General features: G+C 40.0%; 4 protein-coding genes and 1 long non-coding RNA gene across 7 annotated transcripts in view; 2 read left to right on the forward strand and 3 right to left on the reverse strand.

Moving 5' to 3' along the window:
- The window catches only part of LOC106633703, a 9,855-nt gene extending 8,325 nt beyond the window's left edge, over positions 1-1,530 (reverse strand). Inside the window, exon 1 of the long non-coding RNA XR_001337066.2 lies at positions 1,112-1,530. This is a non-coding gene — a long non-coding RNA (uncharacterized LOC106633703). The remainder of the gene's footprint in view (positions 1-1,111) is intronic.
- A 2,623-nt stretch (positions 1,531-4,153) lies between these two features.
- kif7 (kinesin family member 7) lies at positions 4,154-16,703 on the reverse strand. Of its 2 annotated transcripts, none has more exons than XM_005915192.3 (20): positions 16,561-16,703; positions 13,783-14,155; positions 13,388-13,585; positions 12,874-13,273; positions 12,437-12,784; positions 11,246-11,438; positions 10,968-11,132; positions 10,612-10,770; positions 10,353-10,492; positions 10,090-10,196; positions 9,410-9,550; positions 9,119-9,324; positions 8,764-8,961; positions 7,999-8,124; positions 7,704-7,880; positions 7,409-7,624; positions 6,985-7,191; positions 5,340-5,538; positions 5,034-5,195; positions 4,154-4,842 (listed from the first exon to the last, which is right to left on the reverse strand). In XM_005915192.3, exons 2-20 carry the CDS (start codon positions 14,111-14,113, stop codon positions 4,448-4,450), a joined length of 4,068 nt encoding a protein of 1,355 aa, XP_005915254.2. In that variant the 5' UTR covers positions 14,114-14,155; positions 16,561-16,703; the 3' UTR covers positions 4,154-4,447. The 2 variants fall into 2 exon arrangements, with proteins under 2 accessions (XP_005915254.2, XP_005915257.1); XM_005915195.3 differs by lacking the exon at positions 16,561-16,703 and adding an exon at positions 16,286-16,554.
- A 4,259-nt stretch (positions 16,704-20,962) lies between these two features.
- On the reverse strand, positions 20,963-27,164 carry LOC102308533 (fibulin-7). The gene is made up of 8 exons (XM_005915191.2): positions 26,965-27,164; positions 24,804-24,963; positions 24,552-24,722; positions 23,819-23,944; positions 22,355-22,543; positions 22,116-22,253; positions 21,710-21,845; positions 20,963-21,616 (listed from the first exon to the last, which is right to left on the reverse strand). The coding sequence occupies exons 1-8, from the start codon at positions 27,031-27,033 to the stop codon at positions 21,253-21,255; spliced, it is 1,353 nt and encodes a 450-aa protein (XP_005915253.1). The 5' UTR covers positions 27,034-27,164; the 3' UTR covers positions 20,963-21,252.
- Positions 27,165-29,540: 2,376 nt separating this feature from the next.
- Positions 29,541-44,210, forward strand: LOC102308215 (C-type lectin domain family 18 member A). 2 transcript variants are annotated; one of them, XM_005915190.3, is made up of 12 exons: positions 29,541-29,701; positions 30,538-30,629; positions 34,382-34,615; positions 34,734-34,831; positions 34,919-35,040; positions 35,174-35,281; positions 35,402-35,494; positions 40,616-40,722; positions 40,816-40,945; positions 41,112-41,208; positions 41,646-41,737; positions 43,346-44,210. In XM_005915190.3, exons 1-12 carry the CDS (start codon positions 29,578-29,580, stop codon positions 43,381-43,383), a joined length of 1,335 nt encoding a protein of 444 aa, XP_005915252.1. In that variant the 5' UTR covers positions 29,541-29,577; the 3' UTR covers positions 43,384-44,210. The 2 variants fall into 2 exon arrangements, with proteins under 2 accessions (XP_005915252.1, XP_042069402.1); XM_042213468.1 differs by lacking the exon at positions 43,346-44,210 and having other exon boundaries at positions 41,646-41,807.
- Positions 44,211-63,327: 19,117 nt separating this feature from the next.
- Positions 63,328-71,300, forward strand: part of si:dkey-234i14.2 (heterogeneous nuclear ribonucleoprotein C) — a 40,270-nt gene continuing 32,297 nt past the window's right edge. Inside the window, exons 1-2 of the mRNA XM_005915189.2 lie at positions 63,328-63,558; positions 67,813-67,888. Coding sequence (XP_005915251.1) covers positions 63,537-63,558; positions 67,813-67,888 — 98 coding nt within the window. The 5' untranslated portion in view covers positions 63,328-63,536. The remainder of the gene's footprint in view (positions 63,559-67,812; positions 67,889-71,300) is intronic.

Genomic DNA, 71,300 nt, shown 5'->3' on the forward strand with positions numbered 1-71,300 from the left:
AACCATTTTAATATCTCACCGGTCTGTCAGTCACCGAGATGATGATACTCCAATTCTAGAGCCTAAGCACCAAAATACACATGAAAAATAGATGTGGGGTGACAAACTGCACAGTAGCTGTTCCTGTTGTGCTTTAAGGTGCAACTTCACAGCTGTGTAGCCTGTGTGACTGTTTGTGGATTCTGTGCTCCTTCTCACACTTTGCAAACAAACCCAGATCATCAGAATTCATCAAACTCCACTGCTTTAATGTTTCATTAAAGCCCATCTTCCACAGCAACACCTTAGGAATCTATCAAACATGTATGCTAAACATTATTATTATTATTATTAGTAGTAGTAGTAGTAGTAGTATCTGCCTTTCGGTTATTTTTACAGCTATATATGATGAGTATTGTTATTATAGGTATTCTAATGGTGCCACTACATCTTTGGTCACAATGCAAGAGCACCCTGTCATATATTTATATCTATTTCAAAATTATTTTGCTAAATATTTGACTCAAATCAACCTCGTGATGACCTCACGTTTTTCCCCTGTACGTCTGACGTCAATATTTTTAATTGGGAAATAGATGCACCGACAAGACGTGCGTCATTTTCTAACGCACACAAATACTAACACTTGTATATATGTGTATATAATTTAAAATATTAAAAAGGCAATAGCAGGTTTCATAGTGTGGTTTTTTTTGGGGGGGGGGTTCATAAATTAAAAAATATATATCACTGTATGAGTCAAATTGCCTTCAGTGGCCTGGACGGTGTGTGAAAGGCTTCTGGTTGAAGAGTGCAGGCCTGCATAAACACTGCTTCTCTGTCACAACTAATGTTTTGCCCTTGTTATATGAGTTAAGGCACAGGTAACTGGGTTACTCATGTACCATTTTAATGTTGTTCTCTTGCAAACTAGTTATAGAAGCCAGTACACATCGTTATCTATTGGTCATGGGTTTGACGGTGAACTTGAGCATGTCACGTTAAATAAACGCCGACAATATAACCATAAATGTGTCAAATGTCAAGTCTGCGCCCTCAGATCGAGGCGCATTTGTTGAAGGTGGAATGATCTGTGGAAACTAGTCAAGCCTACCCTAACCACAATACTCACTTCTTGAGATGCCTCCTGCGTTCGTGGAGACCAAAACATCCACATGTGGCAAAGAGGGGCGGCCAGCGTCGCATCATCCGGGCTCCAGATGTTTAGAACATGGAAATGAGTTTCTGTACAGCCTCGCTTCGACAAACAGGTGAGCGCGTGGATCAGATCGATAAATCCCACGCCATCTGCCGAGCCTGCGCAGACGGCTGTGGATGAGACATCCTCGTCGTGCCGTGTGCTTGTATCCGAGATCAGGACGTTCCCGGGTCAGTGCCGTGATCTCCGTGGGACCGACAGAGGAGCGACACGCTTTTCATCAACCGCGTCCAAAAGCGCGCATCATCAGTCCGCGGTCCTGAAGCTGCGACGTGTCCCCTGACAGACACTTCAGTGCTCTCATCTCGCCTCCTCTCTTTTTTTCTCAATACTTCCTCCTCCTTTTGCTGACGTCACGCGGACAGCAAGTTGCCGATAACCAATCGCAAACTCTCTCTCTGTGCGTGTGCGTGTTTTTGGAGAACTCACGAAGACATCACGTCGCCGTTGCGCTCTTTTAACTGTGGAAGTGGAAACCGAACCAGCAAAACAAAACTTAAAAAAGAAGAAAAAGAAGCAGAGAGCACGTTGTTGCTGGCTAAAGTAAAAAAAAAAAAGAGTAGTTACAATGTTTTGTTATTATTATTACATAAGTTTAGTTTTCTTATCTCGTTCAGCTTGTTGTAGCCATATCGCTCCTGGGTGGTGTCGGTGTTGTTAGTCATCTATTATTGTTATTTTTTTTAAAGATGTGTTAGTAAAACAGGAAATCATCTGTGACACGTTTGAAGCCGGTGTTGGCACATGCTTTTCTTTTTTCTTTTCCCTATATTATCAACGGCTCCCCACTAATTAAAACCATCATACAGATCTAGTCAGTTTCTGACTTTAACGCCACCCAGCGGTAGCAAAATCAACTACAACGCTGTGGCAGACAAGCAATACCCCACGTCCATCATGTGATCTCTTACTCTCTTACTTACTTTTACTTACTTTTCCACTGCTTTTCAAAGGTGGGAAAAGGAAACACGTATTGTTTTCTTATCGCGTCACAAAAATACAAAAATGTAACACAAACTCATTCGGACCAACTCACATTTTCAGCTGAATATTTTTATTTATTTACTTATTTTTATGAGAAGAGGACACAAAATCCCCCCAGCTTTTCCTCAGATACACACCTTTTTGCTAATGGTGTCCTGAAACAAGGTTATTTATTTATTTATTTATTTATTTTTATTTTTTTTCCATATATAATATAGTTATTTTCAAGCCACCCCACTTGCCCCTTCTCTATCATGCCTGTTTTTGAAATTAGAATGAGTAAGAATCTGATGTTTGATTAAATATTTGAATTTGAATTATTAATAATTAGATGTAGATCAGATTTTCCATCAGATTTTCCGTTGGGCTCTTTTCCATTGATTGATTACTTGTTCCTTTTGGACTTGTGAAAGTCAGCAACACAACACAACACAAACACATACATGCTAATGTGTTTTTTCTTTTTGCTCTCTCTCAGAAGTCAATGACTTTACGAAGAACCAAAGTTTCTGAGCCCAGAGGGGAAAACAGTCCACAGAGATGAGACTTGAAAAAGTACAGAGATGTTCAGTCCACATTTCAGATTTGAGGTTATACTGCCTTCTAGTGTCCATCCAAACTCTCATGTCCCAGATAGTCTCCATTATCTTTCATGTGTTCCTCTGTATCTAACAGAAGAGAGAAAAAGATTGTGTTCATTAAAAAGTGTAGAGAAAGAGAGAAATGGGAGAATATTGTGAATGACAATATTTAACCACTGCCCTAAAGTGTGGTACCTTTTCTCTTACAGGTGGGATTTGGCACCTGAAGACACAGATCTTCAGACTTTTGTATTTAAGAGTAATTTTTCATTGTGAACAGATGTGCACTTTTAGGCTGTGTATAATAATAATAATGCAGTGTAATGCATCTTTGAAAACCATGAAGCAAAGTTTTCCCTGGAATCTGGCTTCTTTGTCCTCAGCAAATTATGCTAATTAAAACATAAAATGATTTTTCTTCTCTTATCAACATCAGCTTTGCTAAGATTCATCCATTAATTTAACATTCAGAACATGCAAACGTCACTCCAAAATGATTGTTTTACAAGTCCTTAAAGTACAGCTACACATATTCAATGTAATTTAGTTTAATTACTAAAAATTCATTTAAAAAAGCCCCATCAGTGTGCTTTATACTGCAAGGTCGAGATTTACAAGATTAGAGATAAATCTCAAACAATTAGACAATCCAGTATCTGCGAGCAGCCAATGCATTTTAAATTCATTTCTGGATTCAACACAGAAGTGAAGCTGATATACAACAAATATGTTGCAGGAGTGTTTAGAACAAATGGGATCAGTGACATTCAAGCCTAGAAGTTAAAAATACACAAACAAGTTTTTCTGCTTTACTGGTGATGGGACGTTTCTAATTTTAGGTATGCTGCACAGATGAAAGAATGTAGTTCTACTTTTTTGTTTAATGCACACCTTGAAGGACATGCTCTGGTCAAAAATGACTAAGATTCTTCATAATGCTACTGGAGAGCAGATACTGCATCTAAGTAAGACATATTTCTGAGACTTCTAGGTCAAAATATAAAAACCTCAGCTTTATCAGAATTTAGAAGTAAAAAAAATCACACATCACTGTATTTCCTAAGGGAAGCATCTATAATATAAAAAGCATGAGTCCCAGAACACAACTCTGTGGAACTCCATTACTTGTGCTGCAAATTTTTTCTTTAATCGTTCTTTAATAATAGTTCCTGTCTCTATAGTAATTGATGTAGTCAGTGTTATCAAATGTTTCACCTGTCAGAGGCTATAGGAGGATCAGTGATAACCTTCAGTAGTGCTGTTTCTGTGTTGTGATGGACTCTAAATCCTGACTGAAACTTAAAATGCAACATTTCTCTGAGGTAATTTATTCAAGGTTTGACATCTGTGGACTTGAATTCAGTACAAAAGAAAATAAGAAACATGAGCATAGAAGGCAAAAACCTTTTAATATAAAATATTCAAGAAAGTCAAAAGACTACATCATCAGAGAAAGACAGAATCTCGTTTTGTAGGGATGAAATGAGCCATATTGTTAGACCACATACCTACCATCTGTATGACATGAAAAACTTAGTGGAAAGTGCTTTGTATCAAAATCAGTGGGTGTTCATTATTTAAAGTACAAAATTCACATAAAAAAAGCTAAAAGACTGACAAAGCAATAAAACCTTTCAGCGACCACAGAGCAAAAATACATGCGAATTACATGTTACATTTACTTTCAGACAGGATTCTTTCGCACATCTATTAATGCATTGTTTGAGGTCAGTGGTCCAATGTTGAGGCTGGAGCGACGGGACTCCCGGCGAGATTTAACCACAGGCAGGGATGTTGGCCCACTCCAACACCCCACAGCAGTTTGACCTACACGTTTAACAGGGCCATCACTGGCCACCTGAAGCCACAGCTCCTCCATGATGGCAGGTTCCTCCGTTGGGAGAGAAGAGCGCCTCCACGTGGACGGGAGAGGGGTGTTCACCAGCTCCCGCATTTCCTCCCTAGACTTGGAAGGTCTGTCCAGCTGCCCTGCCCCACTGCCTCCTGAGCTGTCTTCGGGGCAACGGGGAAGCTTTTCCATGCTGCCAGCGTTCGCAGGTTTACCATCAGATGGCACGACTGAAAGACAGTATGTTATAAGGATATTTACTAATGCAGGAATACATTATTTTTAACGGTGAAAATCACTAAATTCGACTGGAAAACTCCAAAAGTTACAAAACAGAAGGAAAATTTGAACTAAAGGCATCTTGTTCCTAGTCCCGCAGAATGACATCGCAATCACACACTAAAAATAAACACTTTTGCACCTTTAGGATGCTCTTTTGGCTGCGTGGATGACCCACAGAGTTCCCTCAGTTTGCTGTTTAGTTCCACATTAGCCGCTTTGTAATGGTTCAGTTCCCTGCTGAGGTTGAGGATCCATCCCTCATACTGCCGCTGCCGCCCTAACAGACCCTCGTCCATTTGTTCTGTTGGGATGATAAAACGTACACAGTATATTAATGGAAACACCATCTGCCACTTTAACTTATACTCTACCTTTGAGCCTTACATATGTTCAGTGTGTGAGACTTAGTCTGCAGTATAGCGTGACTGGTTTATGTTAGTCTCACCTCGACACTGCTGCAGTAAGAGCTGCACACTCCTCTCATGTTCCTTCTGCTGTTGTGTAAGCCGGCGATCTGTGTCGAGTTGTGTGCGATCGAGTGCATTTTCCAGCCACTGCACCAGCCTCTGCTGCTCATCTAGTTGCATTTCCAGCTCAGCTAGGGCAAGTTGCAGCTTACGCTCTTCTTCACGCAGAGATACCACCTGCAGGAAATGTGCACACAAACACTCATAAGCCTACAACTGGTGAGTCCAGACGCAGTCCAGAGTCACATGTGCAAGGTGCACCTGCTCAAATGGTTGTTAACATAAATATATCTAAACATGGCAGCAACTCCAAGCATTGTGCATGTAGATATGGCCAAGACAACTTGCAGAAGTTCAAACTGAGCATCAGAAAAAAGGTGGGGGGGAAATGGTGATTTAAGTGACCTTGAATGGCTGTTGGTGGCAGCTGGGCTGGACTGAATGTTGCTGCTGATCTACACAACCAATTTTAGAGTTTACAGAAAATGGTCAGAAAAAGAATATATCCAGGGAGCGACAGTTCTCTGGATGAAAACACCTTGTGGATGTTGGTAAATGACCAGATTGTTTCAAGCTTATAGGAAGGAAGAGTGACTCAAAAAACCACTCATTACAATCAAGTTATGGGTACATACTGAACCCTGAAGCAGCCTGGGTGCCACTCCTCTCAGTGAACAACAGGAAACTGAGACTGCAATAAACACGGCTCACCAAAACTGGACAATAGATGACTGGAAAAACATTGCCTGGTGATGAGTCTTGATTTCTGCTGTCACATTAGGTAGGGTCAGATTTGACATAAACATCAGGAAAACATGGATCCATCCTGTCTTGTATCAACGGTTCAGGCTGGTGGTGGATGGTGCTGTAACGGTGTTACTAACCAACCCCTTTATGACCACAGTGTGCCCATCTTCTGATGGTTGCTTCCAGAAGGATGACACTCCATGTCACAAAATTCAAATCATCTCAAACTGCTTACTTGGACATGACAGTGAGTTCACAGTACTCAAATAGCCCCCACAGTCAACAGAGCACCTTTGGGATGTAGACACTCACAGATGTGGTGTGACCTGTGATGCTATCATGTCAATATGGACCAAAATCTTAGAGGAATGTTTCCAGCACCTTGTTGAAGAATTAACGCATTTCTGAAGGTAAAAAGGGGCCCAATCGAGTGCTAGCAAGGTATGCCTCGTAATGTTTCTGTTGAGTGTATGTCCTACAATCACCATCCTCATTGGCTACCTTTTCTTTGGCGCATAAAATCAACTCTCTGGAAACAGGCATCAATATTGGATATGTGTTGCTCTTAATTCTCTAAGAGTTTCTCTTAAAAATCTCAACACAAAGACACATTTCAGCTTTGTAACTGCTGATTTGTCGAAAGGGAAGTAGAATGCATCACCGGGCGTTTCTGTCAAGGCAGGCATGGGCACATTAAATGTGAGGGAGAGGGCATACTAAGGAAGAGCACAGCCACAAACTAATCAGACTGAGGTGCTTACATGGGCACAGTTCTATTTCTTTTTTATCATCTTAAGGTTTATTCTACCCCCTAAAAATGACTAAAATTTGTGTGGGTCTGTTTATTCAGAACATTTTTTATTCTGTTTCACATACCTTGTCGAAGTACTTGCACAGCAGAGCTCTGGTCTCAGAGGCAGACAGGTAACTGAGCTTGGCCATGAGATTCATCTCCCACTGGGAGAGCATACTGGCAGAAACCCGAAGCTGTCTCTGTCTTTGAGTGATGGCTTCATTCTTATACTCAATCGCTGCATCCAGAGCCTCAATTGCCTCGTCCAGCTGGAAAAGCGTTCGCTCCTCCTGGTAACATCAGAGTGAACAGATGTCCTTAATGAAGATTTGAATACGATGTAGAATTCATTTTCAGTTTGAAACTAGTGCTTTCCAGATTCTTGATAATTAGGCTGTTATTGTGACTGTATTCAGTACATGTGTTCTGTACAGCAAAATATTAATCTAAAGAGTGCTGATAATTGAAATCAGATAAAAGAGCTTGAACCTCAGAGTAATATCTGACCTCTGGTGAGAGCAGGCTACCCTGCCGCAGTTTATCGTCCAGCTCAACTCGCTGTTTAAGCAGTGAATCTTTCTCTTGACGTAGGTTGGAGATCTCTTGCCGGATCTGTTGGGAGTCTTGAGCACTACTACTGCGAAGGAGACCATTCCTCTCACTCAACTCTTCCTCGAGTAATTCAATGCGCCCGGTGAGTGTCATTAGATCTTTACTTAGGGCCTGGAGGAAAGATGAATAAAACAGGACTCAGTATCTGCAAGTCCTCTGTGCTAATAAGCTGAATTGTTTATGTTAATACCTGACTGGAGCGGAGCCTCTTGGTTTCCAATCCGCTGCGTTCCTGTAGCAATGCTTCTTTCTTGGCCAGGATTTCCTCTCTTTTCGTCAGCTCTCCCTCCAGATCTTCCAATCCTCTCCTCTGTTCTAGTATCCGTTCCATCTCCTCATCCAGCCAGCGCTTTTGATCCTCAATTTTCTGCTCACAGGCGAGTTGAGACACAAAAGGACACATAAAAGCACAATAACAGACAGTAGTAGTATTTCTAGGTGCTTTACGTGTATACACTACTACTGCATCTCAGCTCTTGCTGCACCTGCTGCTCTTCTAATGAGATGACAGAGCCGTTGCTGCCGCTGCGTCTCTGCCTCTGGAAAGCTGCAATCGCTTCGGTCTTTATCTTCAGGATCTTCTGCTGCTGCTCATTCTTTATTTCAAGTTCCTGGTATGGTGTAAATAACATGAAAGTCACATTTTCACACATCGCACTGCAAGAACAGGAAGAACTGCAAGAACTGCATTTGGCTCCAATTACCAGTTAAGCTAATTTGCTCATCATTGCCCCCCAAAAGACAGATTCTATACTCATTCTAAGGCTGCTGAGTAAAAAGTATTTAAATGGAGGTGACAGAGGACAGACGTTTGTCCTGTAGGAGAGTTAGACCCTAAGATGAGACGTTTTTGACTCTAAAGCCTTTCTCGCAAGGGCAACCACCAGTCCACGCCACCCTACCACCACTGTGGGATGTCTGCGAGTGTAGCCTGGGGGTAAAGTGAGCCCCATTTGCTCTCTCTTGGCTTGAGCTGTACTAAACACTGAGTGAGTTTAAGCTGCAAAGGAAAGAAGTGCTTGATTTATAACTCAAGAAACAAACGACAGCTTTTTAGTGAAAATGAATTCAAAGGCCGTTTAATCTAGATTTTTTTTGGTTTCGTGTTTGTTGAAAAAAAAATCATAACTGACATAAAATTGGATTAATTACCCAGCCTTAACTGAAACTGCAGTGCCATCTGTCGCACAGACTAATATTTTTCAATTAAACTTTGCTTAGTTACAAACAACAAAGCCACTCAGTGGTACCTTGACTCTGTGAGTTCTCTGCTGCATTTCGTTTTCCAGACGACGCTTCTGCTGACTTTCCTGACGCAGCCGCTTTTGCAGCTGCTCCTGCTGCTGTCTCATAGACTGGACGCTTCTCTCCAGCTCTAACACACGGCGCTCACTCTGGGCAGGGAGGTTGGCGAGACGGGCAGTATCCCTCTGACGCTGACTTAGTACCTAATGTTTAACCAGAAATATTTTCACTTTTAGAAGTTTACAGGTCATGTTTAAAAATCAGGAAAGGAAGTCATTAAGAACACAGTTTTAAAAAGCAGCATCTCACTGACACAAAACAACAACATCACTCTGAACTTGGCGTCACATGAACACAAACCTGAACTTTGCTCTGAGCAGCAGCTATCTTCCTGCGACATTCCTGTGCTCTGGTCTTGTCTGTGATGCTGATCTCTCTCTCTTGCCTCTCTAGGTCCTGCAGCTGCCGCTGGGCCTCCTGCAGCTCCTGCCGAGCTTGCACAGCTTCCCCCTCCAGAGCTGTGATCTTATGGCTGTACTGCTTGTTCAGAGCCTGAGCATCCTTACCTTAAAAGGCAAACAACTGATTCAGAAAAAACACACAAGAGAATATTTTCTGTGAAAAGGATAAAGCCAAAATTTTAATTGCTACCTGTTTTGACAAGTTCCTTAATGAGTTCTTCTTTCATGCGAATGGTGACAGAGAACTCCCTGATCTTCTGCTGTGCCTGAAGAAGTCCCCACTCTGAAACACCTTCAAAGCTTTTTAGACTTTCCCCACTGCTGGAGTTGGCTACAGAGAAATTTGAAAGTGAACACACAAGGTTGACAGGGTGGTGGTACAATTAGGAAGGAGACACAGCTTTGACTCAACTCAAGCACGAGTGGAGTGTAATATAGAAACAGAAAAGAGGCAACAGAAGCATAACAATCAGTTTTAGAAGTCTGCGGTAACCACTGGTTGAACATGTAACCACAATAAAGTACAGAATTAATCTTTCCACGTGATGTTAGTGTCCCTGCTATTTACTTAATTCATTTTCTGTGCATGCTGCACAGAGACTGGATACGCAGTCTGCAGAAAACACAGAAAAATAAGCAAAAGGACTTAAAACTGGATCATAACTGATCGTGTTTGTAACAGAGTGTTTCTGACTGTATGACACTGCACGACTTAAACTCGATTTCTGATTTAAGAAATGTTCCACTAGTGAAGGCAAATATAGTACAAAAAAGAAATCCTGACAATACTTTCAACATCCCGCTCAACGCTCCATTAAATTATTTCTGAGCATCTGGTAATCTTGGTAGTGAGCAAGTTGTTAGACTTACATGCTTTTCTAGCTAAACAGGGGTGCTGGTCTGGCTCCAGCCCTTTGCCAGCAGCTGGTAATCCCCCTGACTGCATGTCCCACTTGGTCCAGGTCAGATTCACCTGCCTGACAGAATAACGCACAAGTCACAAATACCATGAGCACAGGCGTAACACAATGACACTTTGAATGAATGGTTGATTGACATGATTGCCCAGACAGTTGTTTAGCAACTTTAAAAAAAAATTGAAACTCAATTTAGATTCAGAAGAAACAACATACTTCGACCTCTCTTGTCCAGAATGACTGCCCTCTTTTTCCCTGTAATGCGTTTCCGCTCCACCTGGGATCTCCTGCTCCTCATACAGTTTCCCATCCTGATCAGTGCAAGGCCCATTACCAATGTATCCCACTGGACTGACCTGCAATCACACAAAACACACAGATGTAGAGGTATGAAAACTATAAAACAAAAGAATAAATTGTACTCTTAATGCATCTTAATATGGATTTTCTATTTCTTTTTTTAATGGCTGGTTACCTGTCTGTGGGTGCCTCCATTCTGGCTGTGCTGCATGGAGCCCATGGGGGCAGTGTGCGGCCGCAGCCTCATGTTAAGACCCAGGCCCATCAGTCCTGCAGTAGAGAGCTGACACTGTAGATCTGCTATCAGGTCCTGCTGCTCCTGCAGCTTATCACTCTGAGACAATAAGAGGACAATAAAATCAGTATCACATCACTAAGATCAGATATGACCTGAAACATCAGTGTATTAAGTGTTGACACAGCTCGGGTGCGGGTCAGTAGGATTAACTTTGTGATGACAATTAAAAAAAATCAAAAGTGTGAGTCACTGCTCCAACAGAAAAACAATATAGGAGATAAACTTTGTCTAACCTGCTGCTTGTACTGCTCCATAGCATCTTCCAGAGCTGCTAGAAAGTCTGTGTTCTCCCTCTCTAATCGCTGGATCTGTGACTGAAGGTGTGCAATAGCATCTTCTTTCTCTCCATCTTTATCACTGTCATGGTCATGGCTCCACCTCTCCTCCACAGCGGTGTCCTAAGGAGTAATTCATAGTTAGTAATACGTGTCCTATGTTTTTGTTCAAAACGTTACTCTTTAAAAATAATTACTAGTGATTTAGTAATTATTTTAGAGTGAAAGGGACAGACCTGGTTTCTTACAGAAGGCCTGCCCCTCTTCAGGCCAGCACTGTCCTCAGTGGAGCTGTTCTCAATACCGCTGTCTGGACCGGAAGCCGTGGTCAGCCCACTTCTCTCTTCCTCCACAGAACAAAGCCACTCCTTCACTCTCAGACTTTGTTCAGCAGTCAGAGCCCCTTCACTCTGCAGCTCCCGCAGCAACCTGTGATCCACCAGCAGCACAGACATTCAAATGTTTGTATAGCCATTGATTTCACTTATCTCTTCTACATTTTTGTATCAGAGAAACATCAAAAATTATGATTTAGAATAAAATACGCTGATGACTGGGTTTTAAATAGTTTTAAACAAGTTACCTTATGTGAAAACCACGCTAAAGTCCCAAATTTTAACTTTTAATTTATTCTCTGTCATGCAACAAACAGTTTGCATGACAAATTTCTACAAATTTTACTTGCATTCTCAGAATTATTATTGTTTAGTTAAAACGCAAATGGAAAAATGCTTATTTTCAACACATTTATAAATCACAAAAAAAACTGTTTTAACCAACAAAATCCATACAGCATTATCACCACAGGCTAAAGACAACAGTCGCCAGCACTGGGTTGCAGTCCCTAGGAGTGTGAGACCGTTTTTTCTTATCATGGTTGAGTTTTGCTAGATGACAATACGGGGCAAAATAGTGCATAAGATACTGTTTATGCCTCAGAAACTGTTCAAACATGCATTTTCTGACACAGTTTTGAGAGATACCTGCAGAAAGTGAATGTAAGACAAACACTGGAAATACTAAAAAGTTCAGTTGTTCCTGATTCTGCTATTGCTTGTTTTTTTATGTTGGTAGCTGAGATTCTCAGTCTGCATCTTTGGCTGGCTATTCCCATCCTGCGTCACATATTAAGACTTTGGCTGATTGGACACTTTCATTGTTTTCCAATATTTAAAAAAAAAAAAAAATTTATTACGTAATTATAAAATAAACCAAACAGTGTTGTGTTTGCACTGGCTTTTTAAATTGTATGATATATACATATATCAAACTTTTCTCTCTCTAAAGATGTAGATGAGGATTAATTCACAAAGCAGCTGTCGACCAATGTGTACGTTTTTCTGGTAGGTTAAACTGAGTGTCCAAATCTTACAGCACAGGTTAAATAATGCAGACTAAATCAAACCCATCGATAAATGCTCTTTAACCTGTAAGCAGTGTCTGTGCAGGTCCTATAGTGAGCGCTCTGGACTTGCAGTTTGCTTATTTCTCCCTCTCCAAGTCGAGGTCTCCTATTGGGTTCGGCGTGAGAGATTATGCGGGTCTCTGAACGCTGGCGGTTTTCGAGGGCTCTGCGAAGCGCCTTGATTTGCTGCTCGAGCCCTTCCACGCGATCTGGCTCACGCTTGCAGTTGACTGTAGCACGGTTCTGAATGTTTCTTGCCCTTGTGGCATAGTTTAGTGTGTTCAGGCTCTCATCAAAATCAGAAGAAGATGGACTGATGCAAGCAATCATCAGCGTTTTTGAATTTCCCCCTAAAGAATCTTTGAGTATCCTAGTTGAAAGAAGGAAAATAAAATGATCAGGTATTAATGTTTAGTTAGATTGATATGCTTAAGTCCAGATCAACTTATTATAACTTACCTTGTAATTTTAGAATCTCTGTATGGTATGTGAGAGCCTTTCCTCTTGGGGTCCCCCAGTGCCCCGATAACATTTCCTAGAGCTAAAAGACCGCTGTTAATCTGGATACTCTCCTTTAGTCTCTCTCCAGTGTTTCCTGTCCTTAAAATGCGCTCTGATCCTGCCAGGTCAACAAAGTGAAACTTGGAAGACAACATTTGTGGTCCAGAACTTCCAGCAGTCCCATAAAGGCGAGAGCTTCCTCGTCGTTGGTCCATGTACACAGTAAAAATGGTGTGAGACCTGCTGGAGTTGGGATTCATCTGGGTTGCACCAGTGTGCCTGGCTGTGTTTCCAGACTCCAGTAAACTTAGCACTTCATCAAGACCCTCCACTTCACACTCCTTTACGCCGCACAAAACTACGAAGTCAAAATGCAATTAAATACATCAACAAATACTTTTTAAATGAAAACATTTCTGCATTGACTACTCAAAAACATGCTCAGAAACATTTAAGACTCTTTATTCCTCACCAATATTGCCCTTATCCTCCCGGATGTGGATGTCCTTGCTGGCAGTCTCAACTTCCAGCAAGTCCTTGAAATCCTCTTTGTAAATCTCCAGATAGGAGACTCGAACAGAGAAGTCTGTGAGGTCATTTTCATCGAGCAGCTTGAAGATATCTGCAACGGCCCTGGGGATGATGCCCTGCTCCTCATCACTAAAGGAACCTAAAATTACAGTTAATTTTTTAAAAATGGAAAATCTGATTCTGTTCAGCTAATTTTTTCAATCCAATAAAAAAAACTGCAAAATAGCATAGCTTGTATTTTTAAAGTGTGTGCCATGCATGCTTTGTTGAAACCAAAGTTTTTACTAATATTTTGAAGTAAAAATTTTTTCTAAAAGACAAAAAAGAAAAACTTACAAATATTAGCTTCCCCAATGGTGTAAGTCTTGCCTGATCCTGTCTGTCCATAGGCAAACACTGTAGCATTGAAACCTTGAAAGAAGGCATCTATGAGCGGCTGAACAGACGCAGAATAAATCTCCTCCTGACTGCAAGTTTCCTCAAATACAAAGTCGCAAAGAAAGTGTCGGTCATGACCCAGAGTAACCCTACACAGCTCAGGATCCACAGTGATACAGCTCTCATGGCAGTGCAGAAGCTCTTTAGGCAGCAGGGGACGTACTCGGACAGCCACCTGCACTGCAGAATACTCCCCTCTGCCCTGGCCAGCAGGTAGTTTGGGAGACATTTCTTCTCTCCTCTCTGTTATGTATTGATCATCTTTGGACGCCTAAAGAAAACAAAAATCATTTATTGACAAATATTTGATGAACATCTCATGTCACATTTATGAATATGGTACAAGGTAATAAATGAGGGTGCGATTGATGGCATGATAAGATGGGAAAAAATAAGTGCACCCATGACTGAGTAGCTTGTAGAACCACTTTTAGCAGCAATAACTTAACGTAATCGTTTTCTGTACGACTTTATCAGTCTCTAACCTTATTGTGAAGGAATTGTGGCCCACTTTTCCTCACAACATTGCTACAGTTTACTGAGGTTTGCCAGCTTTCATTCATGCACAGCTCTTAAAGTTGTTCTACAGCTTTTAGTCTGTTTAATGTCTGGACTTTAACTGGGCCACTGCAGCACCTTGATTATTTTATTTTCTGTTGTAGATTTGCTGCTGTGCTTGGGATCACTGTCCTGTTGCATGACTGAATTTGGGCCAAGTTTGATCTGTCTGACAGATAATCTCACATGTGAATCAAGAATAAGATGCAACTTTGCAAACCTACGCGGTGTTGCCATGTGCTGTAGTTCTTGTTTTGTTTTCTTAGTTTTTTTGCATTTTCTCTGAGCATTGCATGATCTGACCTTGGGGTGCATTTGCAGCGATGTCCACTTCTGGAAAGATTGAGGCCTTTTGTTAAGACACACTTGAATGGTCCAGACCAGCAAACTACCAAAACTTCTGCACAAACACCAGGATAAAGGCACATGCTGATGCCCAATTAATCAAAGTCACCTGATTAGCAGTACCTGGCTGCTACTAACCATCAACTACACAACACCTTTCCTGGATGTAGTCCTGTAAAAGGTTTTTCACAATACTGTACTTACTGCTGAAGAACATTGATAAGATATGTGTTCTATAAAAAGATAAAATAAAATAATGTTATTACAGTTATTTAAAAAACAAAACAAAAATTAAAGGAGATCCATGCACAACAAAGTTCTTAAAAGGTAAACTCTATAAAAAGTGACAACACCACTGTACTGTATGTGGTAATGTCGACTCACCTAGAGCTAGGATATTTAACTGCAAACCCACTTCTCTTTCAGTTTAGCCAACTTTACCCTTCAGTCAAAGGTCTTTTGGACACAGGTCTTTTGGTCAACCCTGGCTCTTCTTGGCTATGTGTCAAAGTAACACTGAGCAAGATACTGAACCCCGGGTTGCCCCTGATGCATCAACTGGAATGTGAGTCTGTGTGTATGTGTGAAATTAGATAAAAGCACTGTATGAATGTGTGTTAATGTGTGTTATAGTTTGATACTTGTAACAGCAAGTAATCTGAGTTCTCAAAACTGAGTAGAAATGGGACTATATAAGTATCACAGAATTTACCATTTTAGACAAAGGCATACAGCTTCTGAGTTGATCATTAAGAAATGCTGACCTGGGTGCAAACATGAAATAAACAAAAACAAACATCTGCAGGAAAAGCTGCTGTGTGAATGTTTATGATTATCATTCATATTCTATTCATGTAAATGTACACTCCCTGAAACTACAGTAAGGAAACAAACAACAACATTTCAGATGAAATAACTCACAATCTTTTTTAGATGCATGCAGTATAAAATAAGTTTTGATTTCGAGGCTTTTTAACACAGCATATCTCTCCCGAAGTTATAGTGTTACTAAAAATATATACCTGTACCAAGATCTTATTCAAAATAAACGTTTACAATTTCACATTAAACCCCTTCAAGGATGCTTTATTATTACTTGGATTAGTCTGAGCCTATTTACTTCCCCTATTTACTGGTTAATTACAGCTCTGCACTAACGACACAGTAGTTATATGACACAGTTAAAGTCTTCAACAGTTTAAAATAGCGGGTGTCGCGTTGTGAATAATCTTTTCTTATTTTTTGGTTAAGTACTGTTACGTTACTGCGTTTTAACCCAAGGGTAGCGTTTCATCAGCGACTTCATTAGTTAAGTTATCGCTTTTTCACGCAGACAAACCAGCTTTGTATCGAGTAAAAAAAAAAAAGTTATAGTTCACATCCAGAAGTAATCACAGCGCTGCTAACTTGTGTTTCCCAAGTTAGCAGGGTAACGCTAGCTTGCTGTTGTACAGGGTTACAAAAAACAAAAGAAGAAGAAAACACAAAAATGTACTACCTCTATTAATGAGAAGAATGTCGGCTTTCTTTTAGGACTGTTTCATTTTCACGCTGCTTCCTAAAGTTCATAAGTTCGTGAGGCTGCTTGTTGTCCAGATTCACTTCAGCTAAGCTAAAGTTAGCTGACAGTCTAAACAACAACATCAAAAACTTGAGGATGAGGGTGGATAAAAGCTGATAACGCGCGAACTAGCTCGGCCCGTTAGAAATGCGTAACGTTAAACGGCGTACATTGACAGTTTTCGTAACCACTAAACATTTTTCACGACTTACTTTAATGCAGCAGGAGTTGTACCACGGGTTCAGAGTAACTCTGGAGAGCTTTTTTGGGGAAGAATGGAAGCTGAGGGGTAGTCCACGGGCAGCCCAGGGGAGGAGCACGAAACCGTGGCCTGGGTTTGATCTGTAGCAGCAAAGCATCTTGGCTGAGAGGCGACAACATCTCAGCAGGTCACAGCACACGTGATTTAGTATAAAAGGCACTTTAATCATTACGGTTTTGTTTTGTTTTGGATCCTGGATTGTAAAATAATTTATGGGAGCTGAGAGAAATTTCTGTTATCTGCACGAAAACCACATGTGTAAATGCAACTAGTCAAATCACGAAAGCTGTTTTTTTAAATTCACTTTTATTTTTTATAGAGCCAAGTCAAAACAGCAGGCGCTTTATATATTTATATATACACCCTACAGTAATACAGAGAGAGCCCCCAACAATCACATTTAACCCTCTGAGCAAGTACTTGGCGATGGTAGGACTCACCTTTGACAGGAAAAATCTTTGTGCAGGCTCAGGTAAGAGAGAAAGACAGGGCAAAACATACTGTAGAAGAGAGCTTGAGAGTAATAGTAACTAGGGATTGAAAGCAGAGTGGTGTGTAATAATCACCTAGTGTAGCTAAGGGCGAACTCAGGGGCACCTGGTGCATCCCTAACTATGCTTTATCAAAAATGAAAGTTTAGAATTTTACAGTGATATTTATTCCATGGTTCATTCTCACCACATGGCCAGCCTTGTTTGGACCATAACTGACATTAAAGCAGTACTTTTCTGTTTTCCCCTGTCTCATTTTTGCTGAAAGGATAATCTTAGGTTGTGTCTTCAGTAAATGCAACTTACATTATGTTTGAGAAAATTAAAGGTTGAGGCCAGAGAACTGTTTAGTGGAAGAAAACTAAAGTAAACAGCTTATGGACTATAATAAAATGAATGAATGGACACTGAAAACTATGAATTCCCAAGCAACAAACAACAAAACAAAAGATCAAATTTGATGTTGATGTGTGCTGGTGATCATCCACCAATCACATTATGTGAGCAGGTCAGTTCAGATGTAACAAGACTTGAAATGTAGGCTATACATGATATGATGTTGAATTAAATGTTGGGCTATATTTAAAGTTCTTCAAAAATTGCCCACTTTCCACGGCTCCCATGTTATATTTAAATATAACAGGCTTATTTACAATGCCCTTTCGCAGGACAGTCTAATGGTAGCTGTAGCTCTTACTCTCACTGAAAAACTGGGTTTAAATGCCCACAAGAAAATGTGCTACAAAACTATTACATTCTCTGATTTTGTTGAAACATTATGCATTATACTTTTCCTAATGTTTTATTTGCTATTATTTTTGTATTCTCTCTATACAGGCCCTTCTTAAAAAAGAGCTCCAAATCTCAAAGAGGCTAGTTGTTTAAATGATGTATCTAAAAACAATAGTGATGCTAATAATCATAGCCACAATGATTACAAATGGTGATGAAAAGCCACAAGCACAGTAAACAAATAAATGTGTGTCTGGATCCTATTGCACATGAAGTTTGGCCTTTCTCTCTCTCTCTCTCTCTTGCAATCTGTTAAAATCTTAGTAAATTCCAAACCGATAACCAATAACTGTTTAAACAGATATGGTTTATGGCCACTTTTAAAAAGAGTTGAGGGTGCAGTATGTCTAATTTGTGAACAGAGGGCAGTGTTGCATCATATTTTGAAAAGGTACATTTTCTTTGCAAAGTCTCACAGTGTAGGTTTAACAATAAACTTGCTTTTTGAAAGAGAATAGTAATAGTATTCCTAACAGTAATCCTACTACTTGTAATTGATGTTGCCATTTCTTCCTGACCACAACACTGTTATGGGACTTGTATGTGCAGTGGCAAGGGTGAGGTAGGAAGCAGGTGTTTTGTATGGGGTGTCAAAAAATTGAAAGAATGAAGACCAACAGCGCACCTCAGGAAATATTAAACAAACATTGTATTATTTTTTGTTATATATATCATATTGCCTATTTGTAGTAAAAGCACGCAGAGTTGCTGGTAAAGAAAGGGGCATGGCAGATTACTTTAACTAGTTTATTTGACAAAGCAATAAACCTTGAATAAGGTTAGATGTGCAAATAAAGAAGAAAAACTCAACTAAAACCCCATAAAAACTCATAGAATTCGATTATCAAAATATTACTTTACTATAACATTGTAATATGCGGTACTGTGCAAAAGTTAGGCAGGTGTGAAAAAATGCTGTATGCAAAGAATGCTTTCAGAAATATAAATGATTGTTTATTGGCCCCAAATGTATTCTGCAGCAGCACAAGGACCCCAAACATACAGCCAAAGTCATTAAGAACTGTCAGTATAAAGAAGAACAAGAAGTACTGGAAGTGATTGGTATGGCCCCCACAGAGCCCTGATCTCAACATCATAGAGTGTGTCTGGGATTACATGAAGACAGTATTCATTTATGTTCTTACATCACTCTCTGCATCAGCGTTTGGACCTCACCAAAGATGCCTCGCAATTACATGGCTCTCCAGCTTACTAAAAGGAAAAACTAAACAAAAACAAATTAACTCTAAAGAAAGACATGGCTACTCAGTTAAAAGATGAAACACTTGTGTGGCTACTACATTAAAATACACAAGCTAGAATTTATTTAAAAAGGCCTAAACAGGAAAGAGCAGGGGAAACATATTTTTAAAAAATGGAGAAAAATGATTAGTAACTGAGGACAACACTGCTATAGACTAGAGACTTAATGCTGTGATCCTCACTGCTGCCAGGCACTGGGAAGCCAAACACAGGAAATAAAAATTTGGTCCAAAAACACCAGGATCAGACAATGACATAAAGAAAGTCACTAATGTGCTCATTCTGGTACCATCCTTAACTGGAATAAGGCCAAAAAGGCAAGAACAGGCTGAATAATGGGTGCATAGGACAATGTAAGCATTAGAGGAGTGAGGGTTGATGGTGCGTTCAAAAACACTACTCGGGTGAGGAACATTTTTCACTAAGAGTTCTCTACTACACATGCACAATCTGGAGATTCAGCAGACACCATCACTCTCTCCTTTTTCCATTAAAAGCAACATGAGACCAAGATACACGCAAAAGTAAGTACCACTGAAAACCCAAGTGGCTGTCAAAGTGAGCATGCTTGTTTCTGATAATAATGCCCCAACAACCAGACTGAGATCAGAATACTCACTGCAGTCTCACTTTGCAAGCACTCATTAGGGGGACTGTTTTGTTTTTTTATCTGCACAGAGGTGTGACTCATCCACACTGGAAAAAGCTGTAGAGAAGGGCAGTAGAGCCAGAGGAAAAGGGATGGAATGACAAGAAAGTGGATGTAATGTGATAAGGTTAAGGAACGGTGGAAAACAGGACAGTGAGGTGAAGAGAATGGGCAAAACATCAGATTTCAGGCCAGGTGCTCTCACAGACCAACTTTGTTGTGTATCAACCTAGACAGACAATGGAGAGGTAAAATGCAGAGGATCGGGGGCTTTATTACTGAATCATTACCTCTTGTGGATCCCTGGGGGACAGACAAAAGCCACCCTCCAGCCTACAGTCTTTTATTAAGACTGTAGAGGGGAGATCTGAAGAACAGGGAGGTCTTTTTTGTGGTGGTAATAAACACTACTGTTTTTAATTCACTCTGCAGCTAAGTCAGTGACTGACTGGCTGGTGTGAATTGTCTTCTGTTCAGTCATCTCTATTCATCTGTCATTCTCTGTCTGCCTCCCTCTCTATCTCTGGGCATCTTTTTCTTCACTCAACACTCAATCTTGTTTTAGAATTCTGTGTCTAAAGTATCTCTGCTCCCTCATGGAGCCATTGCTGCGTCTCAGCCAGAGTACGGAGCCCTCTCTGCAACTAAAGACTTCCTGTTTCCCTCCAGTGTAACTACATCCTGGCACACTATCCACTATGTGATTCCTTATTTCTCAGAAAGCTGTGTAACATCAAGGAGAAGATAGATGGCTGGTGCAGCACAGTGGCGACACATTTCATCACGCTCCTTGGAAACTCCTCAGATATAAACCCCCCCCTAAATGAAAGGAAAAAGATTGCACAGACTTTACTTTTAGGGCACATGACACAGCTCTTTTCTGTGTGTACTTGTTTTGCAAATGCAAAAGTTAAAGTTATTCGTGCACTGTAGGAACACAGAGGCTCTTTTCAGCAAGCCTTCCTTGGCTGTCAGGCGAACAGCGTTGCTCTGTGCTGCAGGAACTGAAGTGTTAAACAACCTCTGCTTGCATATGTCCCTGCTCACAGTCTATCGGGCAGTTCTTAAAACACATTTCAGAAGGAATAGAGTGTAGAAAAGCCTTAAAGAATTAGTAAGGAAAAGACTGAACTGTTAATGTTTTATATGATGTTTAATGGGTGTACTGGAGGCAATACAGTTATTATAGTTTTATCACAGAAAGAGTACCAAAACTAGAATCAATAAAACATAATTATAAACCAAAACATCCGTAGGCATAATGATTACGTGCATATAAATTTTAAGGCACTATTACAAAAATAATGCTTTATTTCAGGACGGGCTGTCATTCTTTAGTCTTTCCAGCTTATTGCAAGTATCCTCAAGTCAAGTGCTGTTACTCTTTGCTACATGTACCAATTTTCTACATGCATTTCTATTTTTTTGTACAATAAATAGATTTTTCTTAGAATTCATACTGGGAAACAAACATAGTGACTTTGGTGATGTATTTCCCCAGCTGCACTCGCCTCTCCAGCTCACTCATCTCCACCTCTGCCTCCAGAGTGGCAGGGCCCTGCACAGGGCTCACCAGCATCAGCTCGCCCGTGAGGCGGTCTGAGCGCTGCACTGTGAAGTGGCGGCGAACTGGCCTTCCGCCTAGCAGGGAGAAACGAAGGGTGTCACCTATCGGGCGCAGTGCTGACACTCTGAACATGACGCGGGGAGCTGACAGGTTGGAAACAACAGCCAAGTAATGGTAGGAGAAGGAGTTTGGGGCCTGAGAGCACGCCTTGTTGTCCACAGGGCAGGGGTTACGTTCACAGCGCCTGGAAAATAATGAGAAAGATGTTACTAAAAGAGAGTTTTTAAAGAATTAGTTGTTACTATGCATCTCACACAAAAATAAGGATAATGCTCACGTAGGTGACGTTTTGACATATGTAGCATTAGGAATTTTGGGGCAGTCCACACGAACACACTGGAAACCACCATATGTATTAATGCACATCTGGTCCTTCGTGCAGTTGTTTTGCCTCGTAGCACACTCATCAATATCTGCCACAAAAGAGAAGCACAAAACCCCCACATTTAGTTGGGACATCATTTAGGCTGCAACTCTTTGATTTGCCATTACTGAAAAGAAAAAGAGTCAAAATGAATAAAATTGTATTAAGTGTACTTGTAGACTCTACATTTTTGTATTACATTCCTCAGAATCTGCCTTTTGGAGGAATGCTTTGAGTACTTCTGAGTGCAAATTTGGCAAAAGAAAAAATCAAAACAAAAGTGATAGCAAAATATAAAGCAGGAAGAAGGACTGCTCACCTTTGCAACTGCGTCCGTCACGGGTCACGTTGTATCCTGCAGGACAGGAACAGCGATAGCCTCCAGGGGTGTTAACACAAGCGTGTAAACACAACCTCCCAGCCTGTCCGTTATGAAACAGCTCACATTCATCAATATCTAAAATGCATAACACACACAGACATGGCTAACAACCCATATGGAAACATCATAATATGAAAAATGTATAGTCTGTGTTCTACTAAAGCTGTTAGGTGTACCAGTGCAGGTGTAGCTGTCTCTGCCAGAGATGGTGTATCCTGGCTCACAGGTGCAGTGGGTGGTCCCCTGCACTATAGTGCACTGTGATGGGCGAACATGAGGCCCGGTGGTGGCAGCTGGTAAAGTGGATGCAGCAGCAGCTGTGGATGGGGAGGTGGCGGCAGAGGTGTTTGTCATGGTGACAAAGACTGAATAAGGAAGAGAAGACAGGTAAGCAATGCTGGTGTGTTGTAGAAAAGGTTTTCATAACCTGTTTTCATATTTTCTTTGCTGTAGCTTTGTATCTGCCCCAGGGATACAAGTTATTTATTTAGTCAGCTGACAATATATGTCAGACACTGATGTTGGTGTGCCGATGGTGATATGAGACAGTGTCAGTCACGCCTGCCCGTGTCAAATGGAATCCAACAGATACGAGTTTGATAGGTAATATTTAATAAGCTCTGTTCTTCTACAAGAACAAGACAGCAGCATGAGCTTAGTGAAGATATCTGAGTGTTAATATATTTAGATTTGTTTATTTTGCCAGTAAGGAATAAAAAGAAGAAAATGTTTGTGTAGAAATTCTGGTGAAATGTAATTTAGATTATTATTATTATTATCATTATTATTTTTTTTAGGGCAGCACGGTGGCACGGTGGTTAGCACTGTTGCTACACAGCAAGAAGGTCCTGAGTTCAATTCCACCATCAGGTCTTTCTGTGTGGAGTTTGCATGTTCTCCCTGTGTTTGCGTGGGTTCTCCCAGGGTACTCTGGCTTCCTCCCACAGTCCAAAGACATGCAGTTTGTGAGGATAGGTTAATTGATAAATCCAAATTACCCATAGGTGTGAATGTGCGTGCGAATGGTTGTCTGTCTCTGTGTGTTAGCCCTGTGACAGACTGGTGACTGCAGTTACCCACACTATGTTAAATGGGGGTTGTGGGTGGGGAGGAATATGTTGTGTATGTTTAAATAGTGGGAGGTATAGTGGTTAGTGCTGTGGCCTCACAGCAGAAACGCTCTGGCTTTAAACCTGTTTGTCAGCCAGACTTTTCTGAGTGGAGTTTGCATGTTCTCCCTGTGCTTCATCCCACTGTCCAAACACATGTGTTTTAAGTAAGCGTCCAAATTGAACCTGCGTGTTCACAGCTGTCTCTCTCTCTCTCTTAGCCCTGGAAATCTGTCCACATCTACCACTCCACTCTCTTGGGTAAAGTTGGTGGATGTTTTAATGTAACGATTGGATGACTATCAAAAACATTACCAGACTTTCAAATCTCTCAGTAAACTATGAAACCATCTGTAACTGTAGAAATATTTCGATAGTGTGAAAAAGGAGATGAATTTAGTAAAACTGTTGGTGTCTACTGAATTTTAGTGCCTACACAAGCAAATGCCCAATGCAATCTCTTTCAAATGGTAAAGTATCACTACATTTCATTCATGTGTGTGGTCTGAGTATGGAATGTATTATACTTACATGTTGGCACAGGGCTTTGACAGGTAACTCCAGCCCAGCCTTTGGCACAGACACAGGAAAACTGGTTCACCTCATTAACACACGTCCCACCATTCAGACAAGGGGAGGATGCACACTCATTGATGTCTGAGGGAAAAAAGATATTAAGGTTATGTTTGAACTCTGTCCAGAGATACACACATGTATGCAACTCAATAGCTTTGATGCTTGAACATCACGGAACATTACATAATGACATATGCATGTGTGTGGAGATATATGAGAAAATACGGGAGCAAATGAGTTAACAGGAGGGGCAGCCAAAGTGTAGGGGATGCCACATCCTGATCAAACAGCCTTTGAGTTGTTATCTCAAAGTCAGCAAGCTGTCAAAGGACAAGGAGGCTGGAATATCGCATGTCACAGCATTCAAAAAGCTCTCTGGACAATGACCAAAGTACATAAAGAAATATGATCATGGGTCACATGTGAAATGTATCATCGTATAGAAAAATGTTGTCGGCATGTTTGATGCCCAGAAAGCAGAATAGTGCAAATAAAAGGGGGCAAGGAGAAGAGAGGTTACACAGAAGATGTTGACAAGATTGTAAAAGTGATCAGTGGGTTAGATAGCATGATGAGTGATGGTCAGAGTAATGAAGTGGAGAAACACTGGTGGGAGGAGGATTAGGAGGACGCAATGGAGAAAATGACCATCACAGCAAGGCCAGGCAGCAGAAGGCTCCTCTCTCACCTCGGCAGGTTGGTTGCTGGCTGCTCCAGGTCAGGCTTTCCTGACAAACCCTGCTCTCTGATCCCACGAGTTCATAACCAGGGTCACACAGGAAGTGAATCTCATGGCCAATGCTGTGTGATTTGCCAAGTTTCCTCCCATTAATGAGGGACTCCAGTTTGGGGCAGGTACCTAGAAATTATAAGAACATAACAGCAGAAATACTCTGATATCTAAGAATTTGAATAAAGTCTTTCTAAGATATTTACTTACTGTTGATGGCTTTTGTGTTCTGCCTTGCAGCACTGCTCAGCAGTAAATTTATTTTCTTCTTTAGGTTGCGCAGACTCTGCATGTAGGAGGCTTCATGGGCTGACAGAAGCTTCTGGACTTGCTTCAAGGACCCTTGAATTTCTTGCCTGCTCGGACAGTCCTAGAATAATACAGAGCTACTGAATAAATTCATAAATGTTGAATATTTTAAGTCAATACTGATCTTCTAATTCACAAAGAGGATCAGAAAAACAGTTGCAACCATCTAAAAAAACCACGTGAGAAGGTTAGGCATGCTATATAATGTTACATTGAAATGACAGTTTCTTATTTCGTTAGCTTCATAGCATAAGTGCCTAAGTCATTTTTTTGTGTTTTGTGTTTCAGACGGACAGGATGATGCAGCAGTGGTAGGGGAGTAAAGTTAGGCAAAAATCTCAATTTGACCAAAAAATGACTTAGGCACTTATGCTATGAAGCTAACGATTTAAAAAACAAAAAAAACACCATCCTTGCTAAATATCTGAAAATGGAAAAGCAATTTATTTGACCCAGGACAGGTGAAATTTGTTGAGAGATGAAAGCACCACAAGCCAGTGATGCTGCTTCTATTAACAGTTTATTTATCTTCCTGTTCATTCAAGGACACGAATTCATTCAAAAGTCTTCAATAAAAGGATTTGGTTTTCTTTTTTGTGTCAAATGAAAAAATATTCAAAATTCAAACTTCTAGTGCATTTCTGTAATGTTAAGTCATATAAATTGCACCTGCACATATTTCTGTGTGAATGCTATCGCAATGAGGAAGAAAAATCTCTTCATCTAAATGAATAGACAAATGAATCTGCTCTACCTACTGCGCTATTTTACCCAGTGCACTGCAGAGGCTGATGTGCTCATATGAAGGAGTAAATCTTGTGGGGATCAGAGAATGTTTTGTCACTATATTTGCCAGCAGGAACCTCCCCCCCCAGCTAGCTCCATACTGTAACTCAGTCATGCTGACAAGAAAGGCTCTGTGTGTAACACTTTCTTATGTGGTTCCAGGTGTGATGTTCTGCTTAGGTTTGAAGTTTTAACTACACGAGTCATTACAGAAATGGAGGTAAAAGCTTTCATTAGAGGGTAATTACTTGCTGATTTTTGACTCAACCAGTCATCTCCTTCCAGTGCCTTGCTTTCATTTAACAGGGTGTGAGCTCAAGTGAGTTGCACACACCTATTTTCAACCCATAACTGTTCCCTCATTACTCTCGTTGATTCAACAGCATCAGTCCCCACCAGACCTCTGCTCTCTCACATGTTTTCAGACAACCAATTAGTGTTTTCATCCAGCAGCAGTTATGTAAGAAGAGTCAATATTTGTTGAAAACGCTTTTCTTATTTAGACTGAACTGAGGTTTGGAATGACTTCAGTCATTTTTGGTACTGATGGCTGGTGTTTATCAGGTAGTTGTCAAAGGCCCCTTTCTGCCTGTGCTGGGAGATATTTCACATGGTGTTCATGTTAACTGGGTGATGTTACCACAGTCTGTAGGAGGCATGTGGTGCTGAAGCACAAAATTGCAGCACAGTTCTATTTAATAGATTTAGAGCCTAAATAACAATATGCTCTCACGCACATATGCAAGAGTCTACAGCATCACACTCACATTATTATGCACTTCTACAAACACATAATTGGCTGGCCATTTTTCAGTAGAAAACAAACAAACAAACAAACAAACACATACAGGCACAGACATGCATGGCAGAAGCTGAAGAGAGCCATTCACAGCCAGATGCAGCGTTTTGGAAATGTTTTGCTGGTTTGCAGTGAAGCACAGCATAGATATAGGAGTGAATTCAGCCACCGGAGCCTCTGGGATGTTGCTCTTGAGGCTTGCGTGCAAAGTAAGGGTGACTCAAGGTTTGCTCTGTGAAACATTTTTTGTGATGCCAAGAAGTACATTCACATTAAGATCTGCTCTGGACTTCAGAAGAACTTATGCATGCAATTCTCTTTAAGCCATACATAATTCATGAAGCACATTTTAACCAATTCCTTTTGACATAAGAACTTTAAGTGGAATGACGTGATATAAGTTCAGGTACCCTGCTGCGACTAATTCCTTCATTCATTCAGTCAATAGTTAACAATTTTAGTTACATACTTGCTTACCTGCCCCAAAGTAGGATGAAGCAAACAGAAACACAGTAAGGTGATGGCAGTCACAGGTGATGCAAACATGTTTCCACTAAAACCAGTCCAGTGTGCACTCACTAATCGCTTCTCAAATGTGTTAGAACTTGCGTGCAGTGTGAACTTTGTGCCGCCGGCTCCCAGAGTGTGTAGGAACTCCAGGTGAGAGAAGGACCACAGTTGGCAGTGGGAAAGCTGCCGCAGCTAAACTTTGTGGAATGTTATTTACTCTTCAGTAGCCAATCAGCAAAGGAGAAAAATGTGACCACATTATGATCCCTTTTTACTTAATTTGGAGTGCACTTCCTCTCTGTTTAAAGCAGCTTGGTCTTGGAGAAAAGGTACAGTGAAGCTGTAACTTCTGCTGGAATAAAGGTGCTTTCCTGTTCTGTAATTAGACTGATTAATTAGATTGAAATAAAGACTGGTTTCAGCTTTCGAGCATAATGTCCATACCTGCCGTGGCTATTATTGTAGCAGTGGATTGTGGGCAGCTGTATAACATCTGGATCCAAATCAAAAAGTGCCCCCAGTTCACTTTTACTTTGCTAAATTCATCTCTTTAATCTCAGATGCTCTTCTTAAACGAGCTATACGCAGCAAGAGTAAGCAGACTACATGTACACCTATCAGCCAGAATATTACAACTGCAGACTTGGTGTGAATAACACTGATTACCTGAATATAATGCGAGATAGAGTATCATACGTGAGATGTAAGGGAAAAACAAGACTTAATATTCTGAATATTATACTATGGAGGACCAAACCTTCAGCTTACTGTATATGCTTGCAAACAATTTGACACCTAATACCTCAGGACACCTTTACACACTTTTTGGAATCAGTGCATTGACTTATGAAAGTTTTGCATGACTAGTTGTTGAGGTAAGTGATAGATTATAATTTTTAAACCTGTCTGTATGGTGCACGAGTGATGTGGAATGAAGTTGCACTTGCAGAGCTAATCCTTAGTTCTAAAGAAAGCGATAAAGAGCTGCACCTTAAACCAGTTCTGCTTTGCCCTATACCTTAGCCTTTCTTTGAACAACAACGTTAGCTGTAGACAGATACACTTGTAACGTTGCAATAGGGATGAAACAGATATGTCAGTTTCACTCTGCTACATCTTTTTTTTGAGTGAAATCTCATCATTTAAATAAAAATGTAGAGATATGCTAAAGAAAACATTTGTGTAGATGGACTATTGTCATCACACCCCTGTGAGCAGTCAGCAGCGCTACATTTCGATGTGTAAAATGTACCGAAGACCTTGACTACTGCTTTGAACTCAAGCATGAAGAATGTTTTGGTTCTTCCTTTGATTGTTGGTTTTACCTGAGAAATCATCTTTGTGGGTCTGTGTTTGTCTGAGCCTTTAACAGACTGAGCGCACAGCTGTCATTTGGCTCAGCAGAGTCAGACTGTTCCTCACTGATACAGCAAAATCAAAAGGATGGGAAAAAAGTGGACAGCCGAGGGACTGAATCCTCAGTGCAAAATACCTACAGACCACAATGGAGAGAAATGAGTGGGATTGTATTGTACTGTGCTGCAGTCATCTCCAGACACTGAATCACCTCACAGTTTGCAGATTCATGATTCATGCTTCCTGTACTGGGTCCTTAAAAACATTGTCACCAAGTCTAAACAGGCACCCAGAGAGAGCACCATACTGTACCTTTACACAGATATTTGTAGGCTTTTTGTACCACACATCATGTTCTCCTACAGTTTCATATGGCTTAGAAATGAAGACAGATTTCAACTGGCTCATTTGAAAAACAGATATCAGTGAACAATCCATCAATAAGAATGACAGAAATCATTAAGCCATATGTTTTCCTTCCAGCGTCTGACAGTAAGTGGCAACACACCTGCTGTCAGTTTTGGATAGTAGGCAAACAAAGCATTTATTTTCAAGTGCTATACTTTATTATGGTATTCCGCTGCCTACCACATTTATTTTAAAACTGTTGTTATAATCTTGCTATACTCATCATATGTGTCACACAACAAGCTTAAAGAATTCTTGAAATATTGTAGATTACATTACTAATCGGTAGATAGTGCGTAAAATTGCTATGGCACTCAGCTTGGAGCGCTAAGTGCCTCTGCCATGATGCTTGTACTACAAACTAGAGCAATTTATAAAATATGGGGAAAAAGTGTATTTATTTTTAAGTGCATTGTATTGAGAAGAAAACAGCATTAGGATAACTGCAATATAATCATTTCATTTTAAGTTCTGTGGAAAGACAGCTCAGTCTGCTTAATGGATTTGAAAAGATGACTTCTTTTAATTACTTTTATAACCTGTTGAAAGATCAGTATGCTTTAAACACAAATTAAAATTGGGATAATTTGAATATTTACTTAGTAATATATTGAAACAGCATAGAAAATCTACACTGTGTCTACAGTCCCTGTAGGATTAGTAAATTCCTCTTTGAATAGTCAGTGGCATGTGCCGCAGCCTGAGGTGAAAGCACTTGAGCCGGTGAGGATAAAAGAGGGAGGAGAGGGGCAGGGAGGCAGGATAGGATAGCAGAGCAAGTGGCCACTGTTGGTGCAGACGCTGCAGGAGTTCACAATGGGGTCGGTAACAGCGTCCGGGCATTTGGATGTTTTTGTCGTTTGCTTTCTTCTGCCCTCGTTTAACTCAGCAAACTGGATCATGGCAGAGACACCGGAGCTCCGGATTTTCCCCACCACCGGTAAACACAATTAGCGTTGTGAGAGAAGTCAGGTGGCCACAAGGGACAGCTTCCAGTAGAGAGTGATCAATTTACACACATTTTAGATTGGTTAAGTGCAGCTGTGAAGTGGGTGTTTGAAAGGACAGGTTCAGTTATAAAGGTTCAAATTTTTTATCTAGTAGTTAGAAGTAAAATGTAAATTTCTGCTGACTACTAAACTCTATATTAAATGTGGCATTAGCTTAAATTGAATTAAACAGGCTTCTCTTTAACTTTTTCTTAAAATGTTTTTAGATCTAATATCAATAAATTAAGTCAGTAAGATGTGAAGTTGATGATCAACAGATCAAAGTCAGCAGTGCAGTAAAATTTTCTCATGATACAGCCTAACAAACAAAGATTTAAGGTGGTCAGCCCCAGTTTAGATTATTATATAGCATTTATTTTAGCTTGTCTAAGTGCTAAAAGTAGGGAGAATTGGGAATACGTTCAGTTAACTGTTTTACTTGAGTTAACATAAGAAGTAGACACATTCTTAGCGTTTATTTATAGCATAATTACATACACTATGATCAGCAGACATACACATGTTGTTTAAAGACGCTGCCAGCAGGTTTATATTATTAAAACGGTTTTAGATCGTTCATATGACAAAGAATTCCCTCAATAATGTTAAAAAGTTTTAAAATGTGTTGTGATTGATTTTGTGTTTAACCTACAGACTCCTGGGTGTAGATGTGATAGGCTTTACAGTCCAAACTTTTACTCTCTGTCTCTCTCCAGTGTATTTGCATTTAGTTGCCACAGCGACAGCAGTAGAAGTATAGTTAATGACCATCTGTATCTTCTTCCAGGGCTCGGGGTGAAGGAGCACTCACAGATTGTTGCTCACCACAATAGACTGCGCAGCCGGGTCAAACCCATGGCAGCTAACATGCAAAAAATGGTTTGTGGCACCTATTGTCTGTCTCCTCTGTGTGTTTTTGAATAGTGCCTTTGCTGTCACTGAGTTTAACATCACGCTTTTGTTAACAGTGTGGGCTCACGTAAACTAATCAGTGTGGGTAGACTGCCTGGTCTTCCTATGCAGCTCATGTTTTTCTCCTAATAAGGAACATTAGTTATTTGTTGTTGTTTCTCTTCCCATTCCTGTGTGAAAAACACTTAGCTGCAGGTTGTAAACTTAATTGTTATGCTTCTAACATTAAGTAAGCCTGCAGCTTCAGTCCCAAGGCCCAGAAAAACAGTAATTGTCATAAGTGTCAGTCACACTGATCAGGAATGTGTGAAGATATGAGGTAGCACGTCCGAGCTGAGTGCTCAATCAGCTAAGTGTGACTCTCCCATGACAGCATCTATAACTTAGGAGGACTCTTGAGGTTACTGAGGTCCCTGTGCATTTAAAGGACACGCTGAAGTGCAGAAAAGGCAGCTTTGATCAGTGGCCACAGTTGTTTCACTGAAAATAATTTGAATTCTTAAAAGTAAACTCACCAAATGACCACACAAACAGCAGGGTTTGGGGTCGAGCTGTCTTCCTTTGTAGTGCTGATAGTCTCGGCGGTGTGAAATAGTAGCGTTAGTGCACAATTTGTTCTGCTCTGCTGCAGGCTCACTGATAGCGTCAGAAATGAGAATGAGGCCAATATCAACTGGGTGTGTGCAAGTTTGTCAGGGTCACTAAGTTTATTTCTTAGACAACTAAAGTTAAGTAACTAAGCAACATTTTTCACTTGTCTCTTTATTCTAATGATCAACAGATAGGTCTATTGTAAACATGACAATAACAGCATGTTTCGAGAGAAACAATGAGTAATGTTTCTGAATGTGCAGCAAATTCTAAACAGCAGTGCTAAATTGTTTCCCTGTCTTACTCCATCAGTTGATACAGTGCTTATCTGCACAACTCTCTTGCATGTATGTGGTTATGAGAGGTAATGAAGGATTATGAAACTCACTGTGTACTAGATACCCTTTGGGCCCAATATGAGATTTGTGCCAGGGCAAACTGTCACTTTTTCATAGATTACATCCTCAAAGCCAGTCGTACAGACTGAGCCCCTTTTCTTCGACTGCTCTTCAGCCTCAGAGAACTGTTCGCAACTGATAAGGCAGTAATGAGAAAAAGAGGATGTGGATAATCACTTTGCATTCACGACTCTGGTTTTACAGGTAATTTCCCCATGAAAACCCTCAGAGAAGGCTTTGCCAAGCTGAAGAGGCATTATTAAAGAGCTTTACTGATAAACGTTAAAAGGCTCAAGGCTTCACCTGTGTTTGCGAATATCTTAATATACTTTTTTTCTTCCCCCTCTCCCACACAAGAATGAACCAGCAAGTATTATGGTGAGATTGTGTTGAAGTGATTATTATATGGTCCTTTAGGCTTTGCTTTCAGGATGAGATAAAATACCAATATTCCAAGAATGAATGATGCTCCTCCTTTTCTCACCCAGTGCCCTGTCGGCGGATTTTCTTTGAGCTCTTTAGGCTAAGAAGTATTGAGGTCATACCATCACTCAAAGAGGCCGATATTGAAGTTTAGTGGTCTCTTTTGATATGGAAATCATGACCTCTGTTTGTGAGATTTTATCTTACTAATCTCTCTCAGAACTATACCCAAGGGTCCAACGTGTTATTTTAATGTAGTTAGCTTCAGAGGGAACCATTTCCCTGAACTTTAGATGCAATTCCATTTTTTCTGTATTTTTACTGCTACTAAACACCTGAATATAACAGTTGTTGGTGCCACAAAGAAGGCTGAAATGCATAAATTGTTCATGCTGTTAGGCGCTGATACATAATGGCACACTTCAAAATGAAAGATATTACCCAGTGATCTAATAGCCCTCTGTCATCAAAGGCTTTGGCTGGCTGACATCAGAGAGCAGCGTGAATGATGAACTCAAGAGGCCTCAGCGTTTTGACACTACACAGCAGAGTTACACCAGGAAAACCTGTCTTGAAAATCCTGTCAGTCTGACATTTCAGACAGATTTGGATTTTCCATCTGTACTAATTATGAACAGAACAGAGGGACAGAAATACAAGCAGAAACAGGAATCTCTGTCATTTAGGCTAAAAAATGATTGTGGACATTTGAATCATTCTTCTTTGACCTAAAGTTCGTCAGGATTGTAGCTAACCATGGACTGTGCTCACTGAGTTCACGCCTCAACTCTTAACAAAGCCCTGTGATTGATTTGGGTAGTGCAGTCTTAGCAGTGCATGACATTAGAGAGCCAGCCAAGCAGACACATCGATATAAGATCCCTCACTCCTGTTCTGGTAGACATATTGCACACTGCTACTGCAAACTAATGGTTTTGCACCAGAATAACAAAGAGTTTTATGTATATCAGTGGACTGTTATTTGAACACCCAAAGTGCTTTCTTACTGCACTCATTTACTCATTCACACAAGCGCTTTTATCAAATTTAGCATTCACACTCCAAAAGATGCATCTGGGACAATTTGCATCTTGGCCAAAGATACTTTGATGTGCAAGCCAGGTATCAAATCACCAGACAACCTGCTCTATCTCCTGAACAACAGCCAGCCCAATATCAATAGTTCCAAAGTACATCATAATGGGCTTTCACACGTGCACTTTAGCTCTTAACTGTTCTAGGTGCTAAAAAAGGGTATATGAGGGGCACATTTCTGACACATATTCTCAATATTAGCCGATCTTTAACTTGCCAGGTCCCTGGAATAAAGCCTGTCTGATGCCTAACTGTATGAGAACAGAGTCACTCTATAAAGGCAGTTATTCACTGAAACCCCACTGAGGATTTCTGGTACTGTTTTCTGCATCATGCTTAATCTGCAAAAAGACAACTTTTGCCCAATTCCTCTTATTCCAAAATTACAAAAAGGAAAGGGACAGAGCACCGATGCTAGTGATAGTAATAGAAGTAATAGAAGTCTCCTTAAAGCTAGAAAGTTATTGGTTCGAACTCACCAGCTACCTGGGGCCTTTATGTATTTTGCAATATGCATTCTCGTCCATTTAGAAGCAGGGTGGCTGTAGCTCAGGAGGCAGAGCAGGCCCTCTACTAGTGGTTTGATCCCTGGCTCCCCCTAGTCTGCATGCCAAATATCTTTGGGTAAGATATTGACCCCAAGTTGCTCTGCAATGCCTCTGTTGGTGTGTGAATGGTAGTTAGTAAGTGCATAGAAGATAGTGAATGTGGCGTGTTGTGTAGAGTACTCCAGGAGAGTAGAACATTGCTATATAACAATCAGTCCATTTACCATGTAATTTTGATAGCTGACACTGGCTAGTCATTGTGTATAATTAACCTACTTTAGATGGCCTTGATATGCATCACTTTTTAAAAGACAAAGTAGTTTATTTGGAACTTTTGGTAGGAAATACTGACAATACTGATCAAGTCTGACATAAATATAAATCAATTATAAATATTATAATCTAATGCATCTTAGATTATAAAATGCATTAGATTATAAACAAAAAATCAGAGAAACACAGTGTAAACAAGACAAAGGGCCTGTTTGAGCTGCATTTTCTGATGACCCTCCTATGTTAGCCAGTTGCCTAGGACCATAGGACCATAAAAACAGAGACGAGGTTGGAAGCATTAGCCTTTTATCTGTGTGTCTCTTTGTTTACTGTTGAAATTGAAACCCATGCCACTCTATTGCAGAATAATGGGGATGTTAATTTTCTATAGGACTGGAATGAGAAGTTGGCTACACTTGCAAAGGAGAGAGCCACATTGTGTCACAAAGAGCCTTTCCTTCAACACTCCTCGTCTTTCAGCCATATTGGCTGGAACACACATCTTTCTGTTGTTGGTGCTGCTTCATTTTCTGACATCATTGACTTCTGGTTCGAGGAAGGAAAAGATTTTCTCTACTCTAGCGGCCGATGTAAGGAAAATGCCACCTGTCAACACTATACCCAGGTATTCACCAGCATATACAAACCTTACACATGTTTATATGAAGTCCCACAGCTGCATACAGTTTCTGTTGCCTATAAAAATGCTGTTTTGTGTGTCCAAATCCTCTCTTGTCTTGTAGTTGGTCTGGGCTACTTCAAGCCAGGTGGGTTGTGCCAACCAACAGTGCTGGAGAAATGGAGAACTCTGGGAGATATTTGTCTGTGCATACTATCCTGGGTAACAGTTTGCTTTCCCAAAAAGCTAAATATGAAAAGTATTATTAGAAAACACAATTTTTTTGCTGCATATATTTTCATGTTTCAGGGGTAACTGGGAGGTAAATGGTCAACTGGTGATGCCGTATAAATCAGGGCTGTACTGCTCTCTCTGCACCTCCTCAATGTCTGGCTGTTTGAGACTGTGGGACCATGTAGGCGGACTATGTGGTAAGACAAACACACACACAAAATGTATTTATAGTTGTATTTTTTCAGTGACAGCAAACTTTCTTTAATATTTAATATGATCAGTTCCCAGTTGTTCATTTTGCGGACTACATGTTTTTGTGTTTCTAATCAGAGATTCCAAAGAACCCATGTCGTATGAACTGTGGCGAACACGGCCATCTTAATATCTCCTCTTGCAAATGCAAGTGTGACCTCGGGTTCACTGGACGCTTCTGCCAGGGTACCAATTATCAACAGCTGATGTCATAAATATCATTCTCAGTCTGCTGTCCTTGTTTATCTTAATGTACAAAGAGAAAGCAAAGGCAAAAATGCTGCTGTTTTATTGTGTGTTTTTCAGTTCGGTGCAATGTGCAATGTGTGCACGGACATTTCAAAGAAGAGGGATGCTCTTGCTTGTGTGCTGTTGGCTATGGGGGTGCTGAGTGTGCAGGTAAGTGAAGTGTGCTTTAGTATGCAACAGTCTGCCACAAGAGTAAGGCCTCCTGCTTGATATTGTGCAGGTCTCAGTTGAACTGACTGATAATCTCTAAGCTGTCAAGTGATGGATTTCACTGGATGTCAGATGCTGACTTGTGGTATCAGTCAGCAAAATGTTAGCAACACATCTTTTAAGTCTTGTGAATTGTGAGTTGTGGTCTCCGTAGTTAAAATTAGTTTGTCCAGCTCACATGTGCCTGATCAAAATGAGATCTGGAGAATTTGGGGATCGAGTCTACACCTCAGATTCCTGTAAAGTTTCTCCATCTGTTCCTGAACATGTTTGTTACAGTGTTGCAAGGTTACTGTACTAAAAGTGATCGCTGGCACAAAGGGCTATATAAGTGTATAAACAAAACATAATAATATATAATATATATATATATAAAAAAAAAAAAAACACCCAGCACGCCCCTGCGGGCGGTTTATCCTTCAAGCTCGGGTCCTCTACCAGAGGCCTGGGAGCTTGAGGGTCCTGCGCAGTATCTTAGCTGTTCCCAGGACTGCGCTCTTCTGGACAGAGATCTCCGATGTTATTCCCGGGATTTGCTGGAGCCACTCGCCTAGCTTGGGAGTTACCGCACCTAGTGCTCCGATTACCACGGGGACCACCGTTACCTTCACCCTCCACATCCTCTCGAGCTCTTCTCTGAGCCCTTGGTATTTCTCCAGCTTCTCGTGTTCCTTCTTCCTGATATTGCTGTCATTCGGAACCGCTACATCGATCACTACGGCCGTCTTCTTCTGTTTGTCTACCACCACTATGTCCGGTTGGTTAGCCACCACCATTTTGTCCGTCTGTATCTGGAAGTCCCACAGGATCTTAGCTCGGTCATTCTCCACCACCCTTGGGGGCATCTCCCATTTTGACCTCGGGACTTCCAGGTTATACTCGGCACAGATGTTCCTGTACACTATGCCGGCCACTTGGTTTGGCGTTCCATGTATGCCTTGCCTGCTAGCATCTTGCACCCTGCTGTTATGTGCTGGATTGTCTCTGGGGCATCTTTACACAGCCTGCACCTGGGGTCTTGCCTGGTGTGATAGACCCCAGCCTCTATGGATCTTGTACTCAGAGCTTGTTCTTGTGCTGCCATGATTAGTGCCTCTGTGCTGTCTTTCAGTCCAGCTTTGTCCAGCCACTGGTAGGATTTCTGGATATCAGCCACCTCCTCTATCTGCCGGTGGTACATACCGTGCAGGGGCCTGTCCTTCCATGATGGTTCCTCGTCTCCCTCCTCTTTCTTGGGTTTCTGCTGCCTGAGGTATTCACTGAGCACTCGGTCAGTTGGGGCCATCTTCCCAATGTATTCTTGGATGTTCTTGTCTCATCCTGGACTGTGGTGCTGACACTCACCAGTCCCCGGCCCCCTTCCTTCCGCTTAGCGTACAGCCTCAGGGTGCTGGACTTGGGGTGAAACCCTCCATGCATGGTAAGGAGCTTTCTTGTCTTTATGTCAGTGGCTTCTATCTCCTCCTTTGGCCAGCCTATTACCCCAGCAGGTACCTGATCACGGGCAGGGCGTACGTGTTGATGGCCCGGATCTTGTTCTTACCATTCAGCTGACTCCTCAGGACTTGCCTGACCCTCTGCAGGTACTTGGTGGTTGCAGCTTTCTAGCGGCCTCTTCATGGTTCCCATTCGCCTGCGGGATCCCCAGGTACTTGTAACTGTCCTCTATGTCTGCAATGTTGCCTTCTGGTAGTTCAATCCCCTCAGTTCTGACTACCTTCCCTCTCTTTGTTACCATCCGACTACACTTCTCCAGTCCGAACGACATTCCAATGTCATTGCTGTATAGCCTGGTAGTGTGGATCAGTGAATCGATGTCTCGTTCACTCTTGGCATACAGCTTGATGTCATCCATGTACAGGAGGTGGCTGACAACTGCTCCGTTCCGTAGTTCTGTGTACTTTCTTGGTATCTGCCACTGTGATGGTTACTGGACCCTGTTCAGGGAGGTCGCTGTGGTCTGCCCTCAGATCCACTAGCCACTGAGCATTGCCGTTATGGGTTGCGTCCTTCTCCCATATGCTCTTCCAGTATTGCTCCGTCTCCAGCCTTGGTGGTGCTGTTCTCTTATTATTGTTCCCTTGCCACTGAGAGTACACCTTTGCTGGTTCTGTGGAGAACAGCTGGTTTATTCTCCTGCCTTCTATCTCTCTGGTGTACCTCCTCAAGCGGCTGGCTAAGGCTGTGAGTCTTTGCTTGGCAGTTTCCAAGGCCTCAGGTATGGACAGCTTGCTGTATTTCTTAGGCACCTTCTTTGTCGCACCTTTCTGCAACTCCGTTAGTTGGCTAACCTCCCTCCGTGCTACTTTGATCTTGCCCTCTAGCCTCCTTCTCCATGGAGGGTACTGCCCCTTGTGGCTGTTCAACTTGTAGCCAAGCATCTCACTGATCACTGCTGCCGTATTGTAGATCAGCTTGTTAGTGTCGGTAATCGTGGTTGTAGGTATTGCCCGTAGTGCTGCATTAACATCATCTAGCAGACCTTCTGAGGGTACTTCACGTAATCTTGGTAACCGGCTACGGGGGATCCAGGTTTCAAGCTTGGCCATTATCCTATTTTTCAGGTCAGTTCCTCTCGCACTCAACGATCCTTCTCCTATCGCACTTGGGGCTATGTACCCAATCTCGGGTGGGGGTGATGATATCTCCCCCCTGACCTGGCGTCCTGACTCCTCCTTGCCGTAGCATTTGTGTTGTACCTCGTCAATCTCTAGCTGTGAGAGCAGTCCCTTCTTTCGAATGTTGGAACACTGAGCTACTAGTTGTTTCGCCGTCATTGTGGATGTTGGGTATCGAAGAATCCATAGGTCCGTCATCCTATTCATGTAGCCCCTTCCGCCGGGGTTACTTGCGTAGTAGCATTCCAACAACGCCCTGTTTTCGTCTCTTGCCCACCGATGCCTTCTTGTTCCAGTAGCCCACTTTTCGTCAGGGTGCCCTGGTTCCTCAACACCTGACGCGGACCTTGTTGATCCGGGCGACGTCCGAGCCGGCATGCCTTCATATTTATCTGTCTCGCTCATGTCTGCGGTAGGCTCGCTTAGCATAGGGGGTCTAGCCTTAGGACCCTTACTGGATACAGACGCCCCCGAATATACATACATATATATAATATATATATATATATATATTATATTATATATATATAATATAATATTATATAATATATATATATATATATATATATATATATATATATATATATATATATATATATAAATAATAAATAAATATATAATAATAAATATAAATAATATCATCTACATATATATATATATATAATATCATATATATAATGGGGCGGTGGCAAGAGACCGTAAAACAGGCGTTGGTTGGGAATGCTACTACGCAAGTAACCCCGGCCGGAAGGGGGCTATCATAATAATATATATATATATATTATATATAATATATAATATATAATATATATATATATATATATACATAATACATACATATACATATATATATATATATATATAATATAGAAGCACCATAAAAATAAAACAAAGGCAAAACTAATAATAATAACAACAATAATAATAATGATAATGAAAATTAAATTTGATCTACTAGTTTAATTTCCTCTTCTTGGATCTTTTTAAGACAGCTTCCAAAGATGCTGCTATTCTTTGATCACTTCCTGGAAGTCCCATTCTGAGCATGTGCACTGTCCACTTTGCAGTTTCATCACAGACCTCAGACTTGTATAGTCAGCAAAAATTAGCTTCTGTTTACGACTGATCTCATTTTATCTGATTTTATGTGGACAATCATTGCTGTTAATGAGAGCTTGATTGGATTTGCAAGGAGTTTTCAGTTTACCAGTCCACATGCAGCATCTCAAGTGATGAGCAAGGTTAGAAACACGTTAGTGGGTTAAAGGCTAATAGCGTTGGTAGGTTTAATAGGTTGTGCACCATGAATTTGTCCCCCAGGGTGAGACTGTCGTCATGGAGTTCCACTTTATTGTTGTGAGGTGTCTGACAGAGTACACTCAGTTAAGACCTGAAGTACAGAGTGTGCTTTATGGCCACACAAACACAGTATGCCCTCAGTGCCCTCCCTAGTTACAAGATTTGGTTCCTTGCACTTCCTGACAAGGAAAGGATAACCTATCTGACACATCAGATGAGTTAGAGCACAAAGGCCCGTGTTAAAGGAGGCTTTCACTAAGAGATCTCATAATAGCAACTACACTGAAAGCAGCCGAGAGAAAAGTTGACCAAACCACAGGGTTTTTTTTAATCACACCTCGACATAATGTGCAACAAAGTTTAGGCTGGTTGTATGTGTTAATGAACATCCAGAGGACAATTAATGCCTGCAGTACACACACACACACACACACACACACACACACACACACACACACACACACACTGTTCACTGATATAAATGAAAATGAAAATGCAATTAATCATTTTTATCAAAAGCAACAGCTTTTTTTAAAAATGTGACTTACATTTACATTTTAGGTGCTTTTAGATGGTGGACAGTCAGCGTGTACTACAGCCTGAAAGCCATGAATGTTTTACCCTTGTCAAAGTTCCTGAGATGCTCACTCTTTTTTCCAATTGTCCTCCTGCATTATAGAGCCAACAATTTGACATTTGCCAGTGGAATCAGACAAGAAAATCTTACTTCACCAGTTAGTGGTTTTAATATTGTCACTGGCTAACGGTTCTTTATGTTTTTATATATCTAATCAAGTTTTGCTCTGAAACCAAGAAATGCTTTAATTCGTCCACATAGTCCACACACATAATGAGAAATGCCATCTGCTAATGACATGGTAAAGGATACTATAGTAGTTTATTGATGGTTTCATCATTGACCTTTAGAGGAGATATGAGGGGATTTTCTGTGATCTCATCAGGTAGACCGGTAGACACTTTAATACCTTAGTGTACATCACTTTATTTCTGAGAAACTGGCAGCCACTGAGTAAGGAAATTTGTGCTTGTTCCCAAGCATGTGTAAGCCTGTTCTGTCTGATTTGAAGTTGGTGGTCAGTGTTATTACTCTTCATTTTTAGTTTATGTGCTTGTGTCCCAACAGAGAAAGTGGAATTCCCATTTCAAAGCTGTGATCTCATCATAGATGGAAATTGCTTCATGGTGTCTTCTGATGTTGAGACCTACTATGGGGCTAAAAGTCACTGTCAGGTGTGTGTGCGCCTCACTAAGGAGCCTCATCGAGTTTTCTATAAAACAACATACAGAGACCAAGTTTAAACTTTTTCTTATGTAAACCATCAGGAACAAGGAGGCATTTTGGCTCAAATCCACAATCAGAAGGTTCAGGACATTCTGGCTTTTTATCTTAGTCAGCTGGAGACGAGCAACGAGCTCACCAGGAATGACTTTGGAACTGAAAACCTCTGGATAGGTACTCTTTTGTATTATAAATTAATATAAATGAAATATATCAGTTATATCTTTAACACTGAAAAACACTGACACTTTAACTTGCTGTTTTTTTTATTTAGACATGCTATGGATATGGATGTAGTTGAAATGGTGCATAGATAAAACAGCATGTTTTTACTCCACAGGCCTGACATATAAACCTCCAAAAGACTCATTTCGCTGGGACACAGGAGAGATTCCCAAATACTTCAGCTTTGCCTTTGGGCAGCCTGACAACCAAGGGTAAGAGACCCATTTAGAATGAGACATTAGCTACTGACAGACGGCCGAGGGAAATGGACCAAAACAAACAAAGCAACTCTCCTGAAAGGTGGAAAAATCTGCTTCTCTGTTTTGTTTTTTGGGGGGTGGGTTTGGACGTTTGTTTTCTTTTAATTTAGCCCCTCCCCCCTCTGTTTACTTTAGTTCTTTATTTTTATTTCAAATTAATTAATTAACCCAGTTTTTAACCAATAGAAAAAACAGTGATCTTAGTTGACATGCATCCCTCATTAATGCCACTAGATGTCTCTGTTTCCCTCTGTGTTTCCTTAACCTTTGTAATTATAATCACTTCTTTTGTCCATGCTCTCAGTAGCAGTGCATAATGCTAACCATTTCTGGTATCTATCACAAACCCTTCACATTAGTCCACTCACAGCTTCTCTTTTTCTTTACAGTTTTGGAAACTGTGTCGAGCTGCAGGCATCGAGTGGTTTCAACTGGAATGACCAGCGCTGTAAAACACTGAACAGATACATTTGCCAGCATGGTATGGATGAAAACCTAGATTACATTTTTGCACAACTGGCTGCCTAAAAATATTGTAACAGAATTTCAGAAAAAATAAGACTTGACATTTTTTATTCAGAGATAAAGCTTAACCTGAGAGGAACACTTCTTTTTTCTTCACTATGAAATCTTTGCACATTAATTTTACTCAAAAGCAACCGCTGTTTGTCCACAGATGATTTGCAAATGAGAATGTACTGTCCTCCTATGGCAGTCTTCATTTTGAAAGAGATCTGTGTGTCCGAAAACCCCAGTGCCTATAGTGCTATTATAAAAGGATTCACTACACTGACTACTTTGTAATTTGTACTTTTTTTTGACATTTTAATACATTTAAGAGAGATTACTGTAATAAGATTAATGCTACGTTGCAGTTCAAGGACAGTGTTTTATCTTCTAAGCCACATGGTATAAGTGGTCCTTTCACATAACGAAAAATAAATATTATATTTTAATATTAAAAAAATCTATATAAAGAGAGCTCAATAATAGTTTGTTTGTTTAGGTAGCAGAATGGACATCCTCTCATTTTTCCATTTAAAAATGGCCTCTTCTTTACAATTTTGGTTTCTGCTTCTTGTACATGCTGTGCTGCACTGTGTCGAGGCAATTAGTTTTCCTACTTCACTGCCTCTGTCACTGATGTTCAGTGAAGTGTAAAATATTAATCCAGTGTGTCCAGTAATGATGTGAAAACACAGAAATCTCCATGTGATCCCGCTCACACCTGCCTCTCAGTCTAAATCAATGACACTCAGTGCTCACCATCAAGAAGCTCTGAGTAATCAATATACCTCAGCTCCACAAAAGCCTTCAGTGTCTGAAAACACAGACACACACGCACACACGTGCACTTACATTGATCATGAGAAATGAGATGGTGGCAGATGTTTAGTTTTGCCCACTTGAGTGTGTCTTTGCAAGTGTTTGCTGTGTAATCTATTGATTACTCACAGCTGAATGATGGATCTGCTCTGAATCTGGTCCTCGTTGCAGGGATGTGATTTTTTACAAACCACCTTTCTGTTTTTCCTTTGTGTACAATGTGTAAAACATGATTAGTAAATTGTGATCAAAGGAGAGCTTGCTGCTGAACTGTGTCTGTAGCAGATAGTCCTACATGGTTTTAACAAAGCTAAATTTATGGAAATATTCTTCCTCAATCAATAACGTTGTCACACTTCCTCTCAAAATAAAAGCAAAATTTCACTAAAGCAACAAAGAACTACAAGCATAAATTAAGCTGATTATAAGTGCACAGAGCCCTGCAGCCCATCAGACTAATTTCCAGACATTATTGCTGTGTTGTTTTAATTGGTAATAAAATGATAAGTGGATATCACACAGCCTGGAGCAGACACTAAGTTGTGTGTCTCCACATACCGCTTGTACTTGTGTCTATGGGTTTTTTTTATGTATGAAAACGTATCCAGAATTTGAAACTCTTTCATGAGTTAAACATTTATGACTTTACAATCATTTCTGAAGAGAACCGAAGGATAACTTGAGAATTATAACACAAATGCGACAGTTTTTGTGTGAACAACAAGCAGAATCTCTTTTATATTTCATGTTTTTCTTTTAACAGATGCAGAGCATATTGCTCAGTGGGAGGACAGCAGGTGACCTGGATTTTTCAAAGGGGTGAAATACTGCAGGTGTGATTATTTTAAGATGCTGGGACAATAGCCACCAGTGTTGGTGAATGTTTTGCTTTTGTTGTAGTACTTTACTGTGCAAATCTCTTTAACTACCATTTTTACTGGGAGAGCAGGAAATACGTGTGATGCAGTGACTGTTTGACATATGCGTAAACATGCATGAAAATAGAGTATGTAAGGCAGAATTTGTTAATGAAAGTCAACATTTGCTGTGAACACCTTAATTCTTCAACACAGCCTGAACTCTCTTGGGTAGGCTTCCTTGTAATTTCTTTATGTAGTGTTCAGGAATAGTTCTCCAGGCTCTTAAAGGACATTTAAAGTTCTTTTTTGGACCTTGGCTGCCTTTTGTTCAGTTCTCTGTCAAGATGATCCCACACTGCTTCAATAATGTTGAGGTCCAGGGGAGGTCCTGGAGAGGATAATACATGATCGGACAGGACTGAAAATGACTGAAAAAGGCACCAGTGTTCATGCACTTTCAGACCTTCAAATAAACAACAACAACAAAAAAAACTGGAGAGCTTATGCTCAAAACCACTGGCTCCTTTGAAGCAAAATAAAAGAAATAAGGGGGTGCTTAAGACTTTTGCACAATACTGTACATGGATTCGGTTAGGTTTAGATGTGCTTTAAATAATTTACAAGTATTTTACAATGAAATGGCTTTATGCCACAGCTGGAATGAAAAGTCTCACATGTATCAGTGCACTTTTTAAAATATCTTCTTCCTCACCTGTCCTGGAAACTCATGTGTTCAGCCAACATTAAAGCAAATTTGAGTTTGAGTTCTGTTCATCTCGCTTACAGAAATCAGGCGTATTTATTTAGGTGGTCACTTTGATCCAAGCTACGGCATCTCGGTATGTTTTGGATCTGCATGGATTGTTTTTAAGCAAACATCAATGATTCACTCCAGAGGAAGACCTTCACAGCTTTGGTCATCCCCTAAATTCTAAACATAACCATGAGGTTGACATTTCTTGCCATAGTTTGATTTAATTTAGAGTTTAATTCTTGGTTACTCTTTGTTTCTTTGTTACCTTTGTTGAATTTTGAAAGGATTTCTTTACTTGTTTGTTTTTGTTGCTCTTACCTCTGTTTGCTGTGTCTTAATTCTTCCCACCTGTGATTAATCGGTCCTGTGTGTGTGTGTGTGTGTGTGTGTGATAGGCTTTTCCCCTGCCTGCTTCTGTGTTATTACGTGTGTGTGTGTGTGTGTGTGTGTGTGTGTATAGGCTTTTCCCCTGCCTGCTTCTGTGAGTCTCTTCTAATTATTTCTCTGGGTGTGTTTTTTAAATTATTTTTATTCTTCATGTTTCTTTCCTTGTTTCTGTTGGATTTTAATGCGACTTCACACTGTCTGTATCTTGGGCCACTTTGGTGCTAAATGTTAAAAAAGCAAATAATAATTTTAAAATGTTGTCCCTTTTAGAAAAAATATATATAGATAGACACAGTTATAATGGTTTCAGATAGTGAATTCAAATGGTCTCTTCTAGAGCACCAACATGGGGTACTTATATCCTCATATACGTGGCCAGCTGTGTATGTAAGCACCTGTCAAACTCATCACCATCAGAATGAAGATGTTTAGGAAATATGAGGACCTTTTGGTCATTCAAATACTTGTTTGAAGTTGAGACTTGCTTTTTACGGTTCAGGTTAAACATGCTCTACCTCAACTTTAGCTTAAAGTACGATGGAAGTTTAGAGACTTGAAGGAAAGACAAAGGTTTGGGAGAAAGATTGCATTTGGGAAATGAACGGCCTCACAGGCATAACCATGCAAATGAGTGTGTGTGATTTAAATGTGGATCAGGTCAGTGAGCTTTTAATGGGGACTCTAAGGTCTGACATCACGATGGCTTTTGAATTAGCAGAGGAAGATACTGCTGGATGGTAAATAATACACTCAGATGGAAGAATGGGATCAGTGCTGCAATATAACTGGGTCAAATCAGCCTGCAGTGAATTAATGCGAATAAGCACACAGGGTTAAATAGTTACAAATGTCCTTAAGCTTTCAATTTCTACTTTATATATTTTATATATTCTCTCTGCAAGTATGCAGCACATCCAGTTTTACATACACATACAGACAATCACAGCCCTAATCCTGCTAGTATACCTGTACCTATAGCTAATGCTCCAACACAGACATTTAAGGGTTAAAGAAGTGTTTAGTTGTAGCGGTTAAAGTTGGTATTTAAAGAGTCATTGTTTCACTGATGACATGAAAAAAGTCCTTGCCTCTGAAAAGATAACATGAGTGCAGAGAAATATTCAGCCACACTGTGTGCCATCAGTGAGACGTGCTGTCCAATAAACTTTTTTTTTTTTTTTTGCTGATGTGTTGGTTTACATCTCTGACAGTCTTTCTAAGCAGAGTGTGAGTCCTGAATGTGCCTGCGTCTGTCTGAGAGCGTGCTCAGTATGTGTGAATCTTTGCCTCATGCTCGTTGCTCGCGCAGCTTCCTGCTGGTCTCATGGTGCCCCCTGATAAGCTGGTGCTGCAGAGGGTTTCAGAATGGTGCTAGTGGCAGTGGAATTAGCTTCCATTGTTATGATAATGACAGTGATACTCGTGCCCCTTCCAACTCAGACCAGCCATTGTATGGAAACAGGAATGCAATTTCTCCGGCAGCGGCAACCGACAATCCTCTATGAGAGTGAAAGGTCCCTAAATGACTCTCTATTCAGGCGAGGCTAAGGGGCCAGCAGCCAATTAAAGTGGGAGCAGAAGAACAGTGCCATCCCGAAGACCTGAGGCTCTCTAAACACACACATTAAGCAATACTGAGACACACACATTAGATTCTGTATTTTCTTTTTGACAAAGAACATCTAATCCTCATTTTTTCCTCACAAACCTGATTCTTTCTGGGGTACAGACAGTTTGCACTATATAACTCAAGAGGTTTATTGAGCACAGTGTGTACACAGACTCAGGAACACGCGTTACTGATTTGAAAGTGCCTCAATATTGAAGTTGGGAAATTGTGGGACAGAGTTCCAGAGCAAAGTGGAGACACTCTCCCAACACTACCCATCACCGTTAAATTGTTCGGCAGTGCTTACGGTATCAGACAGTCTCCTCTGGCAGCTCAGGCTGAGTCACGATGGAGTACGAAGAGTTTCGAAAGTGTGAGCGGTGAGTTAAGTGCATGTGTGCTGTTGGGATCTATGAGCCTTAAGCTCATCAAAAGCCCGCTGGGCCAGATACATTTCTTTTAATACAATACAACTAATACTGCCCATCACTCCTCTGACAATTACTCAAAGAGTCTCCCAGAGAAAACAATGAACTTGAAAGTTTCATTTATTCTACGGCCACCTTTAGCCCCAAACTGTTTCTCTGCTCATTTGAACTGCTACTGCATAAACATCTTGTCCCTATCTAAAGTTATACGTCTTTAGCGATCTGAAAACTTTTTGTAATAACTGTTAATATGAAATCAATCCTCATATACTGCTTATAGCTACTCCAGCCTTATTAATTATTAGGTTTTAAATGCACAGTGCGGTGTCCATATTTTGCAGTCCATTGCTTTTGTTGTTAGCGGAGCCCCTGCCAACTTAAACCTTGTGTGACTCATATATTGCCAGTTCTCATATAAAACCTGTGTCTGATCAGACTAGTCAGTCCATAAATATAAGCTCAAGTCTAAAATATCAAACAAGCAGCCTTTGTTTTTGTTTTTTGTTTTTTTTGTTTTTTTGCAGTATCTGACCTCATAACCAGCTTTAGCTTTACCAAGATTAGTTCAAATGGTTTTTATTTGCAGCTGAAAATATTAGCCAGTGAAAGGCACTTTTACTGTTGGTGTAAAAAGTGAATAATTGCAAAAAGCAGCAAATCCCAGGTGTTCAAGAAAACAGCATTTGTCATACAGTATGAGCTTGTAATATGAACTGAATCAGAATTTAAGTCATTATAACTATTCTTTGTAATGTGCTGGTTCTCATTTATGTTGAGGTAGAAAACATCATTTCATTCATTCCTGGATGATAATGTATCCTGACTTTATTAGAGTGTCTCGGGGGAGCTGGAGGCCACTAAGATAAAACAACAGTCTTTAGCAGGAACTTTATTAAGATGCAGCAATTTCATGAAATGTTGGCTCTTTTGCAGCAGAGCAGTAGGCATAATCTGCATTTCAAGGTACGTGGTACAAAATATCTTTCCACCACACAATATTTCAAGACCAGGACTTAGATGAAAGCTCTCATACAGCTGCAATCAGTCTGCAATTATCGCTCTTTACATCTCAATGAGGAAATCCAGCTGCACTTTAGTCGATGATGATACAGGCGGAGGAGTAACCATGTATTTTTATGTGAAGAGGCTGATGACACTTAGAGAGAGAATTACGAAGGGGGTTTCTAATCATCTGAACAAATCATAAGAGCTGCACTAAACACTCCCTTCTCGTCTTCACCTGATGAGGGTCTCTGTTTACCAGAAGTAGGACAATGTTTTCTTTCCTTTTTTTAATGTCCCTTGCATCAGTTTTTGAATCCTGACATCAGCGTTTCTCATATGATACTAAACTGAGAACAAATGCCACGAGAGCATTCGAATTCTATTTAATTATTTGTGCCAGCCATTTGTTCTTCCCTAACTTCTTTCCTAGCTCTGTAAAAATCAAGTGTTAGTTTATATTAAAAACAGACCTATCAGAGTTTCAGATATGAACAGAGTTTAATTTTACATCAAACCAATATTCAGTCCACACCGTAAAAAAGAATCCTAAAAAAACAGTAATATTCCAGCAGCTGGGGCTCCAAAATAATACCAGAAAATAACAGAAAATAACTTTCTCATAAAAATACGGTTATTTTCAGTAGTGACAATACAGTTTGTTGCCCTAATTTTACATGGGATTTTGCCTTTTTCAAGTGCTTTTAAACATTAAATTAGGAACATTTTAATGTGATTAAACAATGAAATGACCTATAAACAAGGTCAATGAATGCGGCAATATGCATAATAATACTTAAATGTACAGAAATATACAGTTAACAGTTGGTTTAAATAATAATGGATTGCATTTATTTAGTGCCTTTCGAGACCTTCAAATCACTGTACAATTCCAATATTCATTCACTCTCACACACTGGTGGAGGCAAGCTACAGTCATAGCCAGAGCTGCCCTGGGACAGACTGACAGAGGCGAGGCTGCCATATCGCACCATCGGCCCCTCTGGCCATCACCAGTAGATTAAGTGTCTTGCCCAAGGACACAACGACCAAGACTGTCGGAGCCAGGGCTCGAACCGGCAACCTTCTGATTACAAGGCGAACTGCCAACTCTTGAGCCACAATCGCCCTAAATAACAGTGATAATAATAATTATTCGATGTAAAGAAAGTTTATAAGAATCATTTTAGATATTTTTTCATAGCATTACATTTGAATTTAACAGTTCAATCTTTCAAATAACGGACAAATATTTGTGAAATTATGATACATTTGTGAATGTATTTTAACAATCTAAATATGCACATGTACAGACAAATACATTTAAAAAAACAAGAAAATTATGTTTTATTACATTTACAATGATTTTACGTTAATTTACATTTGAAATGTAAAATCACAGTCTATTTATGTGAATTTAATGATATTCTAGAAAAACGGTACAAAACTGTAAAATACACAGTAAAATACTTTTATATTACAATTTTTTTTACTGTGCAGTCAGACGACTGCCATGATTATTCCACCCATCTCCAATCACCATTAAACTATTATTTCTTTGTCCTTTATCTACACACTGCTCTCTCCCTCTCGTTCTCGGCTGCTTGCTTTGTCTTTTTCATTTTCTCCTTTCAGTGCAGTCGGTATTGAGCAGCGCACAGTATTTGGATGCAAGATGAACTTTGATAAGAGTTAATGTGAATACAGCATTGTGCAGGCAAAGAATGGCTCGGGCTGCACTCAAGAGCCTCCTCACTAGGAAATGGACTGCAAAGAGCTGTAGCCACCCACCCCTCCAGTTTGGAAGAGGTGAGGACAAGAAGAACCGAAGGAAGAAGCAGGAAAAAAAAGAATGGAGGAAAACTAAATATATGACCGAGAAGCAGAAATGTAGAACAGCACAAGAAGTCCAGGGTACAAACATAATTACACATAATTGCCACATTTATATAACCAACATAATTGTACTCAGCCCCAAAACACAACATCTCTGTATGTCTTGCTGTATTAATACATTTCACCTAAGCTAATAATAATAATCTAATAATAATAACAAATAGAAATTTAAATTTAAACAGCAGTTTTGATGGAATCCCATAGTTAGCAATGAACACAGCTGTTTGTGTGCAAGGACTTATTGTTACCTTTTTTTCATTAATCAAAGAAAAAGAAAAGAAAAGCACAGCCTCCATTGGCTGGCACCTGTTCCAGCACTCTATCAGACATGATGTTCTTTTAGGAATGAACAAGCTCTTCTTGCAATTGGCAACAAATAACCAGTACAAAAGAAAACAATGTTCAACAACTGCAACTTCTGCCTTAAAATTCTGAGCATCCTTGTCTGTGCAGCCTAACCGTCCACAACAGAATTCCTGTATGTATTTGTTTGGGAGCAGTGCTGTGCGTGCACTTTTTTAGTTGTGTGTGAATAGTCCTTTGTTAAAAATGCAATACGGAGTCGTGCACATTTGCATTTCTGTCCATGTAGAGTTCTCCTAATCTGTTATTATAAAGGTCATGTTCTTTAGTTAGTCGAATAAGATAAAAGAATTGTGGTTCATATTTCAGGGAAAATTACAGAATCCACAAAGACAGAAGTCAAGCTTTTTAAAACAAGCTCACACTGTCTGCAAATATCAGTGCTGTGATCAACCACAAAAAATTATGGTCAACAAAAAATCATACCCGTTTTTACCTGCTAGCCTTCTGAGCCTCAGTGAATAATTAATGAATGAGTGTTTGCATTTAGTTAAATAGTCATTTATACACCCATACATTTTCTTCTCCTTATCCAATTCAGGGTCACATGGGGTCCGGAGCCCATCACAGATGTCACAGGACGAGAGCTGGGGTACACCTGTCGTCCTGCCAGCCTGTCACAAAATTTTAAATGATTTTAATTCCTCTATAAAAGAGAGAAACACAGTCAGTTACACTTAACTTTCTGACCAGCTGTTTTAACAAAATGCAGTTACACAAGCATCGTCTTTAGCACAGTGTCCCTGGAAATATCTAAGTACAGTGAGTGTTTTTTTAAAGGTAGTTTATTTTTTCCTTAGGCAAAACTAATAATCAGTCCATGGACAAATGGATGAAGTCGCCTCATGAAACATACACACAAAGACGTTTTGACCAAACTATTGGCGAGTTGACCGGCAGATTATATCACTGTTTGAAATCCAGTCATCTATAACATTCTCTTTTTCAAGATCAAAGAGTCCTGGCTTGAACACACAGTATTTTGTGTTTTCATAATCTTAAACAACAAAGCCATCATCAGAAATCAGAAACATCTCTCACCAACATTTATATTTCATGTGCTAGCTGAATCTTGAAAACTGTAAACTCTATCACAAAAGAATCTGAGGGAATATTTAAAATGCCATCTAAAATTCAGTGGTTGTCTTTCTTATTTATCTGTGAAACTTGTTCTTGCTGGAAGAGAAAACTCCCTCCTAAAGCTTCAGCTTTTGAGGAAATAGCCTCCGGGTAAAAAATATAAACAACTTTGGTTCAGAATTTACAGGTTTTAGATTAACGCACACTGTGCTCTGTACCCCGACTCTTTTAGCTTTGTCATACATCGAGCCCTGAATCTCACTTAAAGTGTTTTTTTAACACATTAATCTCCTTATAACCGACCCACGTGAGGCGGCGTTATCAACATCCAAGAGATGTGATGCATTATTGTAATTTGTGTTAATTGTGGAAGTTACCAAACACATTTTTTAACATATTTTGTAAAGCAAATAAAAGCAAATAAATTAGATCCATTCACATTTCTTTACTCATTTTAAAGAAGAGGGATGTTGACAGACGAATATAAAATGTGATGCAGTGGAGTAAAAAGAGACTTAGACGAGCAGCTTTTCTGTAAGGGACTGAGTAGGAATAGTGATTAAGAATAATGGCCATAGTAGAGTGTAAGATGAGGGTAAAAATAAGACATTAAACAGACATTAAGACATAGAGTGGTGGCATGATGAGAGTCCCAAACAGGAAAAGAGGAGGAGAAGAAGAGAAATGAGATCTGGAGTGAAACATCTCCAGGAGGCTCTTGATAAATGAATAAATAAAGGGCTGTGAGACGAGAGGGCTTCTCAAGGATGTCATATCTTAATTGAAAATGACAACTTCAATTAAAATTGTAATCATTCTGTCCGTTTTCTAATTAAAAGCGAAACGACTGATAGTTTTGACTCATTAACTTCAAAGAGTGATGCAGCCTGACAAACTGGGAAAAGTATATTATTTTCTGAATGCTACAGAGGGGAGCCGATGATGAGGAGTGGTGCAAAGGATGAAGGAGACTGATGCATAGGGTAAAGGATAATCTGCTGCAATGACTTTCTATTACAGAGACACGGGTCTTGGTCAAAGAATGAAGGCTTAAATGATAATAACCAGGAAGCATAGAGATGCTATTCTGTCAAAGAGGCAGTTAGTCCTGACAAAAAGTAACAGCAGTAAGTGGCAATTATTCTGTTTTAAAACGAGTAGCTGCTTCCTCATTACTGCTTTTCTGACATGGATACAAAGTTTTTTAATATAACAAGACAAGACGACACACACATGCACACACACCTATTACTGGAATCACATATAGTTCTCGCTCCATGAGTACGCCATTTAAGGTCTTTTGTTGGCCTGCTCGCTGCCTATGAGAATGACTGACATTTGAAGAACAAAATATTCTGACATTGCCACTGGATAAAAACAACAGCGCACCAAATACAACATGGCAGCTTTGACTGCCCGAACCAGTAGTTAGACTCAATAATAGCCAGTGCAAAGTCAACATGAACATTTTGTCACTTTCTCAGTCTGATTAGGCAAATATGAAGCTATGTAGTTACCTACAACATGTTTGGGGCAATAACAGTATTCATTCTGATTGTGTGCTTCTCTATAACTGGCTAAGGAGAGAAGTACAACCATGAATGTCTACAGCCATCAGTAAAACACGGTGGAGGCTCTGTCATAGTTTGGGCTGCAATTTAGCTTTGTCAAAATTGGTTGTATTAAGAATGCCACAAAAGTATTTTGATCTACCATGCGATGGAATTTGGAAAGTGTTAGACTGGCTTCATTTTTCAGCCTGACAAAGATCCTAAACACAGAGCCAATGCAGTAAAAGCATACCTAGATAGAGAAACAGAGGAATCCTGTCAGCTGCCCCAAGTCTCAACTTCAATATTTTTGAAGCAGTGTCGGGTTAAAATCCCAAAATGAATAAATGAAATGAATAAAATATACGCTGACTTTGAATTCGATTCCTGCAACATGTTTCAAAATGTCGGTCCAATGAAATACATGATTGGTTATGTACTGTTTAAAAACCACCTGGCTGAACATTTCACAACTAATGGCCTTAATTAGTAACATGATTACATACAGATTACAAAAGAACATCACAGAGACTGAGTCTTTCTGAAGTTAAATAAAGGATTTTACCGCCTTGTGAGAGAGACTACACAGACAGATAGTCCAACTGGACTGTTAGTGTAACGTAACATTTTATCCTAAAATTATGGGGGAAAGAAGAAGTTTCATCATCTAGTGTATATCACTTCATTGAATTATTTAGAGGTCTTAGACAAAAGTCTGTACACAGGGTCAAGGCCAAAAACCAAGAATGAACAGTGCACACTAACCACACTATGGCCCTCTTTAGTGCAACCTAATTTTTAGTTTACTTTTTCAACAAACTGACATGCAAAATTGGATTAGCGCTAGATCATTTAAACTATTTAGACATCGGTACAAATGTTTCTTCACACATGGCTTGGTAACTCTAGTACTGGACAACAAGCTGTTCTATTTGACACCCAGAGGAGAGAAGTTGGCTGAATAAACAATCTTGCAATAATGATAGCATTCTTCTTCACCCAGGTTTTGTGATGATATTTTCTGCAGCACATTGATTCTTATGGAACTATTTTGACAAATCAGACAAAATAAGTCTTAAAATCATGAATAAATGAATTCTAATATACACAAGCAATATACCAGAGTGCACTGACATAATATTCTCTCCATATGTCTTATTACTCCTTCCTAAGAAGAAAAACTAAAATTCTATAAATAACTATGCATTTACTTGTACAATGTACATACACACACATATATATAAATATATGTTACGATATATGTATGTATACACATATAGCTCTTTGATTAAGTACTTTCAAGAACTTAATCCTTCATTCAGCATCATTCCTTTTTGTTTACATAAAGTTGATACATGGAGTACTATGCTGAACCAGCTCAAAAATAGTTACTGTTACAAAACCCCCACAAACTGTTACAACGGACAAACACAATCAAATTCAACCCAGAGTTTATTTGTAACCACCAAAACAGGAACAGTATATTTACACAGCTATCTTATTTTGTTGTTACATGAGGAAAATGGAAAATAAATATATTTAGAGAAAATTGTATTTCGAGAGCCTTTTGCTAGATAAAAATCAATAGAAACAAAATATTTAAACAGGTAATTTCTGGCATGTATATAAGTTTAAAGTCAGCTGTTTACCTTCAGTTTTTGTCCCATCTCCTTCTCAACCCTAACATGTTATAGCATAATACTGCCCCTCCCTAAGTCTGGTTCTGCTGGAGGTCTCGTCTTGTTAAAAGAGAGTTTTTCCTTCCTACTGTCACAGAGTGCTTGCTCGTTACTCTGATTGTGAAAGGTTTTTTTTTTTTGTATTATTGTAGGGTATTTACCTTAAAAAAAATAAAGGCAACTGTTGTTGTGATTTGTTGATACATAAATATAAAACTCCATTGAATTGAAAATCTACAGCGCTTGAGTAGATCTGTACTGCGTACTTAAACGAGTTAGTTTATCCTTTATATCTGAAAGGCCTACTAAAGATAAATGAATCCAGAAAAATGCATAAAGTTTGTGCAGTAAACAGGCAACATGTCATATTGGTGAAAAAAAATGATATCCTCACTATGCCACCCTCAGTTTTATTAAGAAAGTTTTTTTTTAAAAAGTTTTGTCCTCTACAACACAATAATTTGTGTCCAGTTGAAGCAAAGAAGACCAAAACAGAAGGATACTTAGAGAGTACTCTTACATCATAACTACAGTACCCAAACTTCATAACTGCTTATTAGAAAAACAATTAATATGACGACATGTACACATACCTGAGTACTTAAATGCCAAAGGAGCAATATCAAATATCAATTCACTATAATGTTTATTAAACTACTCTGACATATTCTAGCATTTTAGAACAGCTGGCATGCTGTGCACACCTCCCTGTATAGCAAGAGATCAATGCAAATTGTTTGAGGGGACACCTGGTCACAAGGTGCTGGTCTGATGGAAATATTCAATTCAGTTTCAATTGAAATTTATTTTTAAAGCACCAAATCAGAAAAACTGTTGCCTCAGGGCATTTTACATTGTAAGCTAAAGACCATACAGCAAAACAGAAAAAACATAGAAAACACCAACAATCGTATGAACCCCTTTGAGCAAATATGAAACAAACTTCCAGTACCCTCATATTTATCCAAATCAGCACCAAATTGAATTGGCTCTTTTTTTGCTGGTGCTCAAGCTCTACATAAAAATTCCCTTAATTCTTAAGGTAGTTTTTGCTTGTTTGTTTGTATATGATTATATTTATTTTTATTAAGTGTGTTTAATAGTTTTAGTCTCTTTCATATTTTCCTTGTTGAGTTGTTTTTGTTTTTCTGTCTTTTCTGATTTCTGTCAGGCTCTCAAGATGACACAGAAGTTTCTGGTTAGTTAAGAGATTTTTTTTTTCTTTCGTCACAGCTGGGCAGTCCAAGTGAACAAGACTATCCCTGACAGAAAAAGATAGGGCTCTGGAGGATGATGAATGGGGTTGTTTGAGAATGCGACTCAGTTCAGCCACACTCTCCGCTCTCTCACGGTAGGAGGCAGGGAAGGAGGCAGTAATGCAAAGTTAACTGAGTTTCAGGTTCTCACTATCTCTGAACATAATTGAATCCTCCTACTAATTACTCATCAGAGAATGCCCAATATAGGTTGGCTCATCCTCTGAGGAACCTACTGTGCTCTTTGTCAAGCCAATTTTTCTTTGTTCACTACATCACAAGTCTGGAAACAGCATACAGTTTTGTGTGTGGTCTCTGTCCGAGAGATGCTCCAGGGAGAAACGGCCTCAGCCAAAACTGAGATCAAACTGCACAGAGGACACTGTTATCTCACATTCAAGCTCCTCACAATAAAGACAAAGTCCAAATTCATGTTTTACAACCTCAGAACACTGGGCTATATTTTCAGGAAAAGATTACAATCCAAGGTTGTCGATTTTTGTATACCATCTTTTACACTTTAACATCTTAAAGTATAAGTCATAATAATTTATAGGTATTCTGGAAGCATTGGTCAGTGTTTGGTCATAAATAAAATGTTTGTACTGCACAAAAGAATATGTTTAGCCCGATCGCTCAAGGTTAGCATTAAAGCTAAGTGAATAGTGCCAGTATAAAGCTGTCTTGAAATGCATAGACATTATCATCAGCCAAATTACACGGCTGCCACAGTTATTAAATGCTTAAAAAAACTGCCCCACCTGAGGACTGTCACAGTGATGGAGCCCTTTTGATTCATTCACCACAGATCACATACAGGTGCATGCACGCACACAAAACAGAAATGAATGCATGCGCATCCACACTCAAACAGAAACACAATAGCAGACACACTGGCTCAGACATGAACTATAACTTGCTGTCCAATTGAGTTTGCAGGTCCAGTAGCAAAACATAATGAGGTTTTCACACTGAGACACTCAAGCTGGAGAGAGTGGCAGGGGGAAGGTGGGGGATTCAGTGGGTGTGACATGGAGAAGGAAGGGGTAAGGAAAGAGAAAAGGCACTCAATGATAATGTATGAGCTGTCTGCAGTGCTCCATGGTGGAGGAAAGAGTGCAGTGGTGCATTTAAAAAGAAGATTATCATGTCAAGATACAGTAATACCTCGCTGAACACTGATTTTCATTGGGCATTGGTCGCTGCTGTCTGTCTGGGTGTGAACACAAAAAGAGGCTAATCAGGAGAGGAGAGTATGTGTAGGACACGCTGCCGAGTCATCCCATAACAGAACAAAGTAAATTAAAATGAGAACATTTTAATTCATCCTGTATTTATTACAGATGGACCAGCTCATATAATCCTCTTTTACAGGCACGTTCAGTCAAATAGAGGTACTTCTATAATCTTTCTAATCTAAAGTTTCAGGACATCATAAAAATAATGTGGTCCATAGTAAGTACTTAAACTTTGTAAATATAAATATAAATGACAAGAGTGGTTATTTAACAAAAATTAAGCCAAAGCGCAGAAGCAGTGTGAAAAAGTAAATAATTGGATAATTCAGTTGCTTGCAGAATCTCACAATAATTTAAAGTAATTTGAAGCATTCGTTTTCTATATGACTTTATTAATCTCTCACATTGTTGTAGAGGAAAGGTGGACCACTATTCTTTGCAACGTTGCTTTAATTCATTTAGGCATTTGTTTATGCACAGCTGTCTTAAGGTTCACTTGGGTTAAGTTCTGGACTTTGAGCCATGTGGAACACCTCGACTCTTTTCTTTTTCGATTTCTATATTAGATCTGTTGCTGTGTTTGGGACCACTGTCTTGTTGCATCACACAATTTGTGTGGCGTTCATGGTCGACTCTAGGACTGCAAGATATCTAGATCCCAATATGGTCTTATGGCCTAAATCAGCGGTCCCCAACCTTTTTTGCGCCACGGACCGGTTTATGCCCGACAATATTTTCACGGACCGGCCTTTAAATACAACAAAATAAAACTAGTACCAATACCGAAAAAAAGAAGATTTATTCATAACACACGTGAAAAGACCCAGGAAAACAGAGTTAACGATAAAAACGATAACAAAATAACGCTGAAAACCGATAAAAACCTTGAAAAAGATACATTTCACACCAGAGCCTCAACTCTCGCGGCCCGGTACCAAACAACTCACGGACCGGTACCTGTCCGAGGCCCGGGGGTTGGGGACCACTGGCCTAAATCATCAACCCTCCACCTCCGTACTTGACAGCTGGTACAAGGTTTTTGTGCTGATACGATATGTCTGATTTTCAATAAACTTGGTGCTGTCCAGCCAAACATTTCCATTTTGTTCTTGTCCTGTCTAAACAGGACAGGGTGGTTTGCTCAGATGCACTTTTGCAAACTTGAGCTCTGCTGCCATTATTTTGTTTTTTTACAGAGAAGAGACTTTTTTCCCTGGCAATCCTTCCCAACGAGACATAGTTGTTCAACCTTTCCAGTGTCATGAACTTTAATATTTAACATGCTAACTGAGGCCTGTGGCTCTTGTATTGTTTTGCAGTTTCTCTGAGTGTTGCACAGTCTGACCTTGCCATTTGTTGCTACTTCCTCTAGGAAAATTGGAAACTCTTGCTTTCCACTTGTCAGTCCACATGTTGGTTCTTTGTAAATGGCCATGTACCTTCCAGTACTGATAGGCAATTGTTGATTCTTTACATTTACCACTGATGTTCTCCTTGGCTCTATGCTAACACACATGTGATTCCTCCAAGCCAGCAAACGTCTGCTGTTACAGAGATGCTCACACTTGGTTATGATGAATTAATTAAATACATTCGATTATCAGCACCTGGCTGCTTCTACGCCTCTTAATTCGTATGGAAGCTAAACTTACTTAGTTTTTCACAGGACTGCTTCTGCATTCTGACTTAATTCTTGTTGCATAAATAAACTGATTTGGTGTAAGATGCTATGTTTTTTTATCCAACTGAGGTAAGACTTGCAAAGGACCAGATTATTATTATTGTTCCCATTTTTTAAACAGTGCAAAGTATTTGCTAGTATTGTTGCATGTATATGTTTTCTGAAACAGCTAACAAAGTAGGTTCTATGTATTTTTCTATCCAATAGAAAAAAATGAAGAAAAGGAATGAAGCTTTAGCTGAAATAAATGAAGACCTGTTTCATTTGAAAGCAAGCAGGTGATCGGCAGCTTTAGACTTTGAGCCCTTAAGAGGGAGATGGAGAATGCACTATGCGTTCACTTATGCTCTTTTGTTATCCACATCAGCTGTAACGTACTGATATTGAAAGGTACAATTCTGTTCTTTTAATTGCTTCATAACTGTGCTGGAGTACATGGTATGATTTGTTGATATCCAGGTGTCAGTACAAAAAATAACTTTTCATATATTCTTAGGATCTGCGTTTGAATGCAGAGAATTGAAAGAAAACTGAGACTCCAGCTGTAAATTCATGTTTTAAACACAAAAGAGTTTTGTGTTTTATGTATGTGTCACAGTTTGTGCAAAAGACTTGATGGCAGGATGCAGTGCAATGGTGTTAATGAACACTTTCAGACAGTGACTAAGTACTGACAATAGTTCAAGCAATGAGTTTCAGGGTTTTTTTGGGTTTTTTTTTTGCTGAGTTAAGTCCAATTACAACCAGGCGATTTGGCAGGTAAGAGTGTTTTGTTTACACAGGTTGCCAGTTCAGGATAGTAGTAACTGTCTTTACAAGGAAGGCTTTAGATTAATCTTCTTTGGCATTCAGAGGCATGGATGTAGGACTTTGCAGTTTCTCCACAAGGGTGTGTACAGACAAGTATTCTCAAAATCCACAAATTTGCACTCAGGTAAGTATGCTTTAGTGGACAATAGTTGAACAGGTAGGTTTCTCCAAAAGGCGGATACACCAGCAAAAGATCTGTGATGGCTAAATCAGGTAAGTATGGATTAACAGGTAACCAGGAAACAGAGCATCAAAACTAGGCAGTCTAAGATACACAACCAATCATCTATATCAGATGTGTGAGTGGCTACTTCAGATGTAGACGAGAAAGCAGGTCTAAGACCAGGAGGGCAGAGGGACCATGACAGTATGAATGTGAATAAGGATTTAAGAATCTTGAGTCTATTACAAATTTTTCAAGATGCATCACTAACCAACAAAAATACAGTAGTTTTAGAAGTTTTCATGTAGGAAAAGTTTATTTTATTTTATTTCTTGACCTCAGTCACTACTTCATGCTAAACCTCAGCATGGGTGCCTGCCTCCTCATGAGAGTTTATCAAGAGTATATAGCCCACAGCATATGCTTTGCTATGTGGTCAATTTTTCAGATGGCTAAGCACAGCTTGAGTATGTCAGCTAAAACAAATTTCTTTCTGCAGGCCTATAGCTGAGTTTCGACTTAACTGTGTAGGTGTATCACTGTAACACTATTATTCACACACTACTTTTTTTAAATTACCACTACACAAATAAAGTTCAACTTCCACCATAAGTACCTTCAACCTGGAAAAAAAAACAGCAGTATCCCATCCCTAACAGGCTTCCTGTATATCATCTCTACCTCTTTTTCCGTATTGTAATTGCGCTGGATTTTGAGTAGTGGTCAGTATTCTGAACTGTACTTGTGATATTGACTCTCACACAAAAGACAGAGCTGCGAAATGCTAACTAAACCAGGCACATGTAAAAATAAATAAATGCATTTTATAATTATGACAAATCCATGAAGTAGCTCGCTTGGCACGGCTGAATCACAGTACTGTGTAGTACTTTTTTCTGTATATTTTGGCTGATTTTGTTCTGTTCAACACAACCCCACACTACTTCAAAAATGATGAAATCCTGGCTTTCAGACCAGGTATGCTTTTACTGCATTAGCAGGGTGTTCGGGATAACTGTCATTCTGAAAAAGGAAGGTGTTTCAAGTCAGATGCTTTCCAGATGATGTTACATGATGGATCCAAATTCACCATCATGGTACTACAATCATAATTCCATCAGTTTTGACAAGATCCCAAACACCACTAACTGAACTGGAGACCTAAACCATAACAGAACCTCCACTGTGTTTTACAGACATTTGCTGACACCCACGGTTCCAGCTTTCTCCTGACCTCTTACATATGTATATATGTCAGGATTTGAACCAACACTCATAATCAGTGCCAACAGGTTTTATGGAATGATGATTGTTCCCTTCCTTAAGAATGGCATTGTTAAGGAAGGGAAACGGCATTGACAGCCATCCTTCCACTAAAACCATTTCTGATGAGGCTTCAGTGAACAGTAGCCAGATCAGCTGAAGGGCCAGATTCATCTCAGGTCCAGTGTCAGGTCTTTGCTGGATTTTTTTCCTATTTTTCAGGGACATGATTTTCTCATACTGTTCACCTGTTGTAAATCCCTTTTCTTAGGTTTGCTACTTCTTCTTTTCCACTTTCCATTTTCCTAAACCTTTCAGGTTTTCAAATAAAAGCTCTTTTAGAATCACCCTGTGTTTTTGTACTGGGCAGCTAATAAAAAAGTGTCTAAAGATACAAGATACACTGTGCTGTTCTACCTTACTGAGTGATAAGTTATAGGGTTTCAGCTCCTTGTCACTTAACAACACAGTTATCCAAGAGTTAACAGTTTAATAAAGCAATTTTGTCTGGGTTAAGTGTAGTGTGAAAAGAGCTAATAATCATTTTAGAGTTGCCTAAGATTAAAGTTTGGCTTGCAGCCAGTCTCACTCTGTGTTGGTAGTTAAAGGAGCTAATTAAACAAACCCCACATGAAAGCCCCCTCCTCGGGAGCTAGAAAGATTAAACGCCCTCAGGTGTATTCGCTCTCTAACTACCGCGCAACAAAAGTGAAACAGCGATTAGACAGCATGCACAGTTTTCACCACGCAAAACAGGATTCTGCTGGGTGTGTTTTGCGATACAGTATTAATTATAATCAAGATCCCAGAGATGGAAATAATGCTGAGAAATGGGACATTACTAGGATTGCAATGAAATCTTCGGTTACTTTCTCAGCTGTCTTACATGTAACTTGCCTCCAGTGCAGTATAGGTTTTGTGTTGAGATAAAGTCACTACTTATATGATCGTTTCCTGTTTTATTTTCTGTTTACTCACATAATGTGTGTGTACCATAAACTGTATATAAAAGATGGGCATGACTGCAGTGATTAAATTTTATTGGTTGAGGGAGCCCTGTTTTGAAGCTGTATTAGCATGTTAGCTACAGATGATTTTGTTTTTCTTTAAGACAAAGTGGCAACATTTTAATAAGAGGCTGGCATGCTAAGTTACTCTGGTTAGCAAGCTGCTCCATGGACTTCAAACATATCATATTTGCCAATTACCACACTAATAGCATACAATAAAATACTGGAATTTCACTTGCCTGGAACACTGGACCAGCTTATAATCTCGATGATATTCAAGGCTGCACTTGTCCAACCAGTCTACATGTGTTTTGTGGATTTGATTCAACATTGTTCACGAGTGAAGGGAGAACATTAGATTGACAGATGGACTGGGGCGAGATCCAAAGTGAATCATATTCTTTTTTTCTTTTTTATTATTATTTTTTACATTTATTTTCCTTTGAAGACTAGCTGGGTTCTCCCTTAGAGATAGAGTGAGGAGCTCGGTCATTTGAGAGGGACTCGGAATAGAGCCGCTGCTCCTCCACATCGAAAGGAGCCAGTTGAGGTGGTACAGGCAACTGACTAGAATGCCTCCTCCTAGGTGAGCTACTCTGGGCATGTCCTTCAGGGAGGAGGCCCTGGGGCAGACCCAGGACTCCATGAAGAGATTACGGATAAGAAGGATGAGCTGGAATAGGTGGCTGTGGTGAAGGAAGTCTGGGATTCTCAACTCAGACTGCTGTCTCCTCGGCCTGAATCTGGATAAGCAGCAGAAAATTAATGGAAAATAAATGGAATTTCACTTGGGGCGATTGTGGCTCAAGAGTTGGCAGTTCGCCTTGTAATCGGAAGGTTGCCGGTTCGAGCCCCGGCTTGGACAGTCTCGGTCGTTGTGTTCTTGGGCAAGACACTTCACCCGTTGCCTACTGGTGGTGGTCAGAGGGCCCGGTGGCGCCAGTGTCCGGCAGCCTCGCCTCTGTCAGTGCGCCCCAGGGTGGCTGTGGCTACAATGTAGCTTGCCATCACCAGTGTGTGAATGTGTGTGTGAATGGGTGGATGACTGGATATGTAAAGCGCTTTGGGGTCCTTAGGGACTAGTAAAGCGCTATATAAATACAGGCCATTTACCATTTACTTGCCAAAACCAGGAAGCCAGACTTCTTGAGTGAGCCAGTAATAGAATTGATGGCAACACAAAGCATATTATTTGACAGATAATTGTATTAAAGTGCACCAAAATTGACCTGAAAAACATTTGAAAGCATGAAAAATCATAAAAGAGGTGAAACCTAGCAGACAACTGCATGTTAATGACACTGGAAACTATGGGAAATAGGTCACTTTTGTCCGTGGATTGTGGAAAATTTATTTCCCTATTGCATTACTTTTAGTCGTGCTAATTATATACAGTAGAGACTACAGTTCTGTATAGTGCACATGTGAAGTGAAACAAATACACACCTGTGCCTTCAGGCTTCTGCTCTTCTTTGACACATGCATTAAAGTGCAAACACAAACACACACATGCACTACATGCACTATAGCAGCTTCCTTTTCGCCTGGTTTGAATTTGTAAGCCCGAAGCTCCTGCCAAAGCTCCTGTTGCTGTGGGGAGAAGCAGCTGCGCACTCATCCTACCCTCCTTCCAGTTTTCCAGCTAATGGAACATTCCAGTGCTCCCGTACGCCCCTGCCACAATAACAAATTTGGTACATCCCATTGGTGCTTCTCTAGCTGGTTTGTCACTGACTCAGTAGTATCACAGCAGTCAGCCAAACAGTATTTTGAGCACACGCTTACCGGCGCGCGTACACACAAACAACACCGCGCACATAGTCTGAGAGTGAGGACATAAGACGAGAGAGTTATAAAACAGAAGGAAAGAAATCCTCGGCTAGTCCTTCCACTCAACAGTCTTCTGGTTGTTCTGCATCCCTGATATGACCCTGTTCAGTCCAAGATGTGAGTATACCGAAGTGTTTCCTTGTGTATGTGTGATGATGCCTGTTTTAGTGGATGTTTGCATGCACCACGGTGTTTCTGAAAGACAGTATTTGCCATTGTTCCTCTCATTCCTTTTCTCTCCACTGCCGTTTCCCCCCTTCATCCTGGAAGCTTTTCAGCTTGTGTGTGCTCATCTGTGCACTTCAGCCTGAAGCTCCGGTTTCTCTACATTTGTACCTCAGAGCTGTTTTTCTCGCTTTTCCCTGTCCGTAAACATTAGTCCAATCAGAAGGTGCTGTGGTAATATAGGAGACACTGGACTTGAGGATGTTAAACACTGTGATGCATTAAGAGGTGTTTCAGGCAAATTTACCTTTAAGCAAAAGCCAAGTGTGTTTCTCATATTGGCAAGGTCAGCACATGGTCTAGTCAGGATACAAAGGCTTTTGCTAGTGAAATGACTTATAGCTTAATTATGTTGTAATACCCATCTCTCCATATGGATTGAGATTTCTTTATAGTTTTCTTCTTCATCTGCAAAGTGAACAGTGCATCCATGAACAGTTTCTAATAAGACTACATTACCATGCAGGCACAGTGCCAATATCTTCTCACAACTTCCACACTAGTTTGGAAACCTCAGTCTGTTCTCAAACTTGTCTGGTGGGGAAGCAGAGGCTTCAGACGAGGTCAGTATAGACTAAAAGACTCCACAGTGAAAGTAAAACGCATCTTAAACTGTTGAATACTTCCACAGTGCAAAAATAAAGTCAAGTCACTGTTGTCGTCTCCCTCACTATAATGCTGCGTTCTGCTTCACTGTTGAGACGTGGTTTTTTAGCACACTAGCATCTCTCTCAACTTACCATGTATCCATGCCAACAAACAGTATATTTCCTGTTTTTTATTTGTTCCTTAGATCTGTAAGTAATAATTTATGTTACACAGTTTCTTGTTTTTATCTGTGAGTGGAAACTAAGTGTTAATGGTTGCAGGAACGTGCAGAGACTCGGCATATCGACAAGACCTGCACACGCTGCACTTATACTTAGACATCGTCAACACTTTAATATACAGGGTACCAGGATGTGAATTAATTAATAAGCTTTATGACAAGTGAGGGGGATTTATGTGATCCTATAGTCACAATGATATTATCAACTGTAAGTCTAAATCAAATAAAATGTTAATTTCTGCTATTCTGGTTGTGCTGCTTGATAGTGCTGTATACTGTGCCTTGACAAATTTGTTCTGGTCCAGAATAAGTAGTAGGCTTAAGTAAAGCCAATAACCAGTGATCAAAAGAAAAGGCACTAAGGACAGACAAAGAACAATACAAGAGCAGAAAATATCTTACTGTAGTTTAATCTTTTATCAAGGTTCTTTTGTAATTTAACCAATCTGCTAAATTGAAATCAGCTTTGCAGTCCTGGTTTAAATGATTGTTGCAACAGCGTTCAGCCATACGCGCTCTCTTTTCTTTTACTTTTTGGATGCAGCGCTTCAGAAAAGCAAAGTGAGTGTGCGAACGGTATTACCAAATATTCCATTTGAATTAAATGCCTCTGAAAATTTCAGTGTCAGTCAGCAGCTCAAGCGTTTGCGTTCTGCTCTGAAGTTAGTTACTCGATTAAGATGTTGAATCAAATTACGCTGAAAAATACATCAAACATTTAGGGATGCGGTTCAGCCCAACGCGTGATAAATTGAAGAATTGGGATGAAAATAAAAATGATGATAGAAGACGGCAGATTTAGCTGTTTTTATCTGATCACATTATCCAATCTCCCACACATCCGTGACTTCAAGTGTGTGTGTGTGTTCAGACTGTTTGCTAAAAAAGAATCTGTGAAAATAAAGTAAGTGCTGTGCACAGACTCCCCTTAATGCATGTGTTGCAGACTCTTAAAGCAACTTTCAGTGTTTTCCAATGAGGTGAATACACAGATTCCTATTTCCTAACTTTGATCCAGGTCCAAGGTTTCATTAGAGCAGGGTGGGTGCTGATTGACTGGGATCTTCAGGGGAAATCTAGGCTCCTTCTAGCTTTGAAAACTCAGAATAAGAAAAGCTTTTCCACATTGTGTCTATGTAATTTTGTTTCCAGGTAGTGTGATTAAGCTGGCTCTAACTTTGGCTGGGTATGAAGCGGCACTCTGGCAGTCAGCCTGACATCCGCTGATACAAAGCATAGTGATGGACTGTGGCGGAGGCTGAGGCTTTATAACCCATTACAGCTGATCGCATGTGACCTTGCTGTGTCCTCTGATGCTCTTTGAGCCAGTTTTACGAAATAACTGTCTATCAGATTATACTGCCGTTTGAGTTCTATATCTCCCTGCCAGTTTGCACCTGGAATCTCTCAGGCTGGTCATGGATTTGTAAATGAGTCCTGAATCACTACACAATCTTGTTATGGCTGAAATATTAGTATTCGTCGAAAATAATCCAATTTTGCACGTATTGCAGAATTGCTGTCTGTACGGTTTCTAACCACACGGTGATGATGTAGTAATGTTTCAATTATGTGTTTATATTTAAACCATATATTTTCTTAAATCTGTCATCTAAACTAGAAGCAAAAATAGAAATAAAACTAAAATAATAGTCTGCTTGTGATTGCCCTCCAATAAAATGGATGGTATAAATGGATAATAAATGACAGTAGTGAAACATAGTGGTTGTAATCTGCAACATGTTTTCATGATAAAAGCTACAATTTTGACATATAATCCACAATACTATACGTATGTCCTCAAAACTCTTTAGTCTGCATTATATTCATTTAGCAGATGATTTTATCCAAAGGCCTACAATAGTAGTGTCTTTCAAACAAGTTATTATTTTTTTATAGCTCTAATAAATGCACAATGTAGCTGCTTAAAGTGAGACTGTTTGGTATTTGCAAGGGGAAAAAATGCATATTGCATCACAACAACCATGAATCACTTTTTCCTTTGCGTTCACCGTGGTTAGAGCAGGGTGGAGTATTTTATAACACTGTGAGTTCACTTCTTTTTCATAGGCCTCTATCTGTGTGTGGCTCACCAAAACAAGTTGTCATTTATGTGAAGTCACTTTAATTCAAAACGCAGTTTGCCTTGTTTTTTGAAACTATACCTCTGAACAGAAAACCCCCAAAACAAAACAAAGTATAATACACATATATACGTGCATACATGCATGGGCATAGATGTGAAGTCTGCAAAGGAGGAGCTAACTGTGGTGTATATAGGATTTTGTTTACTCTGATAGCACTCTGATTACCTCCTGAGGTTTTGCTCCTGTTGAGCGGCACAACTGTGCTCAGCAGCATCCTCCCCTCTCTTCCTGTGTAATGGCTTCATCACGCAGTCAATCATACAGTCATCCTGTTGCTCAGCAAACTCATTATAAAACTCAGTTTTGTTTTCCTGGCACACAATGCCGAGCCATTATATTTAAAAGATAATGTGTAGGCCTTTTGTCCTTTTAGTGTAAGGAGATGTAGTCACTTTTTCATGAAAATGCTATGTGTACTTTGGGAGGTAAAGGCGCATACGTATGTCTAAATTTCTTTTCACACTTTCAAACCCATACTTAATTAATTGTCGCTTCCAGCCATTTGACAATCATGCTGTGCGAGTGTATGTGCAGCTGGTCCAGTCACACTCCATTCACCACCCATCTGTCCATGTCAGACTGGACTTCTCTCCTCTCCTCTCCCCGTCTCTTTGCTGCTTACCTCCTGCCTGTTTTTGTTTTGTCTTTTACTCACCTTTGGTAAATTGACAAGAGAGCAAGCACAGTGAGAGCAGTGAGCTGCTGGTGTGTCCTGTAATCAAGATGGTTTATGGTTAAATGGCTAGTACAAACATGTATATAAAAGTGTTTGCAGGAGAGAAAGAGTGAGATCAGAGCTCAGTTGAGCTTTTTAGAGGCTGTGCCAAGTTTCCAATGTATCCTTGCAGACAGGAAATAAAAATGGAGTGAACAGTCTAGCTCAAAGTGGCTGGAGGGAGGTGGACGTGAAAACAGATACTGGCTTCTGTCAGTCTTAGCTGGCCCTTTAGTCAGCAACATGTCAAGCTGCTGTAGATTATGTAAATGTTGCCAGAATTATAGAAGACCCAAGTGTAGGATAAACATGACCATGTGTATGCCATTTAGTCATCTGGAGGTTCCTGTGTGTGTGTGTGTGTGTGTGTGTGTTTGTACTCTCTCTTTGTTGTGTTGCAGTATGTCGCTCTTTACTGTATCAGTACAAAGTTAATTGGTTGCTCTTTCATGCAGACATGAGCATGAGTGGAGAGTTGAAGTCAAGCCGCTCTAGGGCAGCCAGTAAGAGGGCCAGCAACACCACTTATGGGTGAGTATGACACCGCCCACCTCCCCACACCCACAAAGCTCGCACACCCACAAAGCCCACAAAGCGCACACACACACACACACACACACACACACACACACACAGGAACACTCTCCTATCCCCCACACACTCAGAGATAATCATGTGCTCTATTATTTGCTGCAGCCCTTTATCTGTAACTCAATGGTTGCACCTCAGCTTTCCAATCAATGCAGCATTATTTGTTATTAGCTTCATACCAGTGTATGTAAGCTGCTATTGATTTTGGCCAGAGGTGCTGTCTCCATCAGTCAATGTTTGAATCCATCTGTTGATGTAGTGCACACATATGATTGGAGCTGATTACTGTTTATTGCTGACAGTTCAATACTGCGGTGTGCAGCTACACTAACGTAAACTCTGTGCTCAGATGGCTGGGGAAGGGAGTTGGAGGGGTAGTGGAAGAGATGACAGTGTGTGGGCTTGTTTGAATTTGTTCATGGCTTCATTACTCAACTCGAACTCTCTCTTTGAACTGCAGATTTTTCTCTGGCTGCGGCTCTGTAGGCCAAAGCTCCTTTTATTAGCACAAACCACAGAGAGTACTGTCTTTTTGTTAAGTTTGAGTCGATCCTCATTTTGTAGTACTCACTGGTAATGGCTCATTGTATGTACTCTGTAAATCCATGTATGTCCTTCAAAATTAATTTAAAACAAAGGGGAACAAAATAGAAAAGTCCAAGAAATTTAGAAAAAGTCACCAAATTCCCAAATTAAATGATAGTTTCTGAACGCATACAAAAGTGTTTTTTTAACATTTAAGAAGCTAAGATGAGAAAAACATTAATTTTTAAAATATGTTGCCGGACGTCCACTCTAGGATAAAAAAAATACTGCAAAGTAGGTTAGGAATGCAAACAAGAATAGAAAATGAATATTAACAGATGTAATGATATTGAGGCCAACTTGTTTGTCTCGGTCTCAATCAGAAAATCTCATTAATATTCTATCTTCTGTGCAACAGGGCCTCCACATGTGCTTCCAGCTCCACAATACACACTGATGATTTTCAATTCAAGGCAGCTGTATTCATGTCCTTCTGTTGGTTTCATCATATATTAGAGTGGTGTATAGATGTAAAAATAGTGCAATATGGGTCATTATGTATTATGTAGACAGCATGTCCTTGAAAACAGTTAATCCAGCTCTCTGCTTGTGCTCCCTGCTCCAATCCCTCTAACCAGCCCTGCCTAAACCTTGAACCCCCAAACATTATTCAGCCATTCCACCATGCAGTTATTCAACAGCACTGCATGCATTAATGAGGTTAGTCATACAACACACATACTCACGATGACTAACACCCAGTGGAAAACACCTGAGGTATCAACCCCAATGTAGCCTGATATAGCCTCCGTGATATTTTGCAGAAATGACATAGACTTAAAGCAGAGGATGTTGGATTTCTGTGGTCGTTTGAGGCTTATAGACACATCCAGCAGGCTAAACTAAGCACGGGACACATCCAGCCTGTTAATACATGCAAAAAACATGATTACAGTCATGCGGGTCGCTCTGTGACGCATGTGCAGTGGTGCTTTAAGCCTGATGTTAATCTTCGCGTCAGCGTATTTATGGACAATGCTGTTCTAATGATAAGCAGGTATTGTTTTGATAAACAATTTAGATTACTATACTGACATATATCACTTACAGCACAGACTTGTGGATGTAATTATTTTTGCAGAGTTTTGATCATCACTCAAACTAGTGTGGAACTCAAACTATTTTGAGTCTGTTCACATTTAAGGGTACATGAATGCATGATGGTGTACTAACTAACTGTCACAAAACATGAGGATGAAAAACTGCATTTTTCTCACCCTTAGTGGTCATGTGGTCATTTTTCTAGCCACATAGCACAAACCACCAAACAATTTTCACCCAGCGTGAAGAAGATTAATTGCGTGTAGTGGCTCAGTCACACTAAAGGAAAAATAGGACAGCAGTGTCCTTGCGAGTAGGAAAAATCAGTGGCTGCCCATTACTGCATTTATTTATTTATTTTTCTATTTGTATTTGGCAACTAGTTACAAGTAGTTTTGGTGAGCAACTGGTTTCTTGATGGTTAAATGTCCAACATTCTGAGCGTCTGAGTGACCAGAATGTAAGGAAGTTGCCCTGCAACTCAAACCAAACATCACACGTGTTGTGTCATCTTGGTTTTATTAAACACAACTGTTCTCTTCCCTGGAAATGAATTTAGCATTATGGTCAGACACGCATCAAATTGCTGATGTTCACAAAATGCACTGCATGAGTGCAGCCTGCTAACAGAAGTACCTGAGTTGAGACACGCTGGGATAGTCAGAGGATTACATTATTACAGTTCATCCTGAAAGGGACACAATTTAATAAAACTGACAAATCACAAACTCGTAGTGACACTAGAGGAAGATTCAACAAAGTTTATGCAATGAGGATTTGTGTATATGGACAATTTTCTCCATACATTTTAAAAGGTAATCCATCAACAGTTATCAAGACAAACCAAAATTACCAACCGTTAGACTGATGGCAAAATCAAATGCATGACAGTAAATTACAAAATAAAAAGGAATAAAATGCTTTCTTTTGGCCTTACTGGAAGGCAGTGTTTACAATTCCTCTGCATAACGTATATATTTTGATTTCTAAAGAAAATGTGAGCAGTACAGCTACAGTTACACATGAAAATGTTGTGAGGCAGCTACCAAAAAATCTCTCTGTCCAGGCTCCAGTAATCTTGCTTTGTGCTGCTAGCAGCAGCGTGCCCTGACTACTCCCTCCCACTATTCTCACAGCGCTGGCCAACAAACGTTCGCCTGTGGCCTAGATTACTTTGCAAACAAACTTTCTAAGTCATGTCTAAGATGCTAAAGCAGTGTAATCTACTCATCCAAAACCATGTAGCATACCACTCTTTCTAAACTGTTATTATGGCTTGAAAGCTGGATTATGAAGCTCACAATAAAAATTTTAAACTCTATTGATAGTAAAACCCAATAAAGGTTTTCATTTGATGCCTTAATGCACTGCAAGTCATTTCTTGCCTCATGATATCAAGCACGTTTGTGTTTTTTTCTTCTGTCTCTTCCTGCTGCCATTCTCTCATGCACTATATCTACCCCCAGGCTATTTCCTCTACAGCGACCCTGGCAACATATGGGTGTTGTCATCATTTATCGTTCATGCTTTCTGACTGTCACAGGTCCTCTCTATTGGTGAGCCACAGCTGTGGAAGCAGTGATGGGGTGTAGCGAGTGGCAAATGTTCCACAACCCAGATGCTGTTGATGCTGCAGCCGTGGCCCTTGTGTGCTCCAGTGCATTACTACAAAGCTCACTGCACTGTACTGTGTGGCCCATATAGGAAGGCTCAGGTGCCATATGAG

Source organism: Haplochromis burtoni, unplaced genomic scaffold (genome assembly GCF_018398535.1).
Source record: "Haplochromis burtoni strain Fernald_Lab_line unplaced genomic scaffold, NCSU_Asbu1 Contig_11, whole genome shotgun sequence".
Taxonomy (NCBI): Eukaryota; Metazoa; Chordata; class Actinopteri; order Cichliformes; family Cichlidae; genus Haplochromis; species Haplochromis burtoni.

Excerpts from the sequence above, each read along its gene's own strand:
- kif7 (XM_005915192.3), bottom strand. The coding sequence starts at position 14,113 with ATGTCTCCCAAACTACCTGCTGGCCAGGGCAGAGGGGAGTATTCTGCA. Across the intron at positions 12,785-12,873 it reads AGAGATTCTAAAATTACAAG|GATACTCAAAGATTCTTTAG; the intron begins GTAAGTTATAAT and ends TCTTTCAACTAG. Across the intron at positions 9,551-10,089 it reads CTGTTTAGCTAGAAAAGCAT|CCAACTCCAGCAGTGGGGAA; the intron begins GTAAGTCTAACA and ends ATTTCTCTGTAG.
- LOC102308533 (XM_005915191.2), bottom strand. The coding sequence starts at position 27,033 with ATGTTTGCATCACCTGTGACTGCCATCACCTTACTGTGTTTCTGTTTG. Across the intron at positions 24,723-24,803 it reads GAACACAAAAGCCATCAACA|GTACCTGCCCCAAACTGGAG; the intron begins GTAAGTAAATAT and ends TATAATTTCTAG. Across the intron at positions 22,544-23,818 it reads TCAAAGCCCTGTGCCAACAT|TCTTTGTCACCATGACAAAC; the intron begins GTAAGTATAATA and ends TTCCTTATTCAG.
- LOC102308215 (XM_042213468.1), top strand. The coding sequence starts at position 29,578 with ATGGGGTCGGTAACAGCGTCCGGGCATTTGGATGTTTTTGTCGTTTGC. Across the intron at positions 40,723-40,815 it reads GGGCTAAAAGTCACTGTCAG|GAACAAGGAGGCATTTTGGC; the intron begins GTGTGTGTGCGC and ends GTAAACCATCAG. Across the intron at positions 41,209-41,645 it reads GGGCAGCCTGACAACCAAGG|TTTTGGAAACTGTGTCGAGC; the intron begins GTAAGAGACCCA and ends TTTTCTTTACAG.